The sequence below is a fragment of the Oncorhynchus mykiss genome, chromosome 12, assembly GCF_057628025.1.
Source record: "Oncorhynchus mykiss isolate SJ-2025 chromosome 12, ASM5762802v1, whole genome shotgun sequence".
NCBI classification, from domain to species: domain Eukaryota; kingdom Metazoa; phylum Chordata; class Actinopteri; order Salmoniformes; family Salmonidae; genus Oncorhynchus; species Oncorhynchus mykiss.
This window is the reverse complement of record NC_143033.1, coordinates 39,351,224-39,411,716: the sequence shown is the minus strand read 5'-3', so window position 1 is coordinate 39,411,716 and position 60,493 is coordinate 39,351,224. Positions and strand designations below refer to the sequence as shown.

At 42.0% G+C, this 60,493-nt stretch overlaps 1 protein-coding gene across 8 annotated transcripts; it reads left to right on the top strand.

Moving 5' to 3' along the window:
- The first annotated feature begins 15,229 nt into the window (after window positions 1-15,229).
- On the top strand, window positions 15,230-60,100 carry LOC110537568 (dual specificity tyrosine-phosphorylation-regulated kinase 1A). 8 transcript variants are annotated; one of them, XM_021623711.3, is made up of 12 exons: window positions 18,595-19,261; window positions 36,580-36,649; window positions 47,690-47,886; window positions 48,662-48,754; window positions 49,081-49,269; window positions 49,636-49,783; window positions 51,891-52,177; window positions 54,703-54,849; window positions 55,242-55,382; window positions 55,484-55,787; window positions 56,101-56,225; window positions 56,450-60,100. In XM_021623711.3, exons 2-12 carry the CDS (start codon window positions 36,640-36,642, stop codon window positions 57,047-57,049), a joined length of 2,241 nt encoding a protein of 746 aa, XP_021479386.3. In that variant the 5' UTR covers window positions 18,595-19,261; window positions 36,580-36,639; the 3' UTR covers window positions 57,050-60,100. The 8 variants fall into 8 exon arrangements, with proteins under 8 accessions (XP_021479383.3, XP_021479382.3, XP_021479389.3 ...); XM_021623709.3 differs by having other exon boundaries at window positions 18,596-19,261; window positions 48,635-48,754; XM_090192452.1 differs by having other exon boundaries at window positions 18,632-19,042.
- Window positions 60,101-60,493: the final 393 nt, after the last annotated feature.

Sequence of the window (60,493 nt, the reverse complement as noted above, 5' to 3'; positions counted from 1 at the left end):
TGATGGACTGTCGTTTCTCTTTGCTTATTTGAGCTGTTCTTGCCATAATATGGACTTGGTCTTTTACCAAATAGGGCTATCTTCTGTATCCCACCCCTACCTTGTCACAACAACTGATTGGCTCAAAAGCATTAAGAAGGAAAGAAATTCCACAAATGAACTTTTAACCAGGCACACCTGTTAATTGAAATGCATTCCAGGTGACTACCTCATGAAGCTGGTTGAGAGAATGTCAAGTGTGCAAAGCTGTCATTGAGGCAAAGGGTGGCTACTTTGAAGAATCTCAAATGTAAAATATATTTTGATTTGTTAAACACTTTTTTGGGGTTACTACATGATTCCATATGTGTTATTTCATAGTTCTGATGTCTGCACTATTATTCTATAGAAAACTAAATAAAAACCCTGGAATGAGTAGGTGTTTCCAAACATTTGACTGGTACTATGTATGTATGTACAGTGGGGCAAAAAAGTATTTAGTCAGCTACCAATTGTGCAAGTTCTCCCATTTAAAAAGATGAGAGGCCTGTAATTTTCATCATAGGTACACTTCAACTATGACAGACAAAATGAGAAAAAAAAATCCAGAAAATCACATTGTAGGATTTTAATGAATTTATTTGCAAATTATGGTGGAAAATAAACTTTTGTTGTTGACCAAATACTTATCTCAATACTTTGTCATTGCCAACAAAGGGTATATAACAGAGGTCAAACGTTTTCTGTAAGTCTTCACAAGGTTTTCACACACTGTTGCTGGTATTTTGGCCCATTCCTCCATGCTGATCTCCTCTAGAGCAGTGATGTTTTGGGGCTGTTGCTGGGCAACACAGACTTTCAACTCCCTCCAAAGATTTTCTATGGGGTTGAGATCTGGAGACTGGCTAGGCCACTCCGGGACCTTGAAATGCTTCTTACGAAGCCACTCCTTCGTTGCCCGGGTGGTGTGTTTGGGATCATTGTCATGCTGAAAGACCCAGCCACGTTTCATCTTCAATGCCCTTGCTGATGGAAGGAGGTTTTCACTCAAAATCTCACGATACATGGCCCCATTCATTCTTTCCTTTACACAGATCAGTCGTCCTGGTCCCTTTGCAGAAAAACAGCCCCAAAGCCAAATGTTTCCACCCTCATGCTTCACAGTAGGTATGGTGTTCTTTGGATGCAACTCAGCATTCTTTGTCCTCCAAACACGACGAGTTTTTACCAAAAAGTTATATTTTGGTTTGATCTGACCATATGACATTCTCCCAATCTTCTTCTGGATCATCCAAATGCTCTCTAGCAAACTTCAGACGGGCCTGGACATGTACTGGCTTAAGCAGGGGGACACATCTGGCACTGCAGGATTTGAGTCCCTGGCGGCGTAGTGTGTTACTGATGGTAGGCTTTGTTACTTTGGTTCCAGCACTCTGCAGGTCATTCACTAGTTCCCCCGGTGTGGTTCTGGGATTTTTGCTCACCGTTCTTGTGATAATTTTGACCCCTCAGGGTGAGATCTTGCGTGGAGCCCCAGATCGAGAGAGATTATCAGTGGTCTTGTATGTCTTCCATTTCCTAATAATTGCTCCCAGAGTTGATTTCTTCAAACCAAGCTGCTTACCTATTGCAGATTCAGTCTTCCCAGCCTGGTGCAGGTCTACAATTTTGTTTCTGGTGTCCTTTGACAGCTCTTTGGTCTTGGCCATAGTGGAGTTTGGAGTGTGACTGTTTGAGGTTGTGGACAGGTGTCTTTTATACTGATAACAAGTTCAAACAGGTGCCATTAATACAGGTAACGAGTGGAGGACAGAGGAGCCTCTTAAAGAAGAAGTTACAGGTCTGTGAGAGCCAGAAATCTTGCTTGTTTGTAGGTGACCAAATACTTATTTTCCACCATAATTTGCAAATAAATTCATAAAAAATCCTACAATGTGATTTTCTGTATATTTTTTTCTCATTTTGTCTGTCATATTTGAAGTGTACCTATGATGAAAATTACAGGCCTCTCATCTTTTTAAGTGGGAGAACTTGCACAATTGGTGGCTGACTAAATACTTTTTTGCCCCACTGTAGCTTGAAGCACTATAGTAGGGGTTTCCCCTAGTTTCCGCATCGGCACCACTACAGGCTGCTTCCAACTTCCAGGCAGTTTCCCTTCCTTCCACACTTTATTGTAAAGGCCCCATTGCAGTGCCACTGAGATGAGCCATCGTGATGTAACACATCTGATCCTTCCCAGGAGATGTTATCCCAGCTTTAGCTAATGCATCCCCCACCATCTCTCTGATCCAGGAACCCTGGATGTTCTCCTCTGACCCCATCTCTCCCACGCTGCCCCTCTTCTGTCAGATTATAATCAGCTGTGCACCTTCACAAATGCCTGGGCTAACATCGCTGCCTTCTCAGTAGCTCTCACTGCAACTATCTCCCCACTTTTCAGCACAGGGAGATCCCAATCTCTTCTGACCCCACACATCCTCTTAATAATCCCCCATACCACAGGAGTGATCCTGCCTATGTTTCTACAGAACCGGTGCCAATACTCCCTCTTAGCTGTCCTAATGATCCTCCTTAATACTGCTTGTGCTTGTTTATTCTGAATCAGGTGCTGGTAATTATGGGACCTTTTCAACATTCTGAAAGTCCTGTTCCTACATGTCACAGCTTCTCTACACTCCTCAGTCCACTCTTTCTCCTCCCTGTGCCCTTAGGAATCACTTGCCTTGTGGCCCCTAATATTGCTTCTCTTACTCCATTCACTGTTTCTATAACTGATTTCATATCAGCCTTAGGCAGCTCCTGTTCACTCAACTCCTGAAACTGAACCTACTCTACCCGGCTCAAATATCCATCTCAATCAATTTCCAACTGATTCTTAAACCCTCAATCCTACAGTACACATATGATAGTGATCACTACCCCCTGTAGATTCCTCAAACCTCCCAACTACATCTGCCTGCCATTGATCTTGATATCAAAGTTAGATCCAGAGCAGATTCATTCCCAGGTACGGGGTCATTCCGGGCCATCCAGTAGCTCATCCTGTCCATTTACATCAGTCCGTAACCCTCCCTAGAGCGTACTATGAGCATTGAAATCCCCACACCATCTTACTTATCATATCTTATGTTGACGTTCTACATTCCCAAGGGCCATCAACTCTAGTCTCTTACATAGGTTGTAAAAGTTAACTATTACTATATTCCCCCCTCCCAACACACCTCTACCACTACATACTGTTCAACTCCCTCTCCTACACACCTATATGGGATCGTCCGTTTTATAAATGTAGCACACCCTCCTCCTGCCACCCTCTCTACAGACTGCAACATAAATTTGTAATACCAAATCTAGAGTAGGTTTAAGCCATGTCTCCTGGATACATATCACATCAGGTTTGGCTGGTAACTCCTCAAGAAACTGTATTTTTTTGTTTTGTTTTTACTCTTTTTATTGGTATTTTTTTCAGTTACAGTAAACGATGCTTGAAATACAGTACATTGCACATGTGATTTTTATACATTCGATATACCATGGGAACGTGCTTTTTTAACTAGATAGGAATGTACTTGCAAAATCGAAAATGTAAAATACCTAAGTAATACTTTCATAACAAAACATACATTCAAACGATAATAAGACAGGATAATATTAAACACACAAAGGTAGATAAATTAAATACACAGCTTAGGTCAGCAGTTTACTGTAGAGTGGAGGGAAATTTCAGTGTCTCTTCTCCAATTTACTAAAGTGTAAGACATTTTTAATCCACACAAAATGAGGAGGAGAGGGCGAATTACACAGAAGTAAAATCAACATTCTTGCCAACAAACTCAAAGGCTACAAATATGTGTATTTTGGTAGTGTAATAGTATCAGGTATTACCCCAAATAATGGATGTTTTGGCAGTAGGCGCAAAAGGCACTTGTAATACTTTAGATATGGTATCAAAGATGGCAGACCAATAGTTATGTAGAGAAGAGCAGGACCAAAGATATATGTATTAATGAAGCAGGAGATTACCGACACCTGTCGCAAACAGGGTCGACATCAGGATAGATCTTGGAGAGCCTGAGTTTAGTCCAGTGAGTGTGGTGGAGGATTTTGCATTGGATCAAACAACGTTTAGCACAAATAGAAGAGGAGTGGTACAGAATCTTCCCATTTGCCATCAGTAAACTCATCACCTAGATCCTGTTCCCATAAGGTTTTAATAGCTGCGAATGAAGGATTGTGAAGAGTACATTTTATCATAGCTATAAGAAATAATACATTTTACTGTTGGGAATGGTGTCAAATGAATCAGTAGGAGGGGCCACCGGAAGAGTGGGGAATTGAGGTCATGTCACGTACAAAGCTGGTCACTTGTAGATATCTAAGGAAATTACTTCGGAAGGTGGAATTTATCTGAGAGTTGTTGGAACAATGCAAACTAGGGATGGATGGAAAACTTGATTTCTGAGTAGAGGGGCCATTAATGAGTCGGTTTGCTAACCAAAGTGAAGTTTAAGTTGATTCCAGATTTTGAGAGTGGTTTTTACTAAAATGTTGCGGATTCTTGGATTTTTTTTATATTCCAGATGAAGTCTGAGATAATCCCATCATGTTTGCAGAAAAAAAATGTGGGAAGGAAAATAGGCATACATTGAAAGAGGTGAATTTAGGAAAGGTATTAATTTTAACCTAATTATTTCGACCAGGTAAAATCTTTCTCCACCAGATTAAGGAGAGGGGTAAAATTAGCCTTAAAAAGGTTATCGGGGGCCTCCCGGGTGGCGCTGTGGTCTAGGGCACTGCATCGCAGCGCCAGTTGTGCCACCAGAGACTCTGGGTTCGCGCCCAGGCTCTGTCGCAGCCCGCTGCGACCGGGAGATCCGTGGGGCGATGCACAATTGGCCTAGCGTAGTCTGGGTTAGGGAGAGTTTGGCCAGTGGGATATCCTTGTCTCATCGCGCACCAGCAACTCCTGTGGCGGGCTGGGCGCAGTGTACGCTTACCAAAGTCGCCAGGTGCACGGTGTTTCCTCCGACACATTGGTGAGGCTGGCTTCCGGGTTGGATGCGGGCTGTGTTAAGAAGCAGTGCGGCTTGGTTGGGTTGTGTATCGGAGGACGCATGGCTTTCGACCTTCGTCTCTCCCGAGCCCGTACGGGAGTTGTAGCGATGAGACAATATAGTAATTACTAACAATTGGATACCATGAAAAAGAGGGTAAAAAAAAGGTTATCAAATATGTCAATTTGTTGAGAACTACTCTGAAAGGCAATGTGTGTAGTTACGCGCTGCAGCATTTAAAGGGAAAAGCTTTATTTTATTCCATAGACATCAGCTTAAAGTGAGACCCTCGGTTTGATGTCGCCTCTGAACACTCCCCTTTATACTGTTGAAGTTGGAAGTTTACTAACACTTAGTCATTAATACTCGTTTTTCAACCACTCCACAAATGTCTTGTTAACAAACTATAGTTTTGGCAAGTCAGTTAGGACAACTACTTTGTGCATAACACAAGTAATTTTCCCAACAATTGTTAACAGACAGATTATTTTACTGTATCACAATTCCAGTGGGTCAGAGGTTAACATACACTAAATTGACTGTGCCTTTAAATGGCTTGGAAAATAATGTCATGGCTTTAGAAGCTTCTGATAGGCTAATTGACATAATTTGAGTCAACTGGAGCTGTACCTGTGGATGTATTTCAAGGCCTATCTTCAAACTCAGTGCATCTTTGCGTGACACCATAGGGAAATCAGCCAAGACCTCAGAATTATTTTTTGTAGATCTCCACAAGTCTGGTTTATCTTCGGGAGCAATTTCCAAACACCTGAAGGTACCATGTTCATCTGTACACACAATAGTACGCACGCATAAACATGGGATCACGCAGCCGTCATTCCGATCAGGAAGGAGACGCATTCGGTCTCCTAGAGATGAACGTACTTTGGTGCGAAAAGTGCAAATCAATCCCAGAACAACAGCAAAGGACCATGTAAAGATGCTGGAGGAAACAGGTCCTTGAGGTCACATGACCAAGACCCTTCTCCCCCGATTGCTCAGTTTGGCCGGGCGGCTGGCTTTAGGAAGAGTCTTGGTGGTTCCAAACTTCCTCTATTTAAGAATGATGGAGGCCACTGTGTTCTTGGGGACCTTAAATGATGCAGACATTTTTTGGTACCCTTCCCCAGATCTGTGTCCAATCAATTGAATTTACCACAGGTGGACTCCGATCAAGTTGTAGAAACATCTCAAGGATGATCAATGGAAACAGGATACGCCTGAGCTCAATTTTGAGTCTCATAGGAAAGGGTCTGAATGCTTATGTAAATAACGTTTTTGTTTTTTATTTTTAATACATTTGCAAAAATTTCTAAAAACATGAGTCCATTTTAGAATATGGCTGTCACGTAACAAAATGTAGAGAAAGTCAAGTGGTCTGAAGACTTAACGAATGCACCGTACCTGCTTGAGTTTGAGCGCCTTGTCATACAGTTTAGCACACAAAGAACATTAGCAGACACAACTTCTCCTACTTTACTCTTCAAATCCCATATCAAGGCGATCGTGACTCCACGTTGGTCCTTAAATTTCACTTTGAACTCCTCTTATCTCAGTCAAAACATTACGAACCGAACTTCCCTCATCAATACTCTCCTCTGAGAAGACCTACAAAGGCACTTCAGGGTTTGTCTTCTTATTAACCTTGACTACCCTACCTCCACCTTTTTCCACTCCACCACTACACTCCACCCCGTCCTCAACTCCTAACCCCCTACCTTTCCATCCATCTCTGCTCCAGTCACAGTGCAGTGTTGCTCATCCACCTCCACCGGATTTCTTCACGTTTCATCAAACTCTCGCGTGTTTCAACGAGGGGCTGTGCGTTCTATGGAAAATAATGAACGATGTGAAAGGTGTGTTCTACGACGTGCTAGCGTCGATACCGCGTTCACATGCTATTTGAACTAGGAACTCTGAAATGTCCAACTTGCTAACTGGTTGTAGTTATACACGTGCCACATCGTCTTCTTCTATAATATCATGGCAGTCCGCAAACAAACGTTCAAGGTGCATGCCGCCAGCTACTGTGCTGGAGTGTGCAATCAATCATGCTCTGCCTAATTCTGTACTACAAAGAAAAGAAAATGTAGAAAACAAATAAATCCTGATTACCAGCAATCTGTCTTACAGCCTCTGCATATGATACATCATGATTGATTCTACTGTATATCTCTGAGCCTCTCTAGCCTCTCTGCACCTGGCATCCACCAAATTCTGTATATGTCCCCCCACACAATTACAACACTTAACCTTCGCATTGCTTTCACATTTACCATAATGCTGTCCCCCTCCACACTTGGCACATATTTTCTTTCCTGACCAGTTACATGTCCCGTTCTTTGGCATTTAAAACACTGCAATGGGGATGGGACAAACTAAGGAATCCTATCTATACTTTTCCAGGCACAACCTTCTTAACCTCAGCAGCACTGATAAGCTTTCACTTCTTTGACCCTATTTTCTACTGATCAACTTTTTGGCCTCAATCACTCTGCCTCCCTTCACATTTTCTTTAGTGTCATCTATGGACATAGATATTGGGACCCCAGTAATGACTCCCCTCAACCTAGCATAAGCACCATGGACATAGCTTTTAATCTTCTTCCCATTAAGATTTTCCATTTGAAGAATCTTCCCTTGCTGGGCATGGCTACCACAAAATAATAGCAATCTACCATTTCCAATGAACCGGGCTAGTTTGACTTCAACAATCTCTCTCTACGGCATCAGATAGGGTGTAAATGAGGCCCTGTGGTCTCATCAAACACCATCACAACTTTCCACTCTGACACATTATTACTCTTGCTTCTGACCTTGGCCCTCTTTATGCTTTCTATACTAGACTAGACTCCTTTCAGTATCATGATCTTTCTTCTTCCTATGTCTTTCCACTACAGACCATTCAGATCGTTGACCCTCATCCTCCCGCTCCATATCTCAGAGCTGTCACCCATATTGATCACATTCCAGCACAGCTGCTTCTCCCAACCTTTTCTCCATTTCCTCCACTTCGTCTGCACTACTCGCCGCCATTTCCAACCATCCACCATACGTTCCCCATGTACTTTATCTCTGCATCAAACAGTTTGCGTTCCGGTCTGCGGAGATGGAAATACGAGATGATGTTGGGGTCCAGGATGTCCGCCACTGGGACCCAAGAGCACTAAAGACCGTATCCCTCCCAGTCCACTAGGTACTGGAGCCGACCCCTTCATTGTTGAGAGTCCAGGAGGGACCTAACAGCATAGGCAGGGGTCCCCTGGATGTCCAGTGGAGGCGGTGGGCTGTCATGGGAGATGGCATCAGCCAGGGAACCTGGAACCACCGGCCTGAGGAGTGGAACATGAAAGGAAGTTGAGATCCAGTAGTTGGTGGGGAGTTTGAGACTGACATAGTGGGTGATGTCCTGCGCCAAGGTGGGTCACCAGTACTTTTCGGACAGGGATTGGATAGTGCGGGTGATACCTGAGAGTCCAGCGGCGAGGGATGTGTGTGCCCAGGTTAACAGCTGATCTTTCACCCCTTTGGTAACGTAGATGCGCTCCGGAGGACAGGTGGCAGGAGCGGGTTCCCGCTCCAGAGCATGGCGGATGTCCTCATTTACGTCCCAACATACGGGCCCAACGATACGCAAGAACCGATTGATAGGCTGGTGGGAATTCACAGGCCCTCATCTGACGTGGAACCACAGGATACGAGAAAGCAGGTCCTCCGGCATCCGGGTCCCCAGGCGGTAATTTTCATACTTGACCATGTGAAGGTGGGATTGTGACGTTGGAGCCACATGAGGCTGAGGATTACCTTGTGTACAGGTGTGGAAACGATAAAGAAGGAAAGGCTTTCCTGGTGCATGTGTCCCACGATGAGGGTGAGTGGTGCAGGGATGTGTGTGCTGGATCCCAATGGTTGTGTGTCCAGAGCTTGAATAGGAAAAGGAGAGGAGAGTGGGTATGAGATTAAGTTCAGGGAGGAGGCGAGGGCCTGGTCGATGAAGTTCCCAACGGCACCAGAATCCACTAGAGCTGTAGAGACAACACTTGAGGGACAGCCAGCCAGTGAAATAGGCACCTTAAAGGGCTTGGCAGAAAACTATGAAAATGGGATACTCATGCCTACCCATGGGAGATGGAAGGTCATGAGGGCACACTGGACACCACTGAAACTGGTGCCCCTCCTGGCCGCAATAGGGACAGAGCCCCAGCTGAATCCAGCGACGCTGCTCTGCCCCTACCTCCATAGGTTCAGGCTCTGGCTCAGGACAGTCAAAGGAGGGAGGCGAGTGGTGAAGTGGACACCGGCACTCCCGCAGAAGGTTATCCGACGAAGGACCATCGAGATGAGTGAGAGCGTCCAAGGAAATATTGTCATCCCGAAGTCCACTATGCGAAGTCCACTATGGTATAGAGTGCGGAGCACCGGCTCATTCCATCTGCTGGAAGCTGCCACAGTCCGAAAGGTGAGGGTGTACTTCGCAGCGGTCTGGGCACCATGCCGGAGCTGAAAATTTCACTCACCTCCCCCTCTGGAGGTTGGTCGAAGATGCTGGCGCACAGCATGTTTTGGGGCATATTTTGCACATATGCAAGGTTTATAAATGAGGGCCCAGTGGAGTAAAAAACTAAATGATCAGCCCTTGTTCAGTCAGCGCATAAAACCACTTTGCCAGGCCAGACATCCACACACATCCTTTCATGACACATTTATGTATTATACCCTATTCTATCTCTCTCTTTCTCCCTCCTCCTTCTCTCTCTCTTTCTCTATTATTTAATCCCCTATCTCCAAATCACTCTCTTCTCTCTCTTTGCCTCTACCTCCTTTATCCCCTCCTTCTCTCTCCCTCCCCCTTCTTTCAACCCCCACCACACCCCCTCGCTCTCTTCTATTTTCTCTCGCTCTCCCTTCTATTATGTTCCTCAATCTCTCTCCTTTGTTTCCTTATCCCCATGTCTCTCATCTTGCTCTTCCGCTCCCTCCTTCACGCTCTCTCCCCTCCCTCACACTCCCCCTTCTCTCCCTCTACCCTCTCCATTCTCTCTCTTCCTCCTTTACTTCCCTTTCCCTTCCTCTCATCTCTCTCTTTCTCTCTCCCTCCCCTCTCTCCCACCTCGACCTCTCTCTCTGTTGTCCATCCAATCAAGGTATCAGAGAATTAATCTAGTACTGAAAGCTTAAACTACAGCTAGCTAGCACCGCAGTGCATAAAGTGTGGTGAGTAGTTTACTCAGAGACTAAAAATATAATAGTTGAATGGGTTTTGAACTAATTATTTTCATAAATTGAGCAACAGCAGAGAGAGGGAGAACTACAGTATATTTTATTGCATTTCCTTTTCTTATCCCGGGTCGCTGAGCCTCTCACATAAAACAACTGTCTTTCCTGTATTTTTTTTGTCTTGCCAACTTAGTGGTGCACACATTAAATGATCTGGCACAGACGGGGGTTCACACATTACAAGGTTCTTCACTTGGTCTTGAGGATTGTTGATACCACGCTGTCTCGAGAAAAAAATGACGTGATTAGATTGTTAACGTAGCTAGAATGAGCTGTGGCTCAAAGCAGCCTTATAAACGCTTTCAATCAGAAATTCATGTTTGCTATATAGAGATTAAATATCTAGCCAACATTTTAAATGGAATAACATTGCATGTGAACTTCAGAGCTGTAAAAATGTCACACTTTGGCTTTGGTTAAAGGCAAGTACCAATGCATACTAGTAGTAGTCATCGCTCCTGCTCGAGTCACCAAATTCTGGGTGATGCGAAACAACATCATCATCTCACTGGCTTCTTCTCACCATTCTCAAAACTTGCACATCTCTCACTACAAGAGCATTGCAGATTTTGTGCCGATAAAATCAAACTTGTTTGAAAATATCTGGACGTCTGGGACTGCTAAAAACGGGATTGATAGCCCTTAGATTGCGTCTCTGACCCACTCACATCAAACGAGCGGCGGTGGTGGCCGTGCTTCCCGAGTAGGCAACAACATGGGGATTTTGTCTCTGATCTCAAAAACTTGTCAGTTGTGTTGTGACATGGTAGGGGTGGTATACAGAAGATAGCCATATTTGGTAAAAGACCAGGTCCATTTATGACAAGAACAGCTCAGATAAGCAAAGAGAAATGACAGTCCATCATTACTTTAAGACATGAAGGTCAGTCAATCTGGAAAATTTCAAGAACTTTGAACTTTGAGTTTCTTTAAGTGCAGTTGCAAAAGCAAAAACCATCAAGCGGTATGAAGAAACTGGCTCTCATGAGGACCGCCACAGGAAATGAAGACCCAGTTACCTCTGCTGTAGAGGATAAGTTCATTAGAGTTACCAGCCTCAGAAATTGCAGCCCAAATAAATGCTTCACAGAGTTCAAGTAATAGACACATCTCAACATCAACTGTTCAGAGGAGACTGTGTGAATCAGGCCTTCATGGTCGAATTACTGCAAAGAAACCACTACTAAAGGACAACAATAGAAATAAGAGACTTGCTTGGGCCAAGAAACACCAGCAATGGACATTAGACTGGTGGAAATCTGTCCTTTGGTCTGATGAGTCCAAATTTGAGAATTTTGGTTCCAACTGCCGTATCTTTGTGAGACGCAGAGTAGGTGAACGGATCTCTGCATGTGTGTTTCCCACTGTGAAGCATGGAGGAGGTGTGATGGTGTGCTTTGCTGGTGACACTGTCAGTGATTTATTTAGAATTCAAGGAACACTTAACCAGCATGGCTACCACAGCATTCTGCAGCGTTACGCAGGACAATGACCCAAAACACCTCCAGGCTGTGTAAGGGCTATTTGACCATGAAGGAGAGTAAACACCCTTCCATCTAACCCTGCACACATTCAAATTCCACTACCCCATTCCACTACTTTGACCCTATCTGCTCCTGTACCATGCCAGCAGCCTGGGATGACGGGATACCACCACTCAACATTCCCTGTAACTCTTCTGATGTCAAATTTCGTATACCCAAATACTTCTCTGCAGCTGCCACCACAATCTCAATTGTTTTGTGATTTACGTTCCATTTCTGCGGTACAGTTAATAACCATTGCTATGAACACTAAGAGGTCAACCTTACTGAAGCTTTTATCACTCGTTGGCCGATCCCTCCGTGCTGGCACAAATCTACTACTCACAGGGATCCTCTCAGGATCCCTCACCCTTGACCCATCCTACTCTAATTTCTTCACTGCCTCAGCATACACCTTCTGCACTATGACTTTAACCACTTCAACCTGCCTCTCTCGCTCGCACCAGACACTTCCGATACCCAGCAATATGTGCACCCCTACAGTTGACGCACACCTTTGTCCCCCGAAACTACACAATCCTCTATCCCATGCCCTCCTGCACACTTCCCACATATTGGAATCTCCTTCCTACAAACTGCTGCAACATTTATATCCAACAAGACTCCAGCTATAACTCCTTTGGTAAGCGCTCTGCTCCGAAGAAGAATACATGCTACTTCTGAAGTGGACAATTTAGCCAGATCCAGTGCACGCTTCTTCTGATCTTCATCAACACAATTAACCAAAACAAGGCTGCGTCTAGTCACCGTGATTGAATCCACCTTCCTCACTGCTTTCTTCACAGTCCTCGATATTGCACATGGATTTCCCAAATTAATCTCCTTGTCCAAAAACGCAGTCCAATGAGAAATGCACTATTTGACCGGTCCTTGTCTTCTACAACAATTTTGCTTGTTTTGTTCCATTCTTTGATTTCACTATTTTCCATTAATTGTCACATACTTCACTTGCCGCACTTTCGGATTCAAGCACAGTTGCCATTTTCTCCGCCTCCTCTGGTCACGTCTTCTTCAAATGTTATATTGGCGGATTGCAACCAACTGAAAGGTGCATACACCGCCACATACTGTACCTGACTGTGAAGCCGGTCACAGCTTCCCTATCAATCTATTTCTCTTATCTAGCCCTGTGTTTCTGCCTACTGTTCCGGAGTGTGAATTCATTACACTTGGGCAAGGGCAAAGCAAGTCACAAGTCTTGTCCCGAGGCATGTGGTGTGGAGAGCCCGCTCAATCTGGACAGAAGACACACAAAAAATCATCAGGAGTCCACTTCAAGTTACTTTCACTGATTCAACTGTCCCCAACCTTTTATCCACCCATCCTGACACCACATATGGATCAGCCAAAAGGCAAGGATCCACTCCAAAAATCTCACGCCCACTTGTCATCATTGGGACGAGGCCAAAACACTGCAGTCTTCACCGCACCTGCCATAGCAAGAAATTCATCCTCACTCTCATCAGGTTACATTTTTGAGCTATCGGAGTACGTTTTGTTTTAATTTTGTACTTCACGCCAATCTTCCTCACCACACCCCTTCCATCTACACTCATCTTCATTCCTTCTTCCTCACTGTCCATTTCCACATCTCCATGCGCTTTCCGCTCCTTCATCCGCTGTAATAGCAATAGCACTAAAGTCCACAAGCGAAGGGAAAAGGTGAGAAGAGGAGTCGCCTCGATGCGAGAAGGAGTTATACAATGAGCAAAGTGATTGTATTTTGCTGTATGTGGCTGCTATGAAAGTGAACTGTGTGTGCGGGTGGTCAGGGGTGTGTTCAATGCACTGATTATGTTGCAAAACATTTCTTAAACTGTAGCAAACAGAATGAAATGGGGAGGGACCTACCTGAATTTGTCCAGTAAACTGTCGTTGTAGTTACAAAATGGAACATTTTGCAACTTTTTGGACTAATGATTACACCACAGATAAGCTAGATGCAGATAAAAGTGTGCAATGCAGTATTGAATGTGTCACTGTCTGTCACCTTGATTACTCCAATTTGTCTTTCGCCCTGTGCACCTACGTTATAAACTTTCATTTGTAGACTAGGTTGTAGCAACCTTATGATGGGTATAGGGCAAATTCGAGTATCATGTAGTAGCCTAAATCTATTGATGTTTCTTTGAGCTGGGTGGATGGAATATGAATGACAGTCAACCAATATGCTGTAATAGAAATAAGGCCATGCTCATTAAAAAAAAGTGTCCTCCCTAATCTTGAATGGCACCAACGGCCACTGGTCTAGGGTTGAGGCCCTAACCCTAACTCTAGCTTCAAGTCCATATTTCGTCTCAACCCTCACCTAAGACTCATCCCTAACACTAACCCTAACTCACGCTTCATCTCGGCTCAACCCTAACCGTAGCCATAAGCCTAACCTTAACTTCTTGCCCACATCCCTTCTCAACCCTAACTCCAACCTCAACCATAACCCTATGGCTAGGGTTGAGTCGGGATGTGGGACATGAAGCTAGGGTTAAGTTTAGGGTCGAGGATAGAGTAAGGTTTGAGCCAGGATGTGGACATGAAGCTAGGCTTAGGTTTAGGGTTGAGGTTAGAGTCTGAATGTCTGCCTGCCTGTCTATTTGTCTGTCAGGTTAGGGTTGAGCTGGGAGTGGAGTTGAAGATAGGGTTAGGGCCTCAACCATAGACATAACCATAATCCAATTAACATTGAATGAATGTGCCCCTCCCCCACTATATGGCAGAAAGATAGGCCTTAATGTGCTTTTGAGTGACATTGGTAAAATGGTTGAGGCTAGAAACACAATTCACATATGGGATCATTCAGCAGAGGCTCCCGATGAACGCACACCTACACCTGACATTAACTTTGTCCCACAGAGAACAAGGCCTTTCTTCCATAGAAAACATTACCTACGAACCTTACATAACCATGACGCCCCTGTGGACTGCGATTGAGCTAGCTAACCGCCCTTGCACACAACCCACCGTGACCTTATAGGGATGCCCTGTGTTGAGGTTCACCTTCTTTTGGAAACAGGAAGTGGCTTAATTCATCCTCAACATGGTTCTTAATTTTCTCCCTGTAGTTACACAAAAACAGTGTTCCATCCTCTGTAATATAAAGAGGAGGGAGAGAGAGAGGGGGAGAAGAGAGGAACGAGAGAGTGATTGAGAGAGGAGATTAGAGAATAGAGAGAGTAAGAAAGAGAGAGGGGAGAGAAAGGGAGAGATGGAAAGAGGGGAATAGAGAATAAAGAGAGAGAGGGAGAGCAAGAGAGAGAGAGGAGAGAGAAAGAGAGGGGGAGAGGGTACACCCATTTTTTTAACTTTTAAATTATTATCCATTGATACTTTAAGAATGTAAATGAGAAATGCCTCATGAGCAACAATCTTATCCAGTAGTGTAGTGCACATTTTTTATTTCAGTGCAGGAACACAATTTATTTATTACTTAATTTCTCAATCAAAGTTTTGAACCGACTGTTTAGCTTAATCAATATTATTTTAAAATATGCATAAAATGCATCCCCCAACTGCAATGTCTGCCTATGCCCACACATATTGTCTAAGAAATGTTTATATTTTTTATACCCTCAAACACCATATGAGACATACCTAATTTTCAAAATAGGCCATCGTCACTGCCAATCGTGAATGATCACAGTATGAGTCATAATACCCATAAACCTAGTGGTCAAACAGGGAAATGGTTCCAATTGTTTTCCACCATTCATTTTTCCCATAAGGGATTTTTGAAACACTTAAAATAAGGGCTGTGTTTCGTGTAGGCTTACCCTGGCGTGACGTTTTGATAAAAGTGTAAATCTCTCTAGGCCAAGGTGACCTGTATTATTCCTTCTCCACCAAACATTACAATTGTCACTCTGCATTCGGGCAGGTAGCGTTCTCCTGGCATCCGCCAAACGTGGATTTGTCCGTCGGACTGCCAGATGGTAAAGCGTAATTAATCACTCCAAAGAACGTGTTTCCACTGCTCCAGAGTCCAATGGCGGCGAGCTTTACACCACTCTAGTCGATGCTTGGCATTGCGCATGGTGATCATAGGCTTGTGTATGGCTGCTCAGCCATGGAAACCCATTTCATGAAGCTCCAGACGAACAGTTATTGTGCTGACGTTGGTTCCAGAGGCAGTTTGGACCTTTATAGTGAGTGTTACAGACTATTTTTTTTACACGCTGCGCGTTTCAACACTCCGCGGTTCCGTTCTGCGAGCTTGTGTGGCCTACCACTCTGAGGCTGAGCCGTTGTTGCTCATAGACGTTTCCACTTCACAATAACAGCACTTATAGTTGACCGGGGCAGCTCTAGCAGGGCAACAATTTGACAAACTGACTTGTTAGAAAGGTGGCATCCTATGACGGTGCCACATTGAAAGTCACTGAGCTCTTCCGTAAGGCCATTCTACTGCCAATATTTGTCAATGGAGATTGCATGGCTGTGTGCTTGATTTTATACATCTGTCTGCAACGGGTGTGGTTGAAATAGCTGAATCCACTCATTTGAAGGGGTATCCACATACTTTTGTAAATATAGTGTATGTTAAATTTGGTATGGTTACATAAGACGGATGGTTACTGAAGACCAAAATGAAAATGTAAGGTATTTGGTTGGGAATATAACATGGACCTGTAGCAACCCAAAGGTTGCAAGTTCAAATCTCATCAGAGACAACTTCAGCATTTTAGTTAATTAGCTACTTTTAAAACACTTTTAGTTACTTTGCAACTACTTAGCATGTTAGCTAACCCTTCCCCTAACCCTTCCCCGAACCTAAACCCTTTAACCTAACTCCTAAACTTAACTCTAACCTTAACCCCTAGCCTAGCTAACATTAGTTATCTAGCTAACGTTATCCACCTAACTAGAATTCGTAACATATCATAAGCTACGTTTTTTAAATTCGTAACATATTGTACATTTTGCAAATTTGTAACATTTCATACAAAATGGGTGATGGACATTCACAAATTAAAACATACTATACGAAACGTAGTGGAGTGTATTCAGTGATGCCAAGGGAAGCAGTCTTCCACAAAAAAAAATAGAAAAAAGGGGAAAAAACACAGTAAATAATTTATCTTGCATTTATCTATCGTAAATTTCCTTATATTCACAAAAGGCTGAATGGACAGTGCATTCGGAAAGTATTCAGACCCCTTCCCTTTTTCCACATTTCGTTACATTAAAAATGTTCCTCATCAATCTACACACAATACCCCACAATGACGAAGTGAAAACAGGCTTTTAGACATTTTTGCAAATGTATTAAAAATAAAAAACTGAAAAACCTTACTTACATAAGTATTCAGTATTCATTGATTGGAGTCCACCTGTGGTAAATTCAATTGATTGGACATGATTTGGAAAGGCACACACCTGTCTATCTAAGGTCCCACAGTTGCCAGTGCATGTCAGAGCAAAAACCAAGGCTCCGAAACAGAATTGTGTCGAGGCACAGATCTGGCGAAGGGTGACGAAAAATGTCTGCAGCATTGAAGGTCCCCAAGAACACAGTGGCCTCCATCATTCTTAAATGTAATACGTTTGGAACCTCCATGACTCTTACTACAGCTGGCCGCCCGGCCAAACTGAACAATCGGAGGAGAAGGGCCTTGGTCAGGGTGGTGACCAAGAACCCGATGGTCACTCTGACAGAGTTCCTCTGTGGAGATTGGAGAACCTTCCAGAAGCACAACAATCTCTGCAGTGCTCAGGACCTTAGACTTAGGCGAAGGTTCTCCTTCCAACAGGACAACGACCCTAAGCACATTGCCAAGACAAAGCAGGAGTGGCTTTGGGACAAGTCTCTGAATGTCCTTGAGTGGCCCAGCCAAAGCCCGGACTTGAACCCGATCCGAGACCTGAAAATAGCAGTTCAGAAATAAAAGCTGAAAGAAATCATTCTCTGCACTATTATTCTGACATTTCACATTCTTAAAATAAAGTAGTTCTAACTGACCTAGGACAGGGAATTTTTACTAGGGTTGAATGTCAGGAATTGTGAAAAACTGAGTTTAAATGTATTTGGCTAAGGTGTATGTAAACTTCCAACTTCAACTGTAACTTTGTTACATGCAATATGTATTGTAGACTTCACAGGACAGATGTTGATCTCCGGTTTTGTAATGAAACAAATATGTGGTTGAATTTATTCTTTATTCTTCTTATTGTCCCGGCTTTAGGCCTATATATCACTGTGTCAATGCACATGAACTAACAGGATTATAGAGCAAACAATGCAATTATCACAACACAGGTTGTAATATGATTTATTTTTTTTCCCTGGCTTGGCTTTCCCTGTGATTTTGCCCACGCCACCGCTACTGACGAAACTTACATTTACTGTATCATGTTTGGATTTAAGTACAGAATAATACAAAATGCTATGAGATCAGGCTGCAGCGGTTCCCCTGTTGACTGACTCCCCATAGTGTTAGACCATAGACCGTAAAAATAAGGGTTAGACATCTAATCTAGTTTTTGTACACTCAACATTGTTGGGTAGGTAGTGAATGATGTCCCAGGTGTTGTTTCCCCCGTTCGATGGTGACCCAACCGAACACTTTCTCGCGTCAAGGAGTTTAGCCAGAGAGAATAGCGAAAGGAGTATCTCTGGTTTAGCTCCCACAATCACTCCTATGACCCGCCCCCCTTTCAAATATTTTGATTGGCAGTTTCTATGACAACTGCACGGTCTTTTTCTGCGTCATTGGTCCATACGGGAACTTCTTCGTTTGATAGACAGTCGTCATGGTAACGTTCTTATTCAGCCTCCATTTTGTTAGCCACTTTCGTTTTTCCCCCAAAAATGTACCTTCTTCCCGGAATAGTAAATCCACTGATCATAGCAATGACATGTACATTGAAACTTATGCCCAGACATAAATTGGTTAATATAATGAAAGGGGTTGGTAGATGTGCTACAACGGCGCTTACTGAGTACATTGGTTTACTGTAGTTTCTATGGTCTTCCGCCGGGCCGGTACGCTGCGCAGGTTTGGAACGCGCGCCATTTTGTGACATTTACAAAAAAAGGTTTCTTCAAGAAAACAGGGTCTTCAAGTTTTTTTCCGTATTCAAAAAAAATGCTTTGGAAGCAACGCTACTCTCGCTGAAATGGAAGTATCGACCAGCTAATGGTGTACATGCCTACATCGAAATGTTGGTTTCTCTATGGTCAGATCGAATACAGTAAGTTTCTGCTGTTGACGGTGGTGGCGAGTTGACGGAGAGGCGCTGTTGATTTGGAAACAGAATTGACATCTACTCAGAGGAGTGAGGGTTGTACGTTGGGAAATCTGGGGGGGCTCCATGGAGAATAGACTGTATTCAATAATTCGCCGTAAGGCATTGGGGATTGTAAATGAGGATATTTTTCTGGAATAGGAAGACTGACAGGCAGCGACAAAGGTAAGTTTGTACTCTCGTTCTAACTGTAGCTAACCATACTAGCCAGTTACAGTGCTAACGTTACCATTGTAATGGTCTAATGGGCTCACACACAAACTAGCTAGCTAACGTTAGCTGGTAATGACATGACCATTCAACGTTCTATAATGTTTCTTCTTTTTGGTGGGAAAACGTGCACCCACATATTGACAATACGATGACAAGCAGTAACGCGTAACATCAGGCCTAGTTAACAATATGAATCGTTAATAACATTGCTAAGTTTAACGGTAACTCGCTACTGTAACTGCTTAGGCCATGTTGGTGTGGTTGTTAGCTAACTTTCCCTTGCCACAGTTAACTTAACGTTAGCTAGCTAGAACCCTAGCCTTACTCCATTCCAGTAACGTTAGCTAGCAATCTAGCTAACCTTTATTCAATGCAGCTGGCTAACATGGATAGATATGAAAACTTAGCTAACTACCCACAGTAGCATCTTGCCTTTAATGTAATTCAGTGGAAGGCAGTGTTGCTTGCTAGCTGGACCTTTGCTGTTTTAGCAAGATAGATTAGATGAACTAGTTAGGTCATAAAGTTGTTTGGGTAAGTAACGTTAGTTTGCTAGTTACCTAGCTAACGTTAGCTACATAGATAGTAGCGTGTGAAAGCGTAGCAGGCTTAAAATACACGCGTGAAACTAGATCGCCATATATACTGGTCTTGACAACAAGAAGAAAAACTGTTGGGGGAGGTTCTCTTCTGTACTGTTCAACCAATCCAGTAAATGTGGAGGAGTTAGGATGGAGTGTTGCCTTCAAAAAGCGGAACTCGCGTCACAGGTTCTCTTTTAATGGTCCCTGAAAACCGGAACATCCGGTTGTTGGGGACTTGGCAGAGGCTACTAGCTACCTACTGCTTCTCTACTGTTTGTTAATGCATCATTCCAACTTGGTTAATGTTAGCTAGCTAACAGGGCCCGTTGTGTTGATGATCTTGTTGCTTTAGTAACATGATTGATAGGGTAAGCTGGCTACAAAGAGTAACTCCACCCCAGGCGCCTCAACAGAGGCGATACCAATCATATGTTGCCTTCCAGCTAGCAAACACCTGCTAACTTGACAAGTCATCCGTTTCCAAAGAGATGCAAGCATTGATTGATAGTCAGCTAACAGCTAGTCATAAGAATGGGGAGTTTATCTACATCAACACATTCATTCTTGATACTGTGTTATCAACTAGCTAACTAATGCTAATATGCTCACGTTGACCTAGTGTGTCTGCTGATGAAGTTCGCTAGCTAACATGTTGACCCTAGTGTAATCATGGTCATGGTTCAGTTGGGCTGATTGTTAGCCACTGACTTGGTTATTTACAAATTGAAATTGAATAAGGAATTTTGTAGCTGACACGAACAGTTTAATTTAAGTTCCAGATCACAGTACATGATACACTTGTTGACAAAAATATTAATTGACTGAAGCATCAAGTTCAGTGGGGGAAACTAAACTTATTAATTTGAGAACTCACATGAGGTAGACCGCCTCTGCTGTCATGCAAGTACCCATGACTTAGCAGGCACTAGTATGTTTTGGAATGGGTTAAATAACTGAGTTTTTGTAGAGAGCTTGAAGGCTTTTTTTAGGACAATGTAACTTGTTGTTAAAATTCCTCCTCTTCAAAAGTATTGGATAAGGCCCATATTTTACATTTACAGTCAATTGATCATTGTTATGTAGTAACACCTGCTCACCAGGAGAAGTTTTCAGTTCATAGTCACTCTCTTGGTCTCTTTTAGTACATAATATCATATCAACCTCATGGTTGAATCAGCCAGTTGCTAATTTAGGCCTACTATAACAGCTACAAGAGTCATGCACAGCAATGGCAAAGCACCTTTTCTATAGTAAAGTTTACGAATGGTATGGATAGATCTCAAATTGGCCTTAGTTTGAAGTCAGTCTGGTGGGTCAATCAGTGTTCTCTTGTGACGCTATAGGCTAAGCCTAATTGTATTGAAAGTAGGGATGCACCGATATTACATTTTTGGGCGATACCGATATCCAATATTTTCCTTGCCAAAAAAATGTATGCCGAAAACCAATATTTTAGCGCCCTTTTAAGCATTCTAGAACATTTAAATAGTTAACCAACACACACACAGACACAACGGTCTAAGGCACTACATCTCAGTGCAAGAGACGTCACTACAGTCCCTGGTTCGAATCCAGTCTGTATCGCATCCGGCCGTGATTGGGAGTCCCATAGGGCAGCGCACAATTGGCCCAGCGTCGTCTGGGTTTGGCCGGGGTAGGCTGTCATTGTAAATAAGATTTTGTTCTTAAAACTTCTTACGTGTGAAATCCCGTTAACGGGATCGATTTGACAACAGCCAGTGAAAGTGCAGGGCGCCAAATTCAAACAACAAATCTCATAATTAAAATTCCTCAAACATACAAGTATTATACACCATTTTAACTTGTTGTTAATCCCACCACAGTGTCCGATTTCAAAAAGGCTTTACGACGAAAGCATACCATGCGATTATGTTAGGTCAGCACCTAGTCACAGAAATACACAGCAATTTTTCCAACAAAAGAGAGGAGTCTCAAAGCAGAAATAGAGATAATTAATCACTAACCTTTGATGATTTTCATCACATGACACTCATGAGACTTCCTGTTACACAATACATGTATGTTTTGTTCGATAAAGTTCATATTTATAACCAAAAATCTAATTTTACATTGGCGCGTTATGTTCAGTAATGTTTTGCTTCCAAAACATCCCGTGATGTTGCAGAGAGCCACATCAATTTACAGAAATACTCATAATAAATGTTGATGAAAATACACGTGTTATACGTGGAATTAAAGATATACTTCTCCTTATTGCAACCGCTGTGTCAGATTTCAAAAAAGCTTTACGGAAAAAGCACACCGTGCAATAATCTGAGAACAGCGCCCAGAGACCAAAAACAAGACATACAGATACCCGCCATGTTGTGGAGTCAACAGAAGTCAGAAATAGCATTATAAATATTCACTTACCTTTGATGATCTTCTTCGGAATGCACTCCCAGGAATCCCAGTTCCATAATAAATGTTTGTTTTGTTTGATAAAGTCCATAATTTATGTCCAAATACCTCCTTTTTGTTCGCCCGTTTAGTTCACAAATCCAAATTCACGAGGCGCAGGCACTTAGTCCAGACGAAAAGTAAAAAAAGTTATATTACAGTTCGTAGAAACATGTCAAACGATGTATAGAATCAATCTTTAGGATGTTTTTAACATAATCTTCAGTAATCTTCAATAATGCTTCAACCGGACAATTCCTTTGTCTTTAGAAATTAAAAGGAATGCAGCTCGCTCTCACAGCCGCTCGCATGATTTGGCTCATGGCATTCTGCCAGACCTCTTAGTCAAACAGCTCTTATTCCCCCCCTTCACAGTAGAAGCCTGAAAGAAGCCTGAAACAATGTTCTAAAGACTGTTGACATCTAGTGGAAGCCTTAGGAAGTGCAATCGGACCAAATTTACACTAAATCTTGGATAGGCAAAGACTTGAAAACCTACAAACCTCAGATTTACCACTTCCTGGTTGGATTTTTTCTCTCAGGTTTTTGCCTGCCATATGAGTTCTGTTATACTCACAGGCATCATTCAAACAGTTTTAGAAACTTCAGCGTAGAGGTCGACCGATTATTATTTTACAATGCCGATACCGATTATTGGAGGACCAAAAAAGCCGATACCAATTATTCGGCAGATTTTATTTTTTATTTGTAATAATGACAATTACAACAATACTGAATGAACACTTATTTTAACTTAATACAATACAACAATAAAATCAATTTAGCCTCAAATAAATAATGAAACATGTTCAATTTGGTTTAAATAATGCAAAAACAAAGTGTTGGAGAAGAAAGTAAAAGTGCAATATGTGCAATGTAAGAAAGCTAACGTTTAAGTTCCTTGCTCAGAACATGAGAACATATGAAAGCTGGTGGTTCCTTTTAACATGAGTCTTCAATATTCCCAGGTAAGAAGTTTTAGGTTGTCATTATTATAGGAATTATAGGACTATTTCCCTCTATACCATTTGTATTTCATTAACCTTTGACTATTGGATGTTCTTATAGGCACTTTAGTATTCCCAGTGTAACAGTATAGCTTCTGTCCCTCTCCTCACTCCTCCCTGGGCTCGAACCAGGAACACAATGACAACAGCCACCCTCAAAGCAGCGTTACCCATGGAGAGCAAGGGAAACAACCACCCCAAGGCTCAGAGCGAGTGACGTTTGAAACGCTATTAGCGTGTGCTAACGAGCCAGCCATTTCACTGAGGTTACACCAGCTATTTCACTTAGGTGACACCAGCCTCATCTCGGGAGTTGAGGCTTGAAGTCATAAACAGCGCAATGCTTGACGCACAACGAAGAGCTGCTGGCAAAACGCACAAAAGTGCTGTTTGAATGAATGTTTACGCGCCTGCTTCTGCCTACCACCGCTCAGTCAGATACTTAGATACTTGTATGCTTGTATGCTCAGTCATATTATACGCAACTCAGGACATGCTAGACAATATCTAGTAATATCATCAACCATGTGTAGTTAACTAGTAATTATGATTGATTGATTGATTGTTATAAGATAAGTTTAATGCTAGCTAGCAACTTACCTTGGCTTACTGCATTCGCGTAACAGGCAGTCAGTCTCCTTGTGGAGTGCAACGGTTGTTATTGCGTTGGACTAGTTAATCTTAAGGTTGCAAGATTGGATGACCCGAGCTGACAAGGTGAAAATCTGTCGTTCTGCCCCTTAAGGAGGCAGTTAACCCACCGTTCCTAGGTCGTCTTTGAAAATAAGAATGTGTTCTTAACTTGTTGTAACTCCCATCCCGTGAACGGGATCATTGTCATCATCTGACACTAATTAGCATAACACAACGCACATAAATATTACTAGAAAATATTCCCATTCAAGAAAATCACAAGTGAAATGTATTGAAATACAGCTTAGCCTTTTGTTAATCACCCTGTCATCTCAGATTATCAAAATATGCTTTAAAGCCAAAGCAAGACAAGCATTTGTGTAAGTTTATCCATAGCATAGCATTATGTCCAGCTAGCAGCAGGTAACTTGGTCACGAAAATCAGAAAAGCAATCAAATTAAATAGTGTACCTTCGATGAGCTTCGGATGTTTTCACTCATGAGACTCCCAGTTAGATAGCAAATGTTCCCTTTTTCCCAAAATATTATTTTTTGTAGGCGTAGCTCCGTTTGTTCTTCACGTTTGACTGAGAAATCGACCGGAAATTGCGGTCACGACAACGCCGAAAAATATTCCAAATTAGCTCCATAATATCAACAGAAACATGGCAAACGTTGTTTATACTCAATCCTCAAGGTGTTTTTCAAATATCTATTCGATAATATATCCACCGGGACAATTGGTTTTTCAGTAGGAGCGATAGGAAAAATGGCTACCTCTGTATTTTACGCAAGAATCACTCTGAGAGCCATCAGGTGACCACTTGCGCAATGTAGCCGCTTACGGGTATTCTTCAACATAAAGGCGTGAAACTACGTCACAATGCTGTAGACACTTTAGGGAATACGTAGAAAAAGGAATCTGGTTGATAGCCCATTCACTGCTCAATAAGGACGCATCGGAACGCAGAGCATTCAAAACATGAGTCACTTCCGGATTGGATTTTTCTCAGGCTTTCGCCTGCAATATCAGTTATGTTGTACTCACAGACAATATTTTTACAGTTTTGGAAACTTTAGAGTGTTTTCTATCCTAAGCTGTCAATTATATGCATATTCTAGCATCTTGTCCTGACAAAATATCCCGTTTTACTTTGGGAACGATATTTCTCCAAAAATGAAAATACTGACCCCTAGTGACAACAGGTTAACTGACTTGCCTAGTTAAATAAAGATTAAATAATAATAGTCGTTTTATTCTCAACCACGATTTCATTATACATGTCAAGCAGTGAAGTCTCAGCTCTGTCTGTCCGTGGCCTCTCTTCCTCTGTGCACACTGTCACTGTGCACTGTATGTCCAGCTGTGTTACATTTCACATAAACCCTGTTTCTTCTCTACATCGAAGTAGTGGTCCTTGTACCTAGCATCGAGCATGGTGGTGACACAGTAAAGAGGCTCAGAGAGAATGCCACCGAATTGCTTGTCCACAGCCTTGAGTACTTTTGTAAGTTTTAACCCCACGGTCTGTGTCGGCAGTTTTATTGAGCAGGCGTTTCAATGCCATGATAGAGGGTATCACGTCTGCTGCAGACACAGTTGATTAGCTTATTTCTCGAGTCAGTTGTTCGAATGGCGCTAGGAGTGTGTCCATGTTTCAAACATGTTCTCAAATGCCATTGAAATGGCAGCAGCAGTATGAGAACCAGCACATTCCTGAGCATGTAATACGGCTTTCATCAGTACGAAATCCTAGTCGACCCACTGTGCTGTCAGACTCCGCATGCGCATGGGGCTGACATCGCTGGTCCAAATGTCAGCCGTGAAGCTAATAGCAGTGACGCCCATAGCAAGTAGCTCATAGATGTACGTTTCAACAATACTGTGTAACTGGTGGGGGCAAATCTGAAAAATAGTGTGTACCGGGGCTCGACCAGTCGGCGAAAGCCAACATCATCCACGACAGAGGACGGTTGATTGTCAAGGGCAATTGATTCCATTATCTTGGTGTTAATGGATTTTGCCTTTCAGTTGTCTTGCTGAAATGTTCTTACTCTTTCAAATGACTGCTCGACTTGAACTTGTTTAGTTGTTGGAAATGTGCGCTTGGTATTTTTCTGATTTTGTTCTGTGTAGCGCTGTATTTTTCGTGGCGTCATTACGTCAGCTACTTAAGTTATATAGCTAAGCACGTCAGCTTTGACATCGGTTTTGCACATCATCCGTTTTGCACATCGGCGTTAAACTAGACATTGGGCCGATGTTGGCATTTTTAGCTAATATTGTCTGATTCTGATATGCTCACCGATATATCATGCATCCCAAATTGAAAGGGGCTTCTGCTTCAGTCATGACATGGTTGATTCCTTGGAAACAGAATTACCCCAGGGACACATTCTTTATTTAGGCTACTTATAGAAAACTTCCATGCTGAGTGTACTTTACAATAAGCATTTGTGTTCTCTCTGCCTTTGACTTGACTTTAATCACAGCAGCAAACTCCTCAACAAGTGATTACACGGGCATCTGTATTTTAAGATTCCTGCCAGTAATTTCTATGCCGGTTCATATTTGTCTGTTTTTGGTTGTGTATGGGTAATAGCCAAGAGAAAAAAAGAAAGTAAAAACGGCTATTTTCAACACAAATATGTCTAATGAACATTAGGCCAATATTCAACATTCATGAGAACCGTGTCTGCACGTACACGGATGTTGATGGAAATGTTACTGCACCAACTTTGGAAGGAAACTTTTCAAACGTAGGCATAAACTGTATTTTCCCCATATCATAATCGGTTGAGATTCATTGTCTATCTCTGTGACGGAATGTCTATTTTTACAGTAGAACACGCTTTGAAAGTAACGTGGAAAGTAGCCTTGTAGTTTTTTTTAAATTTAAATTTTTACTTTTGTAGGCTTCTTGAATGGTCTTCAATGGGCAAAAACGTAGCACAATGGTTGTCAGCGCAAAAGCTTAAAATGTCCAATGCAGCTGTTTTATCTCTATAAAATAATTTCTGTGTCAACAATGAAGTACCTTACAATTAAAGGGATACTTCGGCATTTTGCCAATGCCCTTTATCTACTTCCCCACTGTCAGATGAACTTGTGGATACCATTTTATGTTTCTCGTGTACAGTATGAAGAAAGTTAGAGGACGTTTAGTGAGCCAATGCTAACTAGTGTTAGGGCAATGACTGGAAGTCTGTGGGTATCTACTAGCATGCTAGACTTCTAGTCGTGCTTACGCTAGTTAGCAATTGCGCTAGTTAGCAACTTCCTTCAAACTGCACGCAAGGACATAAAAAAATTATATTTACGAGTTCATCTGACTCTGGGGAAGTGGATTAACTTCTTGGTGACAGGGGGGCAGTATTGAGTAGCTTGGATGGGCATGTTTTATATTTTATTTCTGTGTTTTGTGTAGCGCCTGCAGGGTTGAAATATGCTACTCTCTTTGTTTACTGTTGTGCTATCATCAGATAATAGCTTCTTATGCTTTCGCCGAAAAGCCTTTTTAAAATCTGACATGTTGGCTGGATTCACAACGAGTGTAGCTTTAATTGTGATTTAATGAAAGTTAGATTTTTATATCATTTTATTAGAATTTTCCGCTGCATTTTCCCTGGCTTTTGGCCAAGTGGAACGCAAGCGTCCCCTATACCTTAAGAAGTTAAGAGGTTTTAGGTTGTAGTTAATATAGTATTTATAGGACTTTCTCTCTATACCATTTGTATTTCATATACCTTTGACTATTGGATGTTCTTATAGGCATTTTAGTATTGCCAGTGTAACAGTATAGCTTCCGTCCCTCTCCTCGCCCATACCTGGGCTCGAACCAGGAACACATCGACAACAGCCACACTCGAAGCAGCGTTACCCATCGCTCCACAAAATCCGCGGCCCTTGCAGAGCAAGGGGAATTACTACTCCAAGTCTCAGAGCGAGTGACATTTGAATCATAATTAGCGCGCACCCCGCTAACTAGCTAACATCGGTTACACCAGCAATTGGGCTAATAGGCTTGAAGTCATAAACATGGCTGTGCTTGCGAAGAGCTGCTGGCAAAACGCACAAAAGTGCTGTTTGAATGAATGCTTACGAGCCTGCTGCTGCCTACCATCGCTCAGTCAGACTGCTCTATCAAATCATAGACTTAATTTTAACATAATAACACACAGAAATACGAGCCTTAGGTCATTAATATGGTCGAATCCAGAAACTATCATCTCGAAAACAAAACGTTCCGTATTTTATCTAACGGGTGGCATCCAAAATCAAATCAAATCAAATTTATTTATATAGCCCTTCGTACATCAGCTGATATCTCAAAGTGCTGTACAGAAACCCAGCCTAACACCCCAAACAGCAAGCAATGCAGGTGTAGAAGCACGGTGGCAAGGAAAAACTCCCTAGAAAGGCCAAAACCTAGGAAGAAACCTAGAGAGAAACCAGGCTATGTGGGGTGGCCAGTCCTCTTCTGGCTGTGCCGGGTGGAGATTATAACAGAACATGGCCAAGATGTTCAAATGTTCATAAATGACCAGCATGGTCGAATAATAATAAGGCAGAACAGTTGAAACTGGAGCAGCAGCACAGTCAGGTGGACTGGGGACAGCAAGGAGTCATCATGTCAGGTATTCCTGGGGCATGGTCCTAGGGCTCAGGTCCTAGTTGAAACTCCATAAGTCTAAATATTCCTGTTACATTCCACAATCTTCAATGTTATGTCATAATTACGTACAATTCTGGCAAATTAGTTCGCAACGAGCCAGGCGGCCCAAACTGTTGCACATACCCTGACTCTGCGTGCAATGAACGCAAGAGAAGTGACACAATTTCACCTGGTTAATATTGCCTGCTAACCTGGATTTCTTTTAGCAAAATATGCAGGTTTAAAAATATATACTTCTGTGTATTGATTTTAAGAAAGGCATTGATGTTTATGGTTAGGTACAGTCGTGCAACGATTGCGCTTTTTTCGCAAATGCGCTTTTGGTAAATCATCTCCCGTTTGGCTAAGTTGGCTGTATTTGTTATCAAGAAATAGTCTTCACACAGTTCGCAACGAGCCAGGCGGCCCCAACTGCGGCATATACCCTGACTCTGTTGCAAGAGAAGTGACACAATTTCCCTAGTAAAAATAAATTAATGTTAGCAGGCAATATTATCTAAATATGCAGGTTTAAAAATATATACTTGTGTATTGATTGCATTGATGATTATGGTTAGGTACACGTTGGAGCAACGACAGTCCTTTTTCGCGAATGCGCACCCCATCGATTATATGCACCGCAGGACACTAGATAAACTAGTAATATCATCAACCATGTGTAGTTAATTAGTGATTTATGATTGATAGTTTTTTATAAGATAAGTTTAATGCTAACTGACCGTAGCTTCTTACTGCATTCGCGTAACAGGCAGACTCCTCGTGGAGTGCAATGTAAGGCAGGTGGTTAGAGCGTTGGACTTTTAACCGTAAGGTTGTAAGATTGAATCACCGAGCTGACAAGGTAAAAATCTGTCGTTCTGTCCCTGAACAAGGCAGTTAACCCACCGTTCCTAGGCCGTCATTGAAAATAAGAATGTGTTCTTAACTGACTTGCCTAGTTAAATAAAGGTGTAAACATTTTGTTAGTGTTTTTCTTATTCAGAAACATGAAATACTGTCTCATACGTTTATACTGTCAAAAATGTGAAAAATACTGTGATATATTTTGGCCATATCGCCCAGCGAAAAATGTCAGCGTGGAGTCATAAACTATAATAATAAATATGCTGTATCACTCAGCATTTTGTGACAGGGCAGGCACTTTGTTGATTCTTGATGTTCAGTTGTAGAACGTCATCTGTGTTTAGAAGTTTTCTTCCACTTTGACATTAGAGTATTTTGTGTAGATCGTTGACCAAAAATGGCAATTAAATCCATTTGAATCCTACTTTATAACAAAACAGAATGTGGAAAGTCGAGGGGTGTGAATACTTTATGGCTCTTGGTCAAAAGGCTTGAGCAATATACCACATTACTTCTTACTAGTAATATATTTCTAGTTTTATAAACATTACAAAGCATGCTCATCCATTTTTGGTGTTATGGCAAACATTTTCTTCTCTCATTCAGGTTGCATTTTAAACAAAGGTGCTTTTTTTTCATATTACATGTAGCCCTTCAGTCAGTTCTAACAATGGTAGCCTATGGTATTTTGTCCACTTCAAATAGCCTGGTGATAACACTGATAACACAGATCAATGCAAAACACTCACCAGAAAACGTTTTTGAAACAGAATAATTTCTATCATGGTGAAAATCATTCTTCTCTTTCATTGTTGCTGACTGTTAGCCAAAACTACTGGAGAATAGCAGTCAAAAAACAACCACGCCAGCTGTTGTGGTACCGGTATTTGCGTCATTCTGATTGATCAGGAGATCTAAGAGCATTTTTTTTATTTAGACTATCCGAATATCTGTAAACATGTCATATTATTTTAAAAGTGAAATAGATTTCAAATGCCCATCGCTACTAGATATAAGGGATGTGACAAATGGACAATTTAGCTTAACTTCTTCGATATAGGGGGCGCTCTTTTAATTTTTGGATGAAAAACGTTCCCGTTTTAAACAAGATATTTTGTCACGAAAAGATGCTCGACTATGCATATAATTGACAGCTTTGGAAAGATAACACTCTGACGTTTCCAAAACTGCAAAGATATTGTCTGTGAGTGCCACAGAACTGATGTTACAGAAAAAACCCAGATAAAAATACAATCGGGAAGTGCTGCATTTTTTGAAACCGCCTCATGGCAATGACACCTTATATGGCTGTGGAGGAGCTAGGAGTCAGCTTACCTTTTCCACGTTTTCCCCAAGGTGTCTGCAGCATTGTGACGTATTTGTAGGCATATCATTGTAAGATTGACCATAAGAGACTACATTTACCAGGTGGTCGCTTGGTGTCCTCCGTCGCAATTATTGCGTAATCTCCAGCGGCAGTATTTTTCCGTTTGCCTCTGATGAGAAACCGACTGCCAGGAATGATTTTTCATTGAATAGAATTGTGAAAAACACCTTGAGGATTGATTCTAAACAACGCAATGTTTCTGTCGATATTATGGAGCTAATTTGGAAAGAAGTTTGGCGTTGTAAGTGACTGCATTTTCGTTTTTTTTTTCTTAGCCAAACGTGATGAACAAAATGGAGCTATTTCTCTTACACAAATAATATTTTGGGAAAAAATGAACATTTACTATCTAACAGAGTCTCGTCATTGAAAACATCCGAAGTTCTTCAAAGGTAAATTATTTTATTTGAATGCTTTTCTTGTTTTTGTGAAAATGTTGCCTGCTGAATGCTAGGCTTAATGCTATGCTAGGCTATCAATACTCTTACACAAATGCTTGTGTAGCTTTGGTTAAAGAATATTTAGAAAATCTGAGATGACAGTGTTGTTAACAAAAGGCTAAGCTTGTGTTTCAATATATTTATTTCATTTCATTTGTGAATTTCATGAATGGGAAATGTTGAGTTATGGTAATGAGCTTGAGGCTATGATTACGCTCCTGGATACGGGATTGCTCGACGCTAGAGGTTAACATTTAAACTGCCATTTAAAAAAATCAGTTTCATACAATTCCATGTCAATTTACAATGTAGAATAATGGCCCTGTAACATATGAATGACCTTTTAAGGTTCGGGCAATGAAGTTATATCCACCGTGACCGTTCACAGACATAAAATGCAGCTATTGTAAAATGTTGATAGCAACAATTTGCAACTTTTTAGACAATAATAATTCATACAAATTTGACGCGTCTGTACCTTTTCAGACACTACAATTCTGCTCCGGCGTAGAATGTTCTGTATTGTTTCCCTAACAACAACAAACATTCCTGATTTATGTGCTGCTGTTTTTTTTAAATGGTTGGTTAGCTAAATGTTTTCTATCTAGTAAATGTCTTGGTAAATCACGGTACTTAACAAACTTTTTTTTTAGGAAAGGGCGGTCTGCAGGCAGGCTGCGCGTAGCAGTTTGAGATTATTTGATTAACAGTTCTGGTCGCCTAGTGGACGTTAGTCCTGCTTCAGAGCTGCATTCCTTTACAGACAAGTAAAATGCCCGTTCATCTCTCCAGAGAAGGTTTTGTGTCGGCATTTAAAAAGCTGTAGTGTAGCCTACCCTAACAGACAAACATGACATAGCCGAGGCGCTTTCAAGGGGCCACATTGCATAATGTCTGAAAAGGAACAACATTTATTGGATATTTCAAACTTTTTTAAGAAATCAAAAACTGAAAAATTGGGCGTGCAAAATTATTCAGCCCCCTTAAGTTAATACTTTGTAGCGCCACCTTTTGCTGCGATTACAGCTGTAAGTCGCTTGGGGTATGTCTCAGTTTTGCACATCGAGAGACTGAATTTCCCATTCCTCCTTGCAAAACAGCTCGAGCTCAGTGAGGTTGGATGGAGAGCATTTGTCAACAGCAGTTTTCAGTTCTTTCCACAGATTCTCGATTGGATTCAGGTCTGGACTTTGACTTGGCCATGGTGCTGCCACCACCATGTTTGACAGAGGGGATGGTGTGTTCAGCTGTGTTGCTTTTACGCCAAACATAACGTTTTGCATTGTTGCCAAAAAGTTCAATTTTGGTTTCATCTGACCAGGGCACCTTCTTCCACATGTTTGGTGTGTCTCCCAGGTGGCTTGTGGCAAACTTTAAACGACACTTTTTATGGATATCTTTAAGAAATGGCTTTCTTCTTGCCACTCTTCCATAAAGGCCAGATTTGTGCAATATACGACTGATTGTTGTCCTATGGACAGAGTCTCCCACCTCAGCTGTAGATCTCTGCAGTTCATCCAGAGTGATCATGGGCCTCTTGGCTGCATCTCTGATCAGTCTTCTCCTTGTATGAGCTGAAAGTTTAGAGGGACGGCCAGGTCTTGGTAGATTTGCAGTGGTCTGATACTCCTTCCATTTCAATATTATCGCTTGCACAGTGCTCCTTGGGATGTTTAAAGCTTGGGAAATCTGTTTGTATCCAAATCCGGCTTTAAACTTCTTCACAACAGTATCTCGGACCTGCCTGGTGTGTTCCTTGTTCTTCCTGATGCTCTCTGCGCTTTTGACGGACCTCTGAGACTATCACAGTGCAGGTGCATTTATACGGAGACTTGATTACACACAGGTGGATTGTATTTATCATCATTAGTCATTTAGGTCAACATTGGATCATTCAGAGATCCTCACTGAACTTCTGGAGAGAGTTTGCTGCACTGAAAGTAAAGGGGCTGAATAATTTTGCACGCCCAATTTTTCAGTTTTTGATTTGTTAAAAAAGTTTGAAATATCCAATAAATGTCGTTCCACTTCATGATTGTGTCCCACTTGTTGATTATTCACAAAAAAATACAGTTTTATATCTTTATGTTTGAAGCCTGACATGTGGCAAAAGGTCGCAAAGTTCAAGGGGGCCGAATACTTTCGCAAGGCACTGTAATCATGATATCATTCTGCCAGGTAAGCATAGGCTGCATTCCAGTTCTGTTCAAAAAATATTGCATGTTTGGTAGCGAGACCGAGCCCAAAACAGACGGTCAGAGTAGAAAGATAATACGATTGAGAAACGCCGTGAACCAATCTCCACGCACAGCTAATGCGATATATGAAGAGGATACTAAATGTATTGATTTTCATCAGAATATTATTTGCTGTCCAATTAGCATGAGATTTTTTATCTCATGAAAATGGCATTGGTGGTTTAAAGACCAATGCCTAGGGCCCTATAAAATCTGGAATCATGGAATCCAGACATTAAAACGGAATTCAACAGTATTCAAAAATGTATTGAATAGTGGGAAATCTACTAAATGTATTGAATTTATTAGAACATTTATTAATTTGCCCAAGATTACGATAAGACATTTAGAAATGCATAAGCGATTTGTATTTTCCTACCAACTTTCTGAAGAGGCAACGGCCCAGGAATGCCCCTGTCTGTATGTGTCTAGTACTATGTGTAGCCATTAGTGATGGTGCTAATGACAACAGTCTTCTGGTAGGTGGAAAGGCGTTCCCCAAAAAACTCAAAAGTCTATGCCTACCTGGAAGAATGATATCATGATTATTTTCATCAATCCAGTGGTGATTTGTTTAGCAAACTCGGGCTCCCGAGTGGCGCAGCAGTCTAAGGCACTGCATCTCAGTGCTAGAGGTGTCACTACAGACCTTGGTTCAATTCCAGGCTGTATCACAACCGGCCATGATTGGAAGTCCCATAGGGCGGCGCACAATAGGCCCAGCGTCTTCTTGGTTAGGGTTTGGCTGGGGTAGGCCGTCATTGTCAATAAGAATTTGTTATTAAATCTTAGGGATAGACCCTTTTTTTCAATTTTTGCCTAAAATGACATACCCAAATCTAACTGCCTGTAGCTCAGGCCCTGAAGCAAAGATGCATATTCTTGGTACCATTTGAAAAGGAAACACTTTGAAGTTTGTGGTAATGTGAATCGAATGTAGGAGAATATGACAGAATAGATCTGGTAGAAGAAAATACAAAGGAAAAAAAAACGTTTTTTCCCCCTACCACCATCTTTGTAATGCAACAGAAAGGTCCCACTTCCAGCCATCACTCTGGTTGTAATTCTGATGGTATCCTCAAGATGACAGCAGTGTATGTGCAAAGTTTCACTTGACGTATGATTGAACTACATTTCAACATTTTCAAAACAACCAGTTTTCACAACGTCATAACTCTGAATATTTGGATATTTTTTGTCCAAAAGGAAAAAGCAGCTATATTTTGCTACAGATACAGGGTTTACTTTATGGGATACTCCCGTAAAGCCCAGCTCATTGGCTATCTAGCTAGCTTTGTTTGACCCCGATTGGTGCTTATTTGACAAAGTTAGAGTCAATCAAGTGAAGACCGCCCGCGTCATCGGTGTGCCATGAAGGTGTCGCTCTCTGACCAAAGTTGGTGTCCTATAGGTTATACTACACCCCTAATGATATAGGGAAGTCTGGTTACATTCTAGGATCTCTGAGGAATACATATGAACGTCATTTGACTGGTTGAAACAACATTTAGGGTTAGATCTTTCTTTTTCTTTCTTTGCAAATTCAAGTGGAAATACAAGATCGATCGTGCATGCTTTATGGACCTTTTTAGGATATGAACAAGGATTTTATCTAACAAAATGATTCTTCATGTTATCTCTGGGACCCATTGGATGATAAATCAGAGCAAGATTTCAGAATGTAAGTACATATTTCACCTTCAGAGGTGAATTTATCAAACCTATCGCGGTGAAAAAATGGTTTATTTGTTAGGACCTCTCCTCAAACAATAGCATGGCATTTTTTCGCAGTAATAGCTACTGTAAATTGGACAGTGCAGTTATGTTAACAAGAATTGAAGCTTTCAGCCGATATCAAACACTTATGTAACGACATTTGTTGTTTCTCTAAAATAAAGCGTTGCATGATTTACCACTGTCCCGTTGACGGGACGCTGATCCCTAAGTTAACTGACTTACCTCGTTAAATAAATAAAATAAAAAATAAAGGGTGCTACAGAAATGTGCTAACCAAGCAAGTCTTTTGCTGGTGAGCAGACTGCACACTTGAATTGAAAGGGTATCTACACCCAAAAATGAACATGTATTAGCTTTTTCCCTGAACTCAAGTGGTCTACTGATGTGGTTTAAACATTGTGGACTTAGAACATCCACATTTGTTGATTTTTTTTCTATTATTTTTTTTAAAAAAGTGTGATTTTTCTGAATAAAAACATGAACAACAGGAAAAAATCTGAAACCTGGAAAAACAAACAGAACTTAATTTGGGAAAAAGCACTGAATTAGGCAGAACAATTGTCAGGCCTACATGATCAGGACAAATGTCATGCACAAAAAGCTACTTTTTCCCCCTCAAATGTGTGCGCAAATTTGTTTACATCCCTGTTAGTGAGCGTTTATCCTTTGCAGAGATAATTATTCACCTGACAAGTGTGGCATATCAAGAAGTTTGAACAGCATGATCATTACACAGGTGCACCTTGTGCAGGGGACAATACAAGGCCACTCTAAAATGTGCAACTTTGTCACACAACACAATGCCACAGATATCAAGTTTTGAGGTATCGTACAATGCATTGCATGCTGACTGCAGCAATGTCTACCAGAGCTGTTGCCAGAGAATTTAATGTTTCCATAAGCCGCCTCCCAACGTTGTTTCAGAGAATTTGGCAGTACGTTCAACTGGCCTCACAACCGCAGACCATGTGCAATAACACCAGCCCAGGACTTCTACATCCGGCATCTTCACCTGCAGAATCGTCTGAGACAAGCCACCCAGACAGCAGCTGAAATTTAGGAGTGTTTCTGTCTGCAATATAGCCCTTTTTGTGGGAAAAAAAGTAATTCTGATTGGCTGGGCCTCACTCCCCAGTGGTGGGGGCCTGGCTCCCAAGTGGGTGGGCTTTTATGGTTGGAAGGTGCAGCACCAGAAAATAATTAGATATAGGTAATAATCAAGGTTACGACATAGCCTAACAGGAAATAGCCTTGCAAGCACAAATACACTAAGGCTAATATAGTTAATTGTTTGTCTTTCTCCAGTGAGCTGTGGTGTGCTGCTGGACTCTCCTGCCAGGATGATATGAGAGTTACCAGGAGACAATGCATACAGGTTAGCTGCTGATCTCTCGCTTTCTCTTCCTTTCTCTCACTTTTTTTTGTTAAATGTAGGGAAATACTGTCCGTGACTTATGGACATATGTTTCATGCCTTCTTTACATCACTGGTGTGCAGTAGCATAAAAATGTCAAAGCAGCCTAATACTGATTACATTAATAGGCTTACATGCCTCAGATAAATCCTTACCTAGGCTTCATATGGGGGTGGAGGTAGCCACGGGGTTAGAGAGGCAGGCCAGTAATTAGAGGGTTGCCGGTTTGAATCCCAGGACTGACTGGAACAATCTTGCCATAGATTTTCAAGCCAATTTAAGTCAACTGTAACTCGGCCACTCAGGAACATTCAATGTCATCTTGGTAAGCAACTCCAACGTAAAGTGCATTAGAAAGTATTCAGACCCCTTCCCTTTTTCTACATTTTGTTACGTTACAGCCTTATTCTAAAATGGATTAAATAAATACAAATTCCTCATACACAATACCCTATAATGACAAAACGAAAAAGAGTTAGTCAAATTTTTGCAAATTTATAATAAAAAAATAAAACAAATACTGTATTTACATAAGTATTCAGACCCTTTGCTATGAGAGTTGAAATTGAGCTCCAGTACATCCTGTTTCCATTGATCATTTTTTGTTTCTACAACTTGAGATGTTTATTCAACTTAATTGGAGTCCACCTGTGTTAAATTCAATTGATTGGACATGATTTGGAAAGGCAGACCCCTGTCTATATAAAGTTTCACAGTTGACAGTGCATGTCAGCGCAAAAAACAAGCCATGAGGTCTAAGGAATTGTCCGTAGAGCTCCGAGACAGGATTGTGTCAAGGCACAGATCTGGGGAAGTGTTCCAATTTTTTTTTGCATCATTGAAAGTCCCCAAGAACACAGCGTCCTCCATTATTAAATGGAAGAAGTTTGGAAACACCAAGACTCTTCTTAGAGCTGGCCGCCAGGCCAAACTGAACAATCAGAGGAGAAGGGCCTTGGTCAAGGAGGTGACCAAGAATACAATTATCACTGACATGGCTCCAGAGTTCCTCTGGGAGAATCTTCCAGAAGGACAAACATCTCTGCAGCACTCCACCAATCAGGCCTTTATGGTAGAGTGGCCAGACGGAAGCCACTCCTCTGTAAAAGGCGCATGACAGCCCGCTTGGATTTTGCCGAAAGGCACCTAAAGGACTCTAAGACCATGAGGAAAAAAGGAAACCTGGCACCATCCCTACAGTGAATCATGGTGGTGTTAGCATCATGCTGTGGGTTTGTTTTTCAGAGGCAGGGACTGGGAGACTAGCCAGGATCGAGGGAAAGATGAATGGAGCAAAGTACAGAGAGATCCTTGATGAAAACCTGCTCCTGACCGCTCTGGACCTCAGACTAGGGCGAAGGTTTACCTTCCAACAGGACAATGACCCTAAGCACACAGCCAGGACAAAGCAGGAGTGGCTTCGGGGCAAGTTTCTGAATGTCCTTGAGTGGCCCAGCCAGAGCCCTGACTTAAATCCGATCGAACATCTCTGGAGAGACCTGAAAATTGCTGTGCTTCTCATCCAACCTAACAAAGCTTGAGCGGATCTGCAGAGAAGAATGTGAGTAACTCCCCAAATACAGGCGTTCCAAACTTGTAGCGTCATACCCAAGAAGACCAGAGGCTGTAATCGCTGCCAAAGGTGATACATTAAAGAAATATATATATTTTTAAATGCAATTACTGAGTTAAGGGTCTGAATTAGAGGTTGACCGATTAATCGGAATGGCTGATTAATTATGGCCGATTTTCAAGTTTTTATAACAATCGGTAATCTGCATTTTTGGACACCGATTACATTGCACTCCACGAGGAGACTGCGTGGCAGGCTGGCTACCTTTTACGTGAGTGCAGCAAGGAGCCAAGGTAAGTTGCTAGCTAACATTAAACTTATCGAATAAAAAAAACTATAAATATTAACATAATCACTAGTTAACTATCATGGTTGATGATATTACTAGTTTATCTAGCTTGTCCTGCGTTGCATACAATCGATGCGGTACCTGTTCATTTATCATCGAATCAAAGCCTACTTTGCCAAATGGTTGACGATTTAACAAGCACATTCGCGAAAAAAGCACGGTCATTGCACCAATGTGTACCTAACCATAAACATCAATGCCTTTCTTAAAATCAATACACATGTATATATTTTTACACCTGCATATTTAGTTAATATTGCCTGCTAAGATTAATTTATTTTTACTAGGGAAATTGTGTCACTTCTCTTGCGTTCTGTGCAAGCAGTCAGGGTATATGCAGCAGTTTGGGCTGCCTGGCTCTTAACGAACGGTGTGAAGACCATTTCTTCCTAACAAAGACAGTAATTAATTTGCTGGAATTGTACATAATTATGACATAACGTTGAAGGTTGTGCAATGTAACAGCAATATACAGACTTAGGGATGCCACGCGTTAGATAAAATACGGAACTGTTCCGTATTTCACTGAAAGAATAAACGTTTGTTTTCGAAATGATAGTTTCTGGATTTTATCATATTAATGACCTAAGGCTCGTATTTCTTTGTGTTATATTATAATTCTAGGATTTGATATTTGATAGAGCAGTCTGACTGAGCAGTGGTAGGTAGCAGCAGGCTCGTAAGCATTCATTCACTTCCTACCTGGGAATATTGAAGACTCATGTTAAAAGGAACCACCAGCTTTCATATGTTCTGAGCAAGGAACTTAAACGTTAGCTTTTTTACATAGCAAATATTGCACTTTTATTTTCTTCTCCAACACTTTGTTTTTGCATTATTTAAACCAAATTGAACATGTTTCATTATTTATTTGAGACTAAATAGATTTTATTGATGTATTAAGTTAAAATAAGTGTTCATTCAGTATTATTGTCATTATTACAAATATATATATATATATATATAAATATATATATATAAATCGGCTCATTATTCGGTATCTGCTTTTTTTGGTCCTCCAATCGGTGTCGGCGTTGAAAAATCATAATCGGTCGACCTCTAGTCTGAATACTTATGTAAATGTAATATTTCAGTTGTTTTTTTAAAAATACATTTGCAAACATTTCTTAAAACCTGTTTTTGCTTTGTCATTATGGGCTATTGTGTGTAGATCAATGAGGGGGGAAAAAACTATTTAATTAATTTTAGAATAAGGCTGCAAATTAACTAAATGTATATTTAGCCTTGTGTTTTATGTTATTGTCCTGCTGAAAGATGAATTTGTGTCCCTTTGTCTGTTGGAAAGGAGACTGAACCAGATTTGACCTGTGCTTCACTCTACCTACTCAGTTTCTTTTTATAAAAAATTTTAAAAAACTCCTTAGTCCTTGCCTGTAATACGTGATGGAGCCACCACCATGCTTGAAAATATGAATTGTGGTACTCGGTGATGTTGTTAGATTTGCCTCAAACATACTGCTTTTCAGGATAAAGTTAATTTATTTTAGTGCCTTATTGCAAACAGGATGCATGTTTTGGAGTTTTTTTATTCTGTACAGGCTTCCTCCTTTTCATGCTTTGCATTGTGGAGTAACTACAATGTTGTTGATTCATCCTCAGTTTTATCTTATCACAGCCGTTAAACTCAAACTATTTTAAAGTCACCATTTGCCTCATATTGAAATTCCTGAGCGGTTTCCTTCCTAGGAAGGACACCTGTATCTTTGTAGTGACTGGGTGTATTGATACACAATCTAAAGTGTTATTAATAACTTCACTATGCTCAAAGGGATATTCAGTGTCTGCCTTTTTTACCCATCTACCAATAGGTGCCCATCTTTGTGAGGCACTGACTGGTCTTTGTAGTTGAATATATATTTGAAATTCACTGCTCAACTGAGGGACCTTACAAATATCTATCTTTATGTGTGGAGTACAGAGATGAGGTAGTCATTCAAATCACAGTCAAGTCATATAGAAACAAATGTGGCAAATCAATGAACTTTTTGTCCTGAATACTAAGTGTTATGTTTGTGACACATCCAATACAACACATTACTGAGTATCACTCTCCATATTTTCAAGCATAGTGGTGGCTGCATCATGTTATGGGTATGCGGAGAGGACCAATGTTCCCTCTAGGCTGCGCGCGGGCGTGCAGTAGCCCAGAGACGGGACTGCCGTGCAGAGCGCAGAAGAAATATCAGCCCACAGAGGATGAGATTGAACGTCACTCAACTTTCTACCGTTTTCCCTGTTAGTTACCACTATCAATGTTTCCCTTTACTGTGGAAATTGTGATCGAATCAATGCAATATTAGCCACTTTCAATGCAACATACAGAAACAAAAGGCACTATGCAAGAGATTGTTGTAGGCAGAACGTATCAGAGAAAGATTCTATTGTGCATGACTCAGCCTGTACTCTACACAGACCTGTGGGGCATAACCAATCAGAGCAACAGTAGGCCTATATTCCAATAGACCATTGTCATATATGGATGAACTGGACTGTGTTTACAGCTGTGGTCGTGAGTAGATACGCTTGTCTTGAGATCAACAGAAAGAGCTGCATGTAGCCACGTGTGCACATTTTTGTTCATATCCTTTGCTAGTTAATGAGTAATTAGCCCAGTTATAGATCATTTGTAGACAGACATATGGGAGTGATTGCTTCCTACAAGACCACAAAACGTTTACTTTTATAGACATCTTTGAAAAGCCAGTCCAGTAAAGAGCCTTTTTCTTTCTTAAATTGGCAATGTTGTATTTTGAGACAGGCTTGAATAGACTAAGTAGCCAATAGGCAGAGGGTAGCATAATTTGTCTGATTCTGTGTAATAATGGTATGGGAATAATAAAGCATTTTATTTTGTAAAGTGGTTTCTTGCATCAAACATTTTCAGTCACCTTGTCTGAAGGACTGGGCCACTCAAGGACATTCATGTTTTCTTTTTTAGGAGATTGATTTCCTCTTCTAGCTTAGTTCACGCTAATATTTGAGGTCATTTAGACAGACATGTCCTTGTTTTTAAGGACACACCTCTGATATTGCCACTCCTCCCACCTCACCGCAACTGAGTTGATGTTACAGGTAAATGCCAACCATGCTGCAATGGTTGGAAAATGCCAAAGCGCCAGGTATTACAATCCAAAATTGTCAACTAATGTGTGTTTCACAATAGCGCTGCCTTAACGCTAGCCAAAAATAGAGCCCTCAAGTCGAACTGTTTTAGTTAGTTGTAGCGACATAAGGAGCTCTGCAAAGCCGTCTTGCCAGAGTAAGTGAAACATATTTGAGTAGGCGTACTACTCCTTGACATTGATTAGCTAATGGTGTGACAGAACAGCACTGCTCATCATTATTTTGGGGGCTGCAGGTAGCCTAGAGGTTAGAGGTGGACCAGTAGTGGAAAAGTTGCTGTTTCAAACCCCGGATAGAGCTGGCACAATTATTGGATAATCGTGCAACTAAGAATTATGGACAATAATCGCGAACCCGAAAATATTTATCATCGCTTTAATACCTTAATTTTAGGAGAAGGTAGAATTCAACTTTTTATTCAAGCAGTTTACCCAATAGCAGTTAGTTTTTACATGAAGTAGGTCAAATTGGTAATCATTTTACGAGCACAGTTGGGAGGAAAAGCTTAATTTCCAAAAGTTCCAAGTAGTCAAAACCATTCATTTTTGTGACGTGGATGTCACCAAAGAGGTGCTGTATTCATTTTGTATGTCGTAGCAAATTTTCAAAGATGCATTACACTTTATTTATTTTGTTTGTAAAAATTACAATTCTGACAACTGTGCAATTTGCATAACAATTAATCGTTATGCAAAATTCCAGAATCGTCCCAGCCCTGACATCAGGCCTGGTGTAAAAAGTGGGAATTGATCTGGCACTTAGGACAAAAGTATCAACAAAAAAGGATAAAATGTATTATCATATTGAAGGCAGAAATGAGTAAATAATGTACAAATAAATAAATACATAAATTCATTGATGAACAGACACCAGGTTTGACTCTTAGGCTAAGTTTGTTTGTGTAATTGATGAATCAATTAAAACTGCTGTAGCTGTAGTTTCAATTGACCTCTGGTGGACTATAGCTCAACTCCACTTTAGTTGTCACTGAACTTCGGCCCAGTTTTGAGGGAGAAGAAATGGCCTCACCTTTTCTGCTTTTCAGGGTGTTTTTTTTCTAGATTACACCTGCCTGTCAAGAAAAAATTGCAATGCCAGTTTACTGTAAAAGCAATCGTAAATGTGCTGCCTCAGCCCGGTTGGATTTCCCAACAGCATACTCATGCTGTCTAGTAGAATCAACCAAGCGAGCTTTAAATTGTGCATTAATGTATTTTGCTGAGATTGTATTGAAGCTGTCCAAAATTCTCCCCCAGAAATACAGTAGTGTATATTGATTCTCTATTAAAAGGAACAATAGCTTAGACTAAATGTTAATAGGAAAGTATTTCAACTGTGTAGTCACCATGACTGTCTCTTTTTATTATGAAATGTTTTAATGCTGTTATTCATGATGTGTTGTCAGAAGCAAATACATTGTGTTCTGGGATTATAAACTTAACTCAAGATTTTGTTTTCTAAATATAATTTAATTCTGGTTACCAAGTTCATAGTATCAGGCAAAAAAGATTCAGAATATGTCACTCTTTCCCATCACGGTTGTGGTACTCGGCTCCACTCCCTTATCTTAGGTTGGATGTTTGCTAGAGCTCTGTTCTTGGAGACTCTGGCTCCAGGTTCTAAACTGCTACATTCATTTCATCCAGCAAATAATGTGTTAAAAAAAGCTTGGAAATTTGACAGTGATTTTTCCATTTCTTGTTTATTACTTGTTTTCCTATTGGACAATAGAGCGGAGCTCTGCCCTAGCAACAAAAGTATGGTATTTGCATACTGTCTTCTGATTGGGCAAGCCGGAGAAAGCACAAGCCAATCACACAGTTTCTTCTTGGTGGTAGGCTATGCTAATTAGGTACTGTTGCTGGGGTTCAGAAGGCTGGTTACTCTCTGTGATTCTGCTGCATTGTGTTGCCTGGTGAGAGACGTTGATAAATGAGTACTTAATGATCTGCAGAATTCCCACTCACTGCAGACAGACTGAGATTTCAAAATAGAACTGAGAAGATTCGATTACAGGGCTATAGGCTTGCTTTCACTGCTGAGTTGAATCAGTCAAGTAAAACAACTGATGCAACTGGAATGTCTTTGCTATTATCTGTCTTAACTACTTATTTTTCACCCCATTCCTTTTACATTTTTTGATTGCCAGATACATGTGTACATGCCATATAATTATTTTTTACATGTGATGAGACATGAGATTTTACTGTGTGTGAATGCTTTCAGTATCATTTGGAAAAGTGTTCAGTCAAAGCACCAATATTTTTGGGGAGAATTTACCAAACCTCAGAAGTCCTTAAAAGTAATCTGAATTAATGACAAAATAGGCCACATCTTTTTAGCTGGCTTTGATCATATTAAAAATGCAACCTTGTGATATACACTGAGTGTACAAAACATTATGAACGCCTGCTGTTTCCATGAGACTGACCAGGTGAAAGCAATGATCCCTTATTGATGTAATTTCTTAAATCCACTTTAATCTGTGTTGATGAAGGGGAGGAGGCAGGTTAAAGAAGGTTTTTTTTTAAGCCTTGAGACAACTGAGACATGGATGGTGTATGTGTGCCAATCAGAGGGTGACTGGGCAAGACAAAAGATTGAAGTGTCTTTGAATGGGGCATGGTAGCAGGTGCGCACTGGTTTGTGTCAAGAACCGCAACGCTAAGGGGTTTTTCACGCTCAACAGTTTCCCGTGTGTATCAACAAGGACATCGAGCCAACTTGAAAACTGTGAGAAGCATTGGAGTCAACATGGGAAGCATTGGCGTCAACATGGGCCACCATTCCTGTGGAACGCTTTTGACACCTTGTGTTCTTAATGTTTTGTATACTCAGTGTATATGTGTAATGTAATTCTACTCGTAACTCAAGCCTGTATTTAAAGCTATATTTCTTAGTCAACCCAGCAGCAGAGCCCTGCCACTGTCCCAGAGATCGACACAATTGTTTTAAGCATATTTGAAAGCTATAGGTGTATGCCAACAAATGCATAAACAGTAATGCAATTTTATATTTTGGGTTATCATAGGGTAAGACAATTGTAATAAGGTTGTGGGGTGGGGGCATATGTTGTTAATTTACATGACCATTACACAAAATTAAGTATCCCAGATTGTGCCTTCAATGACTGCTAAATAACACTACTTGGAAAATCACACATTTCCTGTATGTGAATGTAACAGTATAGCTTCCTTCCCTCTCCTCGCCCCAACCTGGGCTCGAACCAGGGACCCTCTGCACACATCAACCACAGTCACTTACGAAGCATCGTTACCTATCACGCCACAAAAGCCGCGGCCCTTGCAGAGCAAGGGGAACCACTACTTCAAGGTCCCAGAGCGAGTGACGTCACCGAACCGCTATTAGCGCGCACCACCGCTAACCTTCTAGCCATTTCACATCGGTTACATGAAGTATGCATTAATTGCAACGCGAGACGGGTTTACCAAGAAGAACTTCAAAAACGACAAATTTGAGGCACCGCTTGCCGTGCAGTAGCAGAGAGAACCGTCTATTGCTTGGGTGACTGGAGTCTTTTGACAATTTTTTGGGGCCTTCCTCTGACACTGCCTAGAAAATATGTACTGGATGGAAGGAAGCTTGGCCCGGTGATGTATTAGGCCATACGCACTACCATAGGCTACATAATATCTGCATGACTCGCCACCTTCTCATGGTAGATTTGCAGGCAGCGGTTTAGTATTACAGCAGTTTAGTGCCCGTTCATGTCAATCAAAGTGAAATATTTTCGGGATATTACAGTGATGGATTTACGGTTTGATAATGATTTTAGCGTTATCATGAGTATTTGTGCAATATGCTTTCTGAATAATGACTACACCTCACACAATCAAGTAGCTTTCCAACAGAATAGTGCTTGGTGTGAACATTGCTTCATATTACCCCAACCACATTGTTAACTTTTTTGTGTGTAAGCAAATAGAAAAATGCTAACTAGCGATAATGCTAACAATTAGCATAGACGCTAGCTGCCCATTTTTAGGCCACCCCTAACACAGTCATTGATTGTACTCTTCAATTATATAATTTTTAAGGTCCCTCTACACACACAAAAAATTAACAATATGGTTGGGGTAATATGAAGCAATGTTCACACCAAGCACTATTCTGTTCGAAAGCTACTTAATTGTGTGAGATGTGATTTGATTTTCTAGTCATTAGTCAAAGAATACTTTTTTAAATCTGCTTTCACTTTTTGAAACGCAGCCTCAATCTTTCATGAGTATTTTGGCAGTTCTTTAAGTTCCTTGACTACAGCAACAGGGAAACTGAACAGTAATTGCAGCAGCAGGGATTAGAAAAATATAATCCAGAGTGATGTGTTGAAAGATGACGTTACCCAGGGATTTAAGGGGAAAGGTGATGTCCGATTGCTGTTTATAGCATCAGACAGCAGCTCGTTGTGCTCTCTTTTTTTCCTCTCTCTCTCTCTCTCTCTCTCGGCTACTCTGCCAGAGCAGCTTTTGGGAATGAGTTGTGTGTGTGGTGACGCAGCGGTTTCCCAGCCTTCAGTGTGATGAGGTGGTGGTGGAGGGGAAGAGTAGGTAAAAGGCAGGCAGGTCTGAGTTCGGCTGATGCTCCCATCTTGATGCATCTTGAGTCACTAGCCAGCAGACGACTCAGACTGAGAGGGTCCAACTCACTGAAAGCCTCCACAGCTCCCCTCATCCCTCTTCTTTGATTTAACCAAGCATGATCCAAGGTTACCCCCCCCTCTGGTAACCCTGACTAAAAAAGCTTAATGCACAAACCTTTCCACATGAGCCCTAGCTATGTTTAATTTCGCCGTGTAACTGACTGCTAATCATTCCATTGACTTTTTGCTGGCAAATCTCTCCAGCTATTTGAGAGACCATCTGGAGTGTTGGTGAGAGCAACCTTGTGACAAAAGCATGGCTGTGTGGGCTGTGTCCTCTGGGTCCCTCCTGTTTGGGATGGAACCTGATCTGAGGGCGATGGAGCAAAGACTCCAGAGAGTCGCGCAGTGCTGTAGGACACATTAGACTCTGTCGTCATCATCATGTGCTGCTGCTTTTTTGTGATCTGATTTCATCCTGCATGACACTGGCCAAGGAGCAACTCTCCGTACAACAGGACAGAGAATGCCACAGTTTATCTTTCCAAAGCAACTCAGGTTCATTTACTGTGATTTGAAGTTTGTGTGGTGTCTGGGTATTTTAGGATTTAATTTCAAAAGCTATCTTTACAATATTTAGAATATTTCCTGGAACATATCGTTTCCTTCAAAGGTCTCATATGCCATGAATCCAGATGAGACTCAAGATGCCGTAGAAAACTAAAACTGTGCCATTATTCATTCACAGTTCATTGACATTTTAAATGCACTGGCAATTGTCAGCTAGCTATTTGGGACTTTGTACTTTTTTGCCCTGGAGCACTTTGCTACAGAATTTCTTTAATCAGCTTTGGGGCTTTTGTAATTGTTTCCCCAATCAATTATTCACTTAATATCTGGTGAACAAGGGATTCTTTTTTTTCTGGCCATCATGCAGGGATGTGATGAAGTAGTGTGCAGGTATTACATCATCTCCCTGCCATGGTCCTTTTTTGTAGTTTTTTTTCTTGTCGGTAGGTTTATGGTGATGCTTGTTTTCAAGTATGCATTTTGGGTCGTGTAGGATGCTATCTTCCGAAATGGCTACAACTTTCTGAGAAATGGGAAGTCTGTTGATGGTAGCCTATGGAATAATCACTGGTAAAAGAATGATGGAAAAATACTTGCTCTAGTATACAAACACTGATTATTCCAAACACAATTACATAATTTCTTAAGTTGTATTATTTATTTAAAGGAACAACGTGGCAAGGGTTCACAATGAGATTACTGAGAATGGGGTCTTGTGAGAACCTATTGAATGTGTGTTGATCAGAAGGTGTCCCTCTCTTTCAGGAGGAGAGACTTCAGCATGCAAACCTTCATCTGTCCGGCTTGCCCCCTCGTTTTCGTTCCACGCTGCTGGGCTTCAGATGGCTGCTCCCATGCCCCATTCACACCAGCAGTACAGTGAGCGGCACCAGCAGACAACTGACGAGTCTGTGCCGGCTCTGCCCTACAGCGAGCAGGCGCAGCAGTCTATCACCAGCCAGGTAGACACAAAACACACGGTCATTCACGTGTACAATTACACGCACACTGATGCACACAATCATACCGACACATACACACACACATAAGCATGCACTCATACTCACACACATTGACATAAATACACACATACAGACCAAAAACATCCCCTCGCACACAAAGTGGTGCTAACCCCAAGCCCTGTGGCCTGTGCCTGCCTTACACAACACCGCTCGTGGTTGGCCTTTCTGTTCCTAGCAAAGGGCACTTCTCAAAATGTATTCCGACCCTGCGTGAGGGGTTATTCTTATTGTACAGGGAACATCACGGCCTGCGTGTCCAGGACAGTGGACTAATAATAAACAGTGTGATTTTCCACTTGATTTTATTACTGGCGACAGTTACCAAAATAAGCTGTGGGGGGGCTGTCAAACACGCCCATGACCTCGGTGTACAGTGGCTGCTGCCCACGTGTGTGGGTCTCTGATATCAGGCCCTCAAAGCTCAAATGTAGGTCCACTCCACTGAGTTCCCTACGTGATAGTTTAATCCTACTGTATATTTCCCCCATGTGTGTGTCAATCCTCCCACTTCAGTATGGTGAACAAATGACATCATGAATAGCAACATTTGCCACATAAAAACAGATGCACTTGAAGGTAGCTGAAGACGGGTGATCTAATGAATCGTTTTGATGAGATAGACAAGGTGAGTGTGTCTGTGTTTCTGAAAAGGTGATGTTCTCTGTGTTTGGTGCGTCTGTGTTTTAAGGTGACCCCTGATGTTGTCATGTTACAGAGGCGCATGCCCCAGTGCTTTCGCGACCCGTCCTCGGCTCCCCTGAGGAAGCTCTCTATTGACCTGATCAAAACCTACAAATGCATCAATGAGGTAAGTTCCACCACTCTCCCTCCGCCACACACTACACCTGTACCTGGAACTCTGTTCGCTCAAGGCCGGGGGGCTCACACACACATACACAAAAGGAACAATCACTACTCAGAATTGTTGTGATTTCATAACATTTTCGTGGACAACACAACTGGCAGGCCTGAAGAAGGTAGAATCAGGCCTGCAATGAGCCACTTAAATTTGAATTAAATAGTTACAAGATCCAATGCAATCTCCAACTTGTACTGCACAGTGTTGGTTAGGGCCTACCTTTTTAGCAACCAACCTAATGGGTAATCTAGTAGGAACACTTTTTTTGTCGGCAGGTATACTATGCAAAAAAGAAGCGGAGACACCAACAGGGCCAGGGCGACGACTCCAGTCACAAAAAGGAGAGGAAGGTCTTCAACGACGGCTACGATGACGATAACTACGACTACATCGTCAAGAATGGGGAGAAATGGATGGACCGCTACGAGATCGACTCCTTGATAGGCAAAGGCTCGTTTGGACAGGTGAGTCTCATGATGAAATGTATTGTCAACCACCAGTGGAGCAGTTTCCAAGCTCACCTGGTATTGTTTCACCCACCACCACACCAGGTCTTTAATAGGCTAGACATGGTCATTAAGATTGACATGACATTTTATTTGTCACATGCTTCGTAAACAACCGGTGTAGAATAACAGTGACATGCTTAATCGTATGTTTGATTAAAAAAACGATGCATGAGTATTTAACCATACCTCCACTGTGTGTGTGAGTGAGAGACTGAGGAGGCTTTGATAAACCAGAACCCCACCCCCCGTGTTCAGTGCACGCATTTCCGCCCGGCTCATTGTGTTTACGATGATTTGTGTTTGGCTTCCCTCTCTCTCCAGGTTGTAAAAGCATATGACCGTGTTGAGCAGGAGTGGGTAGCAATTAAGATCATCAAGAACAAGAAGGCTTTTCTAAATCAAGCCCAGATTGAAGTGCGGCTCCTCGAGCTCATGAACAAACATGACACGGAGATGAAGTACTACATAGGTGAGGCCGGATTCCCCTTCTTTCTATACACCTTTCTCTCTCCCTCTTCTCTCGTTCATGCATTATTTACCTCCAGCTAAGAGATCATATTAATTAGGTGGTCAGGGCTCTAAATAAAAAATGAAAATCATTGGTAGCACTGATGGGACCAAAGTATTCAGATCCCTTGACTTTTTCCACATTTTGTTACGTTACAGCCATGTTCTAAAATGGATGAAAGTTTTTTCCCCCCTCATCAATCTACACACAATATCAATAAAGGCAAAGCAAAAACAGGTTTTTATACATTTTTGCAAATTGATTAAAAAACTGATATCACATTTACTTAAGTATTCAGACCCTTTACTCAGTACTTTGTTGAAACACCTTTGGCAGCGATTACAGCCTTGAGTCTTCTTGGGTATGACGCAACAAGCTTGGTACACCTGTATTTGGGGAGTTTCTCCCATTCTTCTCTGCAGATCCTCTCAATCTCTGTCAGGTTGGATGGGGAGCGTCGCTGCAAAGCTATTTTCAGGTCTCTCTAGAGATGTTAGATCGGGTTCAAGTCCGGGCTCTGGCTGGGACACTCAAGGACATTCAGAGACTTGTCCCGAAGCCACTCCTGCGTTGTCTTTGCTGTGTGCTTAGGGTTGTTGTCCTGTTGGAAGGTGAATCTTTGCCCCAGTCTTAGGTCCTGAGTGCTCTGGAGCAGGTTTTCGTCAAGGATCTCTCTGTACTTTGCTCCATTCATCTTTCCCTCGAGCATGACTAGTCTCCCAGTCCTTGGCGCTGAAAAATATTCCGACAGCATGATGCTGCCACCACCATGCTTCACCGTAGGGATGGTGCCAGGTTTCCTCCAGACGTGATGCTTGGCATTCAGGCCAAAGAGTTCAATCTTGGTTTCATCAGACCAGAGAATCTTGTTTCTCATGGTCTGAGAGTCTTTTAGGTGCCTTTTGGCAAACTCCAAGTGAGCTGCCATGTGCCTATTACGGAGGAGTGGCTTCCGTCTGGCCACTCACCATCAAGGCCTGATTTGGTGGAGTGCTGCAGAGATGGTTGTCCTTCTGGAAGGTTTTCCCGTCTCCACTGAGGAACTCTGGAGCTCTGTCAGCATGACCATCCGGTTCTTGGTCACCACCCTGCCGAGGCTCTTCTAACCCGATTGCTCAGTTTGGCCGGGTGGCCAGCTCTAGGAAGAGTCTTGGTGGTTCCAAACTTCTTCCATTTAAGAATGATGGAGGCCACTGTGTTCTTGGGGACCTTCAATGCTGCAGAAATGTTTTGGTACTCTTCCCCAGATCTGTGCCTCGATACAATCCTGTCTCGGAGCTCTACTGACAATTCCCTAGACCTCGTGGCTTGGTTTTTGCTCTGACACGCACTGTCAACTATGGGGCCTTTATATAGACAGGTGTATACCTTTCCAAATCATGTCCAATCAATTGAATTTACCACAGGTGGACTCCAAGTTGTAGAAACATCTGGAAGATTGTCAATGGAAACAGGATGCACCTGAGATCAATTTCAAGTCTCATAGCAAAGGGTCTTAATATTTATGTAAATGAGGTATTTCTGTTTTTTATTTGTAATACATTTGCTAGAAAATGTTTTAAATCTGTTTTTGCTTTTTCATTATGGAGTTTGTGTGTAGATTGATTGAGGGGAAGAAATCCTTAAATCTATTTTAAAATAAGAATAATATAACAAAATGTGGAAAAACTCAAGGGGTCTGAATAATTTACAAATGCACTGTACATACACTTGACCTCTGTTCAACTTTGTGATGGAGTATTTACCATAGAAATACCAGAAAGACCCCAAGGCATCTTGTTGTTAGTGCGCAATCTACTTAATAGACACATTGGGGCATTTTTTGGGGGTGAGACCCCATTTGAAAATGTGTTTTACACCAGGATGAGGCTTAATCTGTGTCTGGGAAACAGGCCCATTGACATTAGCCTGTCAATGACAAGAGTATCCAATTGCCTTGTTTATGTTTAACATCACTAGTATTTCGTGCAAATCCACCTCACCAACACATGCGCATTAGTCTTTTTTTCTTCTCTCTTTCTCTCTTTTTCTCTCTCATATCTCCTCTCTCTTCTCCCTCTCCCTCCAGTTCACCTTAAGCGCCACTTCATGTTTCGGAGCCACCTGTGCTTGGTGTTTGAGATGCTCTCCTACAACCTGTACGACCTGCTGCGGAACACCAACTTCCGCGGCGTCTCGCTCAACCTCACACGCAAGTTTGCCCAGCAGATGTGCACGGCTCTATTGTTCCTGGCCACCCCCGAGCTCAGCATCATCCACTGTGACCTGAAGCCCGAGAATATCCTATTGTGCAACCCCAAGAGGAGCGCCATCAAGATCGTGGACTTTGGCAGCTCCTGTCAGCTGGGACAGAGGGTGGGTAAATGAGGATGTTGTTTTTTCTTGGTTCATGTGGTGAATTTTAGATCTGACAGGCCATAGAGTATTGGATCAAACTGTTGTGACTAGGGATGTACGATATATCGGTGAACATATCGGAATCGTCCGATATTAGCTAAAAATGCCAACATCGGGTATCGGCCCGATATCTAGTTTAACCCCGATGTGCAAAACCGATGTCAAAGCTGACGTGCATACCTGTGTAACGTAGGTACGTGACGTAATGACTCCACGTAAAATGTTGCGCTACACGTGCAACACAGCATTCCTAACCTAGCCCACAATGTATGCTGTGTGGATCGAGCAGTCAACAAGTAATTTGAAAGCGTAAGAAATTTTCACTGAGACAACTCAAAGGGGAAATCCATTAATGGCAAGATAATGGAGTTCATTGCCCATGACAATCAACCGTTCTCTGTCATGGGTGTTGTTGTCTTTCGCCGACTGGTTGAGCACCGGCACCCATGTTGCCCTACTGGAGTATGCATTCTATGGAATGCCGTTTGGGTCTTTGTGTGTGAAAAAATATACACTTGACGCGTCAAATAACAGTTCTATTATAGAATGTTGTGTGTTCTGAATTTGCAGGTGCAAGCGAAGTGCCACCACTACTATCAGTAGCCCTGTCAAAGCTGTACAAAAAAGTCTGTAAACAAGCAAACACCGGCTACGAACGATGTGTTTACAATACCGCGTTGGTAATAAAGCATTATTTGTTCGACCGCAACTTCTGGGGCTTCTACCCAAAGCTAACGTTATAAGCAGCCAGCTAGCTTCATCTGGCTAGTGAGTCTCGACCGGACCATGTTATGTGTTGTGAAGCTAGCCACAATAAGGATTAGGCACAATAGTGGAATTTGTGGTTTGCCTTCAAAATAAAAAAGTAATGCAGAAGGTTACAATTGGTGGAATCATGCCATATTTAGATTAGATCATGTTAAACAAGGTTGGAATGTGAAACAATGAAATGGGGTATCAATCTACTCTGTGACACCCAGGTCACAGAGCAGGTCTACAATTTTACCCCTGATGTCCTTACACAGCTCTCTGGTCTTGGCCATTGTGGAGAGGTTGGAGTCTGTTTGATTGAGTGTGTGGACAGGTGTCTTTTATACAGGTAACGAGTTCAAACAGGTGCAGTTAATACAGGTAATGAGTGGAGAAAGGAGGGCTTCTTAAAGAAAAAGTAACAGGTCTGTGAGAGCCGGAATTCTTACTGGTTGGTACTGGTTGGTAGGTGATCAAATACTTATGCCATGCAATAAAATGCAAATTAATTACCTAAAAATCATACCATGTGATTTTCTGGATTTTTGTTTTAGATTCCGTCTCTCACAGTTGAAGTGTACCTATGATAAAAATTACAGACCTCTACATGCTTTGTAAGTAGGAAACACTGCCGATTTTGCAGGTTATCAAATACTTGTTCTCCCCACTGTAGATTGGTCCGACCACCATTAATCAAATAAGAACCGTCTTATAAATTAGGGTTATTTTAGATGATGACAGCTAGCTAACTATATAGCTAGGTAACTATAGCTACTGAAACAGGTTGCTGTTTTGCTATGTTTTTGGGGAAGAGCATTGTTTGCATCCATGAGCTAGCTAGCTTATTTTTATGACCAGCACTGTAGGTGCGTGAGACAACTTTACCAGTGTCATAGCATACGTATCGATGAATCGTTGTGACATACGAAATACGAGTGATTAGTGTAATCAATGTCTAATAACTACATAAAAAATTAATAAGCGTGTTTAATTATTATGTGATGTGCGGTCATATTCATGTCCTGATTGGTCATCAAGCTTATTTGACACGCGTGTGTGTAACCTTTATTTAACTAGGCAAGTCAGCTAAGAACAAATTCTTATTTACAATGACGGCCTACCCCGGACGACGCTGGGCAAAGCAAATTGTGCGTTGCCCTAATCGGACCCCCAATCGCGGCCGAATATGATACAGCCAGGATTCGAACCAGGGCCTGTAGTGACGCCTCTTGCACTAAGATGCAGTGCCTTAGACCGCAGCGTCCATGTGTGTGTGATAACTATTTAACTGTACTAGAATGCTTATAAGGCTGCTAAATTTTTTTTAATCGTTTTTCTTTTGGCAAGGAATATATCGGTATCTGCCAAAAATGTAATGTCGGTGCATCACTAGTTGTGACCCACTATGGATTCTGTATTTAATGGATTCATTTATTATTGGATAGATGGATTGGTAGAGTATGATGTGGAAAGAAAATTAACAAATGTTTTTCATTCATATTTGTGTGGAAAAGATTGCACATTACATGGCCTACCCTACACATATGATGACATAAGTACCAAATTGTAGCAACCCGTTATCCTCTTCTAACCTTGAGGGAACATCCACTGTAGCTAACAAACTTTATTTCTGCTGAAAACCTGCCGTCTGTTTGTCTTTATAGTTGACCTCCTACAAAAGGAGAACATAAATGCCATGTCCTAACAGCCGTGACCCCTTTCTTATCACTCAGATCTACCAGTACATCCAGAGTCGGTTCTACCGATCCCCAGAGGTGTTGCTGGGCATGCCTTACGACCTGGCCATTGACATGTGGTCCCTGGGCTGCATCCTGGTGGAGATGCACACCGGAGAGCCCCTCTTTAGTGGGGCCAACGAGGTAGGATTTATGGAATGAAATGATGCAGTCATTATTTGGGATGATATAATTTGTCAGATTATGCTGTCCTGCAACATTATTGTGCTCATGAGAGATTTTCAGTTTTTACCATCATGAAGATGGCAGGCATAGGGAGTGAGAACCTTATAATGACCAACAGAGGGAGCTGTGATGCTTTTTAACTTTTTAGTAGTAGACATGACTCAACTTTTCACCTATTTGAGTTGTTTTAGTTTTGAAAAATTTTATGTTATTTCTATGTTTTATCAATATTTGTATATTTTAAAAAAGATCAAGGTTTTTAAACTCTGAGGAACAGGCAATTTAAAACTCCAGTACAGTCCCGAAGAGGTTAAGATGTTGTTCTCAATTATGTCTTCCTGATTTTTCAGATTGATCAAATGAACAAAATAGTGGAAGTGCTGGGCGTCCCTCCCAATTACGTATTGGACCAGGCCCCCAAGGCCAGGAAGTTCTTTGAGAAGATGTCTGACAGTACGTGGGGTGCAAAGAAGACCAAAGATGGCAAAAGGGTAAGTTCAACAAATCTGTCAATTATGTTGTGTTGTGATGTCATAACTCTTCTTTGCAATAGTATGCATCCTCCTAAAGTTTCTGCTCTGTGTGTGTGCAGTATAAGCCGCCGGGTACGCGGAAGCTGCACAGCATCCTGGGTGTGGAGGCAGGGGGTCCTGGGGGGCGGCGGGCAGGCGAGTCTGGCCACGCTGTAGCCGACTACTTGAAGTTCAAGGACCTAATCCTGCGGATGCTGGACTACGACCCCAAGAGCCGCATCCAGCCCTACTACGCTCTGCAGCATAGCTTCTTCAAGAAGACGGCGGATGAGGGGACCAATACGAGCAGCAGTGTGTCCACCAGCCCAGCGCTGGAGCAGTCCCAGTCCTCGGGAACCACCTCCAGCACCTCCTCCAGCTCAGGTAGGGAGAGCACTGCAGCCGCGACGCTGCTAGGAGAAGTGGGTGTTCATGTTGAAGCTTTAGCATGATGTTAGACCCGTGTCTCTGTCCAATCCTGGGGGAACCCCAGGGTGTTCACTTTGTTTGTTCTAGCCCAGCACACTGGGAATCCCTCAGGAATGGATTTCAAACCCTGGATCAGACATGATGAAATGATAGCAATGAACTAACAGCTCAGGTACAGTAGTGCAGTGCCATCAGGCAGAATGGAACTGTCTCAAAAGTTCAACATTAAAATTTAATGTCAACCTGCTTCTGTTTCTCTTTCCTGCAGGAGGGTCATCTGGCACAAGCACCAGTGGGCGGGCTCGCTCGGACCCCACGCATCAGCTCCGGCACAGCGGAGGTCACTTCAGCGCCTCCGTGCAGGTCATGGACTGCGAAAATCTCTGCCCACAGGCAAGTCACACAAACACACACACACACACACACTATTACTCCTGGCCAACTTAGTCTATAACCCAGGTTGACAACCTTTACATCAACCATGAGCTAGATGAGTCCCATAGCCACAGGGGAAGTGTTGGGTTCTCATAACATATGTGTGTTTATTCAGACCGAGTTAAATGACCTCTTATCAGTTGTTAGTTACTCAAACTGACTGTGTTGTTGTTGTGCGTTAGGCGAGGCAGCCGTTCCCTCCCCCCGTGGGCTGGGCTGGTGGCGAAGGGGTGCAGACTGTGACGGTGGAGACCCATCCCGTCCAGGAGACCACCTTCCACGTGCCTCCCCAGGCGCCCAAAGCCATCCACCCTTTAGCCCCCGGCAACATCTCCACCCATCACCACCATCACCACGGACACCATCATCATGGACACCATCATCCTCATGGACAGCAGGGCCTGCCAGCACGGCCCCGGCCCCGCCTATACCGCTCCCCCACCAACAGCGCCTCCACGGAGAACTCCATGGAGGTGGTGCACGGCCACCTGTCCATGACCTCCCTGTCTTCCTCCGCCTCCTCCTCCTCCACATCTTCCTCCTCCACCGGGGCCCAGGGCAACCAGGCCTACCAGTTGCGCCCGCTCCCCACCAACGCAGCCTTGGACTTTGGTAGGAATGGGAGCATGACCATGGGACTGGGTGCCTTCTCCAACCCCAGACAAGAGACTGGAATGGCGGGCCACCCCACCTACCCCATGGGCATGAGACAGAGCATAGACAGGGAGGAGTCGCCCATGGCGGGAGTCTGTGTACAGCAGAGTTCTGTCGCCAGTTCATGACTAAACTGAGAATGTTTTTGTTTTTTTCTATTTGTATTTTTTTAGGTGGTGTTTTTTTCAACAAAAAAGTGCATAGAGATCAAAAAGCTGCTTATAATTAGAGGGGCGATTATCACCGCTACCACAGTGCAGAGCCCACCATCTCTCCAACTACTCTTCCCCATGCCACCCTTGGGTTTCTCTATTCACTTTGGTTTTCAAATGGGATTTTTGGATTTACCATTTTCAGTGTTCACAGGGAATTACAGATTTTTACTACAAACTGTCTCGCATTGCATACTTCACAACAGTACTGAAACACCCATACATTTCACATTCACCTCTCACTTGACTGCATGGTTTGCATTATTCCTTGTTATTGTCAGCTGAGAGCTTAGAAGTGTGTGGTTAGAAAATTACGTGGCCCTCTTTTGCCAACGGCTATTTAGTAAAGAAATTGCTACAGTACCATAACACTTCCAGCAACTCCTATCCACACATTTGCCTTTTTTCCCCTGTCTTTGGCAAGAATTATTTTCTCTTTTGTACTTTTTGTTCTCATTTGAATTTCTCTGTTCTGTTGTGCAATTCCACCTGTGAGTTGTGAGACCTGTAGAGTTGCAGAGGAATGAAGCATTATGCAGGGGGGTTCTGTCCCGCTGGGTTTGTCCGTGTCACTCTTTCTCTGTTTGAGATGGGTGCCGATGCGTACTGTGGGCCGGCGCTCTCTAGCCGAGGTCAACATGTGTGCAGCTGGGCAGCAGAGAGCTGGGAGGCCCCAGAGCAGTGAAGGTGGGCCCTGACCAGGTCCCTGGAACAGGGCCACACTGACGAGATCTACTGGGGAGCAGCAGCCAGGGCCGGTCCTGCCCAAAACTAAAGTACAGATGTCCGGGCAGTAGCAGTTTTTTGAGATAACCCTTTGGCCTTATGATTTTTTTGACTCTGAAATGAGGGTGGGTGAAAGAAGCTGGACATTATCGTTTAAATGAGAAAATAGCTTTCCTGTATTTTTGAAGTATGGATAAAAACAAAAAAATCTTTAAAAATTTCAAATAGGAAGAAAAGGTGTTTTTGAGAATGCTAATTTAAGAGGCCTTTAACTAAAATGTATGACTTGCAAGGCCCAGTGATTGCAGGGCCGTGCAAGTTCACAGTGGTGTTTTTGCAAGATGGATGGAATTAGCTACGACTGTGTCCCTTCCTGCTTTTTACTTGCTTTTCTTTGCTTTGTTTCTTCAGCATGTGGTTCCTCCAACAGAGCTTCTGCACAAATGTCTTCAGTTCTTCTTGAAAATGAAAACATGCAGAATTTTATGTGACTGATTTTTTTTTTGTCTCACAATTATGCTGTGAATTTTACAAAGATTTATTTTCCCTTTTGATAATTTATTGTACCAAAGCTGTTTTTTATAGCACATAGATGTCTGTAACAAATAATGTAGCAGTTCTGCACTTTGACACAAGGTGTATCAAGACCTTTTTTAAATGTCAGTAAAAATGGCTGTATCTATTGCTTTAGCAAAACTGGAACTGTTGTTGAACTCAATACATTTACTGTTAGCTGTATCCTCGACAGAATTGGTTGTAAGGTTCTCAAAAAAAGACAAAAAGACAAAAACAATCTCTCATTGGTATAACTTTTTTTCCCCGTTATCAAGGACTTGAGGGACAATAGATGCCAACGCTGGTTGCTACTCTGCGGGTTCCGGAGTATCAGTATGGTGGCTATGAGTCGAGGCGAGTCCTCCTATTCATGAGTCGAGAGGGAAAAAATGTTAATAACTGCATTAATCCTTCAATTTGAGACCTGGGATTTAGAGGCTGTTTCAAACATGCTTATCTATCTGGGTAAAGCTGCCTTAAAATGACTTTTGGCAGTCTTCACGGTAGTGGCTAAAATGGTACCGCTTTTCCCCCCTCAATTTTGAAGCAACCCTATTTGACCTAGCCAGCAGAGGCACTGTACACATCCACATGTTTAGATGGTTTTGGAGATGGGGTACTGCTCTAAATTAGCTCAAATTCACGTGTTTGACTGAAGCTATCACCATGGGTGTAAAATCCAAAAGGAAACTAGTAGGGATGGATGGAGTGAGAAGTGAGCCCTGTCTGCTGGAGCGTCATACTCCAGTCTCCTCGTGTGATGCCAGAGGATACGAGAGAACTGGCCAACGTTTTGTACCAGTTGCAAATGGAACGGGGCGGCAACAGCTAGAGGAAAGGTGTCCATGACAACACAGGCTTCAGGTGTTTACTTTTCAACCCCATTTTAATAGTTGAAATAGAATTTATGTATATATTTATATTTTTTTAATAAAGGAAGTTTAGAACTCACTACTTTTTTCCTAATGGTATTTTGAGTACATTTAAGTCAATGTGGAGACCATGCAGTGGAAGTTATTCTGTGATATTAGTCAATGGGTAACAGTGCTTCCAGGCCAAAGTAGTTGACAATGCCAGTACAAATGCAAAACTTGTAGGGTTTAAATTTAAACAGGACAATAGATATGCATACCTTAAATATTATAGACAGGGTATAGTGTGTGGGTGTATGTCTACAAACCTGAATGACAGCTGTGTTTTAATATATAACAAATACATAAGAAATGATGTGCGTATTACAGGAACTAATTTAAGTTGCATTAAAATTGGCATAAGCTTCAACCGTGGGTCCATTTGAAGTCAGGCTACTGATACATGTGTGTGAAAGCCATGATCGTCACCATATAACCAGTCAACAAACATCCAACGTTTACTCCCAAGTGTTCAGTATAATTTCTGCTCTGCTCCCTGTTTCATTCAAATAAAAAGCTTTGTCCTACTTGCCACCCTTTATTTTCTGTCCCCCAGTCTGATTTTGAGTGATTGACAACATAGTTTGGTTACAGGACATCTGACATGCACTGTTAAGATTAAACGACATGGGGAAAGTACCTGTGTCCACAGATTGTAAGATCTAGTCAATACTTGCTGTGTATATGATGTTTCAAAAAGATACAAAATGGACAAGCCCTTTGTATTATATTCAAGCGGTCGTATGTATGATATAAAAAAGTTCATTAACTTGTACTGAGTCTGTTCTTTTTTATTTCCTTTTCACTGGGTAACAGGACTAACATTCAATCACAGTAGACCTGTCTAGAATGCCAACCCAAGCATTTTAACTAGTCTAGTTCCCATCATGACAATTTTATGCTTCAGTAATAAATGCAATATTAAAAAGACCCAAATCCAAGTATGTTATGTCCAAATCTGAAAGTATCAAAAATGTATTGTGAAGCTCAACAAAGTCACTTTTAGATTTTTGCACATGCGAAAGATGCTAATATCAGGCCCATGACTTGCATGGGATATGTGCCACAAATGCTAAAACGTTAGCATGTGGAAACTGCGCCAGGGAAACTATTAGTTGGTTCCAGCGAGCAAATACGACCATCACCATCAATCATAGTTGATTCCGCC

Bases quoted from the DNA above. Each gene is read 5' to 3' on its own strand.
- LOC110537568 (XM_021623707.3), top strand. From the start codon at position 18,988: ATGGTGTACATGCCTACATCGAAATGTTGGTTTCTCTATGGTCAGATC. The intron at 54,850-55,241 runs GTAGGATTTATG...CTGATTTTTCAG, and splicing joins TCTTTAGTGGGGCCAACGAG to ATTGATCAAATGAACAAAAT. The intron at 56,226-56,449 runs GCAAGTCACACA...GTTGTGCGTTAG, and splicing joins GCGAAAATCTCTGCCCACAG to GCGAGGCAGCCGTTCCCTCC.